The sequence below is a fragment of the Rattus norvegicus genome, chromosome 8, assembly GCF_021556685.1.
Source record: "Rattus norvegicus strain SHRSP/BbbUtx chromosome 8, alternate assembly SHRSP_T2T, whole genome shotgun sequence".
Taxonomy (NCBI): domain Eukaryota; kingdom Metazoa; phylum Chordata; class Mammalia; order Rodentia; family Muridae; genus Rattus; species Rattus norvegicus.
Genome location: NC_141541.1, coordinates 96407202 through 96468149, shown reverse-complemented (window position 1 = coordinate 96468149; position 60948 = coordinate 96407202). Strand labels below are relative to the sequence as shown.

Genomic DNA, 60948 nt, shown 5'->3' with positions numbered 1-60948 from the left:
TAGGGATGTGGGATCAGAGATTTAGGGGTCCTTGAAAGATCCTCTCTACTGCTAATTGTGGTTCTTTTTTCTCCGTTAAACCAGGAGGCTCAGCCTTTCCTGGTTCTGATGAGAGGCAGGGTCTGAACTGGGTTGGTGGGTGTCTTCAAAAGAGGGTTCAGCTTTCAAGAGGCTGGCACAGACGAGCCAGATGGCGGCGCTTTTCTGTCCGAGATTTTCCGACCTTGTAAGGAAGTGGGCGCGGGCTGAGCGGAGTCCTTCTTCTGATTGGTGAGCCGTCTCGGTGATGGACAGCTCCATAGGACCGGCCCCCGCCGCTTTATTGACACTAATGAGCAAGTTCTTCCCACCGCTCTCCTGCCTGGAAGTGCTGACAGATCAAGGCAACAAATTTCAATTACAATCCCTAATTTGTGTCCGCAGAGTGTTTTTTTTCCCCCGTGTTAGTCCTCTCGGGCGCATCAGTCGAGGCAGATCTTGGAGCAGCAAGAGGAGGTGGAGGGTTTGGGAGTCAAAAAGTGCACCACTGAGATCGAGGGAGAGACAGAGGGAAGGAAACTTGGCGGCCGCGTTCCTGCTTCCTCGGATCCCAACGCCGGAGAGAAAGAGGAAACGGCAAATTTGTTTTTGCCCGCGGCTAGGAAGGGAACAGATCTCGGGAGGCTTCGGGAGCTGCGGAGCGTTTGGTGGGGCCAGGAGGGCGAACGCGTGCGTGCGCCCCAGCCGCGGGTATATGAGAGAGGGGCGGGCGGGCTCGGGGCGGCGGGGATGGCGGAGAAGCGGAGGGGCTCACCGTGCAGCATGCTAAGCCTCAAGGCGCATGCCTTCTCGGTGGAGGCACTGATCGGCGCCGAAAAGCAGCAACAGCTTCAAAAGAAGCGGAGAAAGCTGGCCACGGAAGAGGCGGCCGGGGCGGTGGACGACGCAGGCTGCAGCCGTGGCGGAGGCGCGAGCGAACACCGCTGCTCCGAGGCCGACGAAGACCCGGCTCCCCCGCCGCCCGCAGCCGGGTCGGCGTCCGGGCCGGCGCGGAGCTGCACGGACGCCGAACGGAGCTGTGCTTCCCGCGGACCCGCGGGTGAGTCGACCCCTTCCCGCCCCAGCGGCTTCCCGGTGCGTCCCCGCCCGGATCCCGCGAACCTGAGCTTCGCCCGGTCCTCCCCGGCCTCAGCCGCCGAGCCCCGGAGGTCAGACACTGACCCGTCGGCCCAGCGCACCGTCAATCCGCGGCTCTCAGCCGGGCCCGGCGGGCTGCCGACGTCCTTGTCCCTGCGCCCCGGAGGGTTCGAGCCCAGGGGTGCTGCTGCTTTTCGCTTCTCTTAAGTTTTAGGAGCCCCCGTGGTTCGTGCGGGAGGGCGCGGGCTAAAGCGCGGAAACCGCATCAGATGCCCCGAAGCTGGGTGCGCCAACCCGGGAGGCGGCAGCGAGCTCGCCCACACTCTTTGCCCTCCGGAATGCGAAGCGCTGCTCCGCCCGAGCCCAGGCGCCCGGGGACTGGCTTTTCTCACTCTGTATCCGTTGTGCGGCGAGGCCTGGAGAGCCAGCAGCTGGGAGGATTGGTGGGAGCGGGATTTGGGGAACTTTCCAGAAGGTGCCTCGCTTCAGGCCCGGAGGCCAGACGGCCGCCTGGGGCGAAGGGAGGAATAGGTGACCGGAGCAGATCCGGGCAGAGGCAGCGGCGGGATCTGAGCCCCGAAATAGTGCGCTCGGGACCGGTCCCAGATTCCGTAGCGTTTGCTGCGCAGGGAGTCCGCGGACCTGGCTCTGCGACATGCGGACTTGGTGGGACCCTAGAGGCCTCAAGGCAGCTCTGATCGCCCGGCGCTGCTGGACTGCAGGCAGCTGTCCTCGGGCCTGGCCCTGAGTTGATTCTCCAGGCCGCTCTCGCCCTCACTGCTTCCCTGTCTCTGCCCTCTGCTGTCCAGGCAGCTGTGAGGACGGTTTCTTGCAGGGCGCTTCCCCGCTGGCGTCCCCGAGAGGTTCCCCGAAAGGGTCTCCGGTACCTGGCCTGGCACGGCCGGGGACCCCGCTGCCCGCGCCACAGGCCCCAAGAGTGGATCTGCAAGGAGCAGAACTCTGGAAACGCTTTCACGAAATAGGCACCGAGATGATCATCACCAAAGCCGGCAGGTAAGTTTGAGTCTCCAGGTCTCCTGGGACTCTGGCCTCACCCTACCCTTCGCCTGGCCGCAGCCGTGACCCACCCCACAAAGCCCCAGACAGTAGCTCCCTGTCTAAATCTTCATTGCTTTCTTTCCAGACAGTGCTGTCGATGAAGGGCGCATTCCGGCCCGGTCTTGTTAAAGTCAGAGAGATCTTTTGTCAAGATGGGTGCTACAGCCTTAGCGAGCCAGGATCCATGCTCTGAGTGAGGGAGTGAGACCCTGTTACTTGTGTACCTCAGTCTATGCATTTACTTAGGCTCTAGTTATCAGTTCTGAACTAGGTAATAGATGACCCCTCCCGCTTTAGTTATATTTTAAATATATATTTTTTAGCACACTCTGATTTCTTTTATAAAATTCCTAACTTCCAAATTAGGAAGCACCATGAGCCCAAGGGTGTATTGTGCTATTCTGATGTTAGGCTACCGTGAAAGGTCACCATGGTCGTGTTTAATCATGTATTGCGATAAGAATCATTACTCTGAGTTTTAAAACTGTAGACAACACACACACATACACACACACACACACACACACACACACACACACACACACACACACGAAATCAGCCCCACTACCTTAATTTGCAGAATACAAAAACATTTGGAAAGAAGTTAATTTTTCTAGACTGTGTAATTTGTGTATGGGTCATTAGTCAAATAAATGGATTTGTTGGCCTCATCAAATTAATTTGGGGTCGGCATAAGAAACTTGCACTTTCAAGTTTTCAACTCATTTACTGTAATGAAATCTAAGAATAATACGATCCCTTTAAAGGTTCTTTAAAAAGCACACACAACTCTTTCAGGGAGTACACATGGTAAAAACCTGGGTAGCATAAAAGCATCCAAACTTATTAGAAATTACAAAACATATTTTATTGAATCCATATGCTACCTTCTGCATTCTCAGGGAAGTTTTTATTAATGATCCAAATGCGTTCTTCAGCAGCACAAAGCAACAGTTGTCTTATAAAGGATGTAGTTAAAGACCTTGCCTCTTTATCTTACAGGTGCACTGAAAGAACACTAAAACAGCCAGCATATTAAACTGCTCTCCTGTTTAGTTAATACTTAGGGACTTTCCTTTCACTGGCAGTGGCCTTTAATAGCGCTGTTGTAGAAAAAAAATCGGTAAATAAATTTGTGTTATAAGGCTAAATGAACAGAAATGAGATTAGTTGGAGGGTCCTAGACATAAATCATTAAAGGAAAGCTTTTTTAAAGGGCGAAACTGATGCTGTTTTTAATGCATGCTAAGGTGCTGCGTATTTCTTGCTTCTGTGCTCTTTGTAAAGGGATTACGTGCCTTTACTTCAGCATCTCCTTTGATACACATATCTGGGAAGTCAAGGGAAAATGGAATTTTCGTTTGCTTTAATTAGCAATAATTGTGGTTAGAAAAGAAAACATCTTGGGGTTGTGGTGTGGGGGGGGGGAGATTCATAAATATACGTTGTGTTTAGTTTCTGCTTCCAATAAAGAAGTTTTACTATACCTTTCAAATTTAGAGCGCCTTTTGCACTTACCTTACCAGGCTGCAGACAGGAAGTCCTGTCTCAATAAAGAACATATTGTTTGGTTATAGCATGGCACATTGGCTCCTTGTGGGTTTTTTATAACCCCCTTTAAAATTTCACATTATAATATATTTTATCGCTTTCAGCAATTTGAAGTTTGTATCATTTGACGCATTTCACTGTTCGTAGGAAGGTAAATAGGCTTTGTTGGTTTTGTCTCAAAAGCAGCATTTCTTTACTGTAAAGTCCTTTCGTGTTTAAGATACACTGATGTTTCACTAAACACGGAACGCGTGTACGCAGCACAACAAGTCACAATTTTAAAGGCTGTAGTTTTGCTATAGCCTGTGTTCTGAGCCCAGAATTATGTTATTAAAGTGAATATTGTAAGTTTGTCTACATTAAAAAAAATGGACGTTTCTTGGGTTTATTCAGTCTCTATTCTTAATCACAAGTAAAACCAAACCCTTCCCTTGCAAACAGGCGCATGTTTCCAGCGATGCGAGTGAAGATCTCCGGGTTAGATCCTCACCAACAATATTACATTGCCATGGATATTGTGCCTGTGGACAACAAAAGATACAGGTAGGACTGATGGCTACAGGCAGAGCAGCGGCAACATTAGGGCTCTGCAGCTTGTGCCTGTCCTATCCAGCCTATGATCTTTGTTTCACAGTCTGTAGAATTCCCAGATTCCTGATCTAAACACCTATGGGTTCTTACAACTCAGTTGGTGCCTTGTCCCCCAGGGTATGTGGAAACTCAGTGTTTGTTTAGCTTTTAATACATGAAGAGATGTCTTTGGTCATTGGAACTTTGAGCAGGGGACAGTCCAGCATTGTTACAGTGAATGTATCTTTAATGTCCGCTAAAATTTCAGTTAGAATTTTGATAGGAAGTGTCTTAATGCAATGTTTGCAGATTCACATTATGGTAAATGTTATATTTTTCCTATTTTGATCTTATGCTAATTTTCCTGTTATAGTAAAAGTCATATAAATTTTAGACTTTTGAAAAACATGTTTACAAGTTAGAAAATAAATCTCATAATTTCATTGTGACAAGAAACCATCTTTAAACTTGTAGTAAATTGTTATCCCTGGCTTGTTTTTCAGGTTGGGAATGGACAATTTTTTAAAGTTTTCTATAATTTGAGGATTTTGGAACAGAATACTTTTGTCTAGGCATCAAGTGAACTCTGAAAAGATACATTAGTTCTTTAGTTTCAAACTGCCTTTGCTTCCATTTATGCAAGAGAGAGAATTAGTGATTTTTCAATGACAATGCCTTTTGTTTATCAGAAGGGTTTAAAATGCTAAATTGTTTAAAAGGAAGTTTGAGAGTTTGGAAGATAGAAGAAGGGCCTCTGAAAGGTCTTTTTATTTTCTTTTTTTCTGCCATTTAGTATATGTCTAAATGAAATTATTTGATTTTTATCACTTTAAAAAAATGGGTGCTTGTTTTGCTGAAGGCAAGTTTTTGATGTCAAAGTATCCAGCTTTAAATTTACATATGAGCATATGAAATACTGACAGTGTTAAACATAGTAGTTTTATTTGTGGTTTTTTTTTTATTTAAGTTGAATGATTTGCTTTAATTCCGTAAGTCTTTGGGAGTTTGCTAACATTACCAATAACTAGCAGAAAGCAGAATGCATTAAGTTTATTCAGCAATCACATACGATTTAAAGTCCATATTCTAATCTGAGTTTTGTGCTGAGGAAGATGACATAGTTCTTAATGAGTTTCCAAGTTACCCTTTCCTTTTTCAAGTTTCTATTCTGTTCCTCCCTCAAGCTTTGCCCATATACTTTAGATCTATATATACTGTTACAGTAAGCAACGAAATTTACATCTTAACAGATCAAACTGTAAAACACAAATTTGTTTTCCACCATTGCTTCCTAGCATACATTTGGCTTTGGTAATTAGCATGTTTTACAAGGAAAGTTTATATGTACAATTTATTTTCTTAGGGCATGTTGGATGTTGAACTATTTAGTGCACATAATTTTGCAAGGTTTTGATAGAACGTTTTTATTTATTTTGGTAGTAGCCCAAGTCTTATCTGAAGTGCCGGTATTTTTTTTTATGTATCTCTAAGATTTCTATTTATTTTCCAAATTTTCCATGGGTACCAGAAATTATTTTTTGACTTATTCTCTGACAAAGAATGGTATTTGGTTAAAAACGTTATAAAAAAATCAACAATCACAATAGCTCATAGGAATTTATTTATTAAAACCATACCATGCCAATTAAAGTACAGTTTTAAAAATTTAAATGCTCTGCATATATATCTTGCTTCAAGGGAAGGAATTAAAATCTACAAGGGATATTGAGCTTAAAATTGAGTTCACTGAAATGCGTAACCACAGCTGAGACAAAGAGCTTCACCAAATATGGATGTAAGAAAACGTTTCGTGCTGTTGTAAAAAGATGTGCGTTTGACACACAGGTGTTTCTGACTTACCTGAAAGTTATCACCATAAATTTTGTGCAGTATTTTAACACGTGAATAGGATAAAGCATATCTAAATGTATAATCTCATGTCACTTTTTCAATATCCTACTTTCTATTTTCTTTTTTTTAGATTCACACTGCGATAATAATCTGAATTGTACACTTGAATTTTCAGATTTTATTTATTCCTGGAAATTTTATTGCTTGAATGTTTTTATTGCTGAGTCAATTTATTTTTGAATATTTAAAAAGAAACAGAGTAGGCTATTATGTTTTTTAACTGTGAAAATAATCTTAATTGGCAGGTCTATACAAGTGTGCCTTGCATGTTGAGTATCGATAGTTGGAAATTAGAACTTGCTAACTGAAGTGATTTTCTTGGAAGGTCAAGAAAGAGAAGCACGAAAGATTAATGATAGCCTTACATTTTATGATTCTTCAAAAAATTTAAATTATCCTGAATTATTTTATTCTCTGCTTATGTTGGGAAAAACAGTCCTACATGTTAAAATGATACATTTTTTTTCTCCCCAAAAAACAATGTAACAGTTTTCTCTCACCTCTCCACTTTTATCCCACCAGGCTGTATGGAGCCTGAGAAGGGAAGTTATCATTCAGGAAGTAGAAAACTTTAAAATAAGACACTGAAGTAGGTTTACTCAGAGGTGAGAGTGACAGTTTCGTACTGTCTTCATGTCAGTTAACTATTCAGATGAAAACTACCAGAATGTAAATTATGTCTATTGTATGTGTAATACGTTAGGATCACGATATGTGGCATTTATGGGAGGAGACAGCCTGTATATTTTCACTAAGCCATCAAAAAGATGTTTACTCTGAGTTATACAAGGCTTCATAGTACAAACTCAAAAGTTTGCTTAAAGGTTTCTTTTGGGTGTGGAGAGAAATAAGTTTGTGTTAGACTTTTAGAAAAGGGTGCACATTTGCTTTGAGTTGTTAATTACAAGAAATAGTTCACATTCTGATAGTCTTGTCTTTGCCATGTAGATATGTTTACCACAGCTCTAAATGGATGGTGGCAGGAAATGCTGATTCCCCGGTGCCACCCCGAGTATACATTCATCCAGACTCACCGGCCTCTGGGGAGACTTGGATGAGACAAGTGATCAGCTTCGACAAGCTGAAACTTACCAACAACGAACTGGATGACCAAGGCCATGTAAGTAGACAGCCTCTCTGGCATGACCATCAGGTGACAACCCAGAGCCTAGCTGAAAACTGCTGAGATTGTGACACTCCTTTCCCTTTGGTCAGTGGGGAAACAATATATGCCAAATCAATGTATGTATTTGTATCAGAGACCATGTCTGTAGCTGAAGTGTCCCATGAAGCATTTATTAAGCTTAAACCAGATATTTGCTTTGTATTGGACTTAAAGGAACCAAGGCAGAGACCAAAAAAAAAAAAAAATTATCTGAAATCCCATGAGGGGCTAATTATTATACTTGAACTGTGTTTGGAAGTTTGGTAACAGGGATGATTTATTAAGTCTTCTACGCATCCAGCTCTTTTCCCAGATGCGGCTCACGGCCTGGGCTTACTCTGTTTGTGCCTTCCATCTGCAAGTTCCCAATTGTTTTGCAATGACATCTAATGTGTCGAAGTATGTTACAGTTCCCTTTACTCTTAAAACTGCTGAAACTTGATACGTGGATCAAGTCCAACCACTCAGAAAAGACAGTCAGTCGTTGTTAACAGCTTGCTGATTTTAGGCAGGGTTCTGCGCAATTTTTTTTTTAAAATACTCACTAACTCTGGATAACGTTGATTTCTGTTCAAAGCTAGCATTGCTGTTAGGTGTATTGTTGTTAGAGTTTTGATTCAGAAGAACTGACATGCTGTTTGAATAATGCATACAGGAAAGAAATACCAACTTCATTATTTCCCAGCCAAAGAGCACACACAGGTTACTTATAAACGAGTCACAAAATAAAACTGAAATGAACATTAATTTATTGCTTGTGCTGTGGTTTGCAGCTGTCTAGATGTCTTATCACCTTGATGGGAACCTTGGGATGGTCACCTTTTTGTTGCAAATGCAGTGTCTGCCTTTTAAAGCACAGCTAAGGACATGACAAACTATGGCCACTTTTATGACTTCAGACTGAATCAGAGGAAATAGACACTTTGTTTTTTCTTCTATTTTAGTAGACAACTTTATTTTCTTTTTCTTTACTTTTATAAATCCACAATCAAATTGTTACAGCTACTGTTCACTTGCTTACTGTGCTGAAACGTGTCACAATTTCCTCTGTGTGAGCTGTTGCTGGTGCACTCATCGGAAAGGGTCTGTTTTCCCCCTTAGTAGGGGATTTAGACTGAATGCTATTTGGTGCTGCTTACTTTCAAAACACAAATGAGTGTCCTGAATTCTACACTTTAAGATTATATTTTTTAAAAAGATAATTGTGCCCTAAACCATTAACTGATAAAGAATTTATATCAACACAGTCATCTTACAGTTCTAATACTTTTAGTTAAGGGCGCTGGTTTTATATATAGTATGTACCATAAAAAGTTTTATGTGTAGATTCAGTAATCTGTGTTTTTAGATTTCTAATTTTAGTAGTTTTTATCTAAAAGAAATTTCCCAGAAAATATAATATGTATGTGTGTATGTATAATATACGTATATTTTATGTATAATGTATAATACATACATACAGGAAAAATATTATGTATTTGTATGTGAGAGAGGAGTCAGAGAGAAGAAAGAGATTGAGGTAGGAGAGAGAGGAGAGAGGGATGGGGGAGGAGATAGAGAATAAACATGTTCACGTCATTGTGGGAGAGTGGGCCACTTCTATCTTTTGGAGACCTAGGAAGAACTGAAGTTATGACTTGAACCTAAAGCTAGTCTGTTATCAGAATTTTCTCTTCTTCCCGGGACCTTACTCTGTTTTCTCTTAGAGCCTTCAACTGATTGGATGATGGCCACTTACTGCTACAGAGACTAATCTGCTTTTCACATGTCTACTGATTAAGTATTTGTCTCTAAGCCATATTTCCACAGCCATATCTTTGTCACTATTTGCTTAAAAATATGGATACAGTGTCCTGGCCAAGTCAATAGATTAAAATTAACCATCACACACTATTTGTTCAAAACATAAAAGAATAGTTCCAAATTGAAGTCCAGTGACATGGACCTAAAGAATCTCGCTGTTAGAAAAGTTTCTAAATGCAGCAAATAACAACAACAACAACAACAACAACAACAATAATGAAGTGTTCTGGCTACTAGTGAAGTGTTCTTTTACAGTTGTGACAAGATGTACTGTTTAATCAAGGGATTGAAAGGGCGTCCATAGGGGCACAAGAGATCTGTGACCTTAAGAAGCAAGGGCATGGCCTTGTGAATGTTAGTGTCCAGTTGACTGGAGGGGAAGGCCTTTCCACATTATTCCTTGGGGGGAAAAATGTGTTCTTGAAGATTGTTAAATGATCAAGGACACTGGGCAGAAACTGGTTTTGTGAGTTTCTTGCCTCCGTGGGGTGAGAAAGGAGCCCTCACAGATGGGTTCCCTGTCTGCTGCTCCTAGAGTACAGTCATCCCAGCACAGGAAGCCTAGGAAGAGTACAGGAAGTCCTCTGCTGCGTGGACTCTTAGCTGAGCCCGAGTGAAAGCAGATTAGAGACTGGGAAAATGCTTGTATTTGTGCTGCTTGCAGCTCAGGTCACTGCAGGCAGTGCTGTGTGGTGGGGCTTAAGCAGAGACCCTTGGGGGCTTTAGCTTTTGCAGTCTTTTCACTTCTGTCATTCCACCAATTCTAAAAGAAGTCAGTGTCACCTCTAATAAAACCGCACAGGACAGAGTTTAATTTCCCAGATTCCTTTCTTACATTTTAGTCTCTCAGTCACCTAACCCTCTCCAATTTACTGTGTTAACATTTCCACGCATATGCAGCTTTGTGACTGGAGAACTCTGGGGCCCTGGGAGCGTTATTAAATTAGCATAAAGTGATCCCAGGTAAGCCAAGTCTTGTAGGCATTGACTAGACTCGCTTCCGCAGGAGATGATATGATTTCCCCAGAGTGACTTTTTAGCTTCTCAAATACTAGACTTGGTTCAGAAAAGGAAATTAAGGAAGATTCAGAGTGGCAATGTCCCTCAGAGCCACAGCTCATCCTTGAATGTTGGGATAACTTTGTAGATCCTTTTGATCCTTGGGGATTCTGGGTAACCTTATGATAGCTTTGGTACAAACCAAGGGTGGCTTTTGGCCTTCCCTTGGATAGGAAGGTCCTATGCTTGGGTGATAGTTTCTTACCTCATGCATGTTTCCTTGTTTTCCTGGAACCTGTCTTCTGAGGAAAGCATTTCCTTGAGCATTTCTCTTAAAAGGAGAAGAGGTTTGAGGGTGCACTTTGAGCTGCAGCAACTTCTTATCTGTAGTTCTGGGGATGCTTTGGAAATGGGCTCTGTCTCAGAGCTATATTCATAGGCTTGTAGGAGTGCGTGTGTCTCCACTGCTGATGATTTCCTGTCACACGTGCCTACACTCTCCTATGGTTTCTCCTTGAAAAGTCAGATGGGGAAGCAAGATGATGCAGGAACAGTGCTTGAGCTTTCTCATTGGGAAGGAAGTTGAAGTGGTTGAGAAGGATGCCACATCTGTGATTCCCTGGCAAGTCAGTTCCACTCCCGTGGCCTTGTTTTCTCATGGGTGGTATTGGAATTAGAGACACAAGGCAGCTGGCAAACTTGAAAGAGTGCGTTTAAAAGGGCCTGAAACACAGTGTCACAGAAGAACAAAAGAGAACCCTACTATGCCCGTGATTAACTGATAGTTTCCACACTACTTAAACTGAGGCATAGCTGGTGTTGTAAGGCTTGTAGGAAGGGGTAGGGGGAGAGGGGAGGGATTGGGGATGTGGGGAGGGGCATTGTTTTTTGTTTTTTTGTTTTTGTTTTTTTGTTTTTTTGTTTTTTCTTTTCTTTTCTTTTTTTTTTTTTCCGGACCTGGGGACCGAACCCAGGGCCTTGTGCTTGCTAGGCAAGCACTCTACCACTGAGCTAAATCCCCACCCCAGGGAGGGGCATTGTTATCTGGTCCTTTTAGGTCCTTTGCTTGGCTTAATCCAATCTTGAGAGTTTGTCATCTAGAAAAAAAACATTTTTCCCCCCAGTCATCAACAAGTTCCACTGAACTGAAAAACTAGAAGCCCCATCTGTCAAACTATCCAGCTGTCAGATAAAGACGTAGGCTTCTCCCTCATAGAAGCAGGGGGGTGGGATGGGACAGGGGGTTTACAGTGGGGAAACTGGGAAGGAGAATAAGGTTTGAAATGTAAATAAATAAACTATCCAATGGGGGGGGGTAAGAAAAAGAACTATGCTTCTTTTGATACAAATCTATTTCATAATTAACTAATTAGCAGTGATAGAGGTTAAGGCCAGCAGAAGTGCTTTACTACTGAGCCACATCCCCAGCCCCTCAACTCTAGTCTTTAAAGTAGAAAAGAAGCCTATAAATGAGTTCACTCTGTTTGTGAATATAGGTCTGTATGCCTTTTCTAATGTTATAGCTAGTCCCCTGACCAAATCCTGTCTAAACAGAACAGATAGTATAGAGAGTACACATAAGGTATGATTATTTAAGCTATAATTATGATCTCATTTTTTTTAAATGGCTGGTGGTCCGAGGTATCCTACTCAGTAAGAAAAATATTGTTGTCTTACTATTCTTATAAATGGGACGGTTTATCTTATTTATTTATTTATTTATTTATTTATTTATTTATTTATTTATTTATTTATTTATGAGAATGGGTGGTTGTGGGTCAATGCATGCCACTGCGCAAGCCTAGAGGTCAGAGTACACTCGCAGAAGTCCGTTCACTCCTTCTACCAGGGAAGGAGCTCAGGTCGTTAGACTTGGCAGCACTTATCATCCTTACTGAGCCATCTTGCCAGTTTTGCATTTGCTAACTCACTAAGAAACAAATGGTGATACTATGATGATAAAGAAGAACTGAGCTTGCTTCGTGTTCTCTCAAAAATTCCAGGGATACACTATATTTTCTATAGACTCTTAAAATACATTATCAGTTAATGTGTGAACACAGGCATTTATCAATCAGTTTTTGCACCCCATTTCATTATACCCCATCCAAATTCACTTTTGAAAACATGGTAAGGGTATAAACAAATGAGCGGACACGTATAAAACTGAATGGAGGCATGTCCTTGAGAGAACAGTCTTCATAAGACAAGGCTGTAAAAATAAAGAGCCCTTTACTACCTCCATTCCAAATCATTCCACTCCAATGCTCTGGAATTGGCTGTACACTTTTGGCTTAATTATATGAAATTTCGTGTCTTTTTCTCCCCCCTCCCGTTCTGCTGTGGGAATCACTTTTCTCTTGGAGTTTTTAGATGCTGCCATTTGAGTGCTGCTGACGTTTTGATCCTTTTTTTTTTCTAAAATTAATTTATTTACTTTATGTGCACTGGTGTTTTGCGTACATGCGTGTATGTGTGAGGGTGTCAGAGCCACTCAAGCAGGAGTTACAAACAATTGTGAGCTCTAAACTGCCGAGTCATCTCTCCAGCCACCAACATTTTAATTCTTAGCTTGGAGAACAGGAAGGTTGAAACTTTTCAACCCTGGAAGATACCTATTGCAAGACAATTTTCTAAAGAGAAAATCAGCTCAATAAAGGGGTGAAAAGTTGATTTGATGTTGAGGTTATTACATTAAAAGTGGACATTTGCTATTTTATGTTAACTTTGAAAAGAGTGTGCTATTGCAATAGTAAATCATAGGAAAAGGACCAGGGCAGGTTTGCAGGTGGGGAGCGAGACACAAGCTGGGACTCAATTAACTGCATCTACAGTCTCAAAACCATTCCTGTGTGTTTCTTCTATTGAGCCTAGCCCAGGGACTGTGCCTGCCCATGTAATGTAAATTCATAGTGAAGGCATGTAGACAGGAAAGGACAACAGACCCACGGCCTAGGAACCTCTGAGGACTCAGAAGTCTGTAGGTTCTGTAGGACTTATTATTTAAAAAACAATCTGTTGAGGCTTAGAAACATCATGCAGATGAATCTCCTAGTATGAGCACCAGTGGAAGGGGAAGCCCTTGGTCCTGCTAAGACTGAACCCCCAGTGAACGTGATTGTTGGGGGGAGGGCAGCAATGCGGTGAGGATGGGGAGGGGAACACCCATAACGAAGGGGAGGGGGAGGGATTAGGGGGATGTTTGCCCGGAAACCGGGAAAGGGAATAACATTCGAAATGTATATAAGAAATACTCAAGTTAATAAAAAAAAAAAAAGAAACATCATGCAGAACCCCAAATGTAAAACAGGCATGTTCCTGCCTGGAAGTCGGAAAGCTGACCTCACGTCAGCTGCTCTCCTTACCCTAGCATCGCTCAGGAAACAAAGCAAACAAGCAGACAAACTCTGCCAGGCTAGAAACTTTACCAATGATTAAAGTGTAGATTTTGATATCTTTTGAAATCAGAATTAGTGGACAGAACCTAGTAACAAGGAAGTGAGCAAAAGGCATTCCTCATCTACTGAAACTTTGTTTAGCCGCTGGGCAGTGATGGCACAGGCCTTTAATCCCAGGCAGATCGAGGCCAGCTTGTTCTACAGAGTAATTTCCAGGACAGCCAGGACTACACAGAGAAACCTTGTCAAAAAAAAAAAAAAAAAAAAAAAAAAAAAAACCTAAAGAACTAAAGAAGACAGAAGAAAAAAAAGTTTTCTAGACTGTGCTAATGGTTCAACTCTTTGTATACACTTTCATTTTTGTGTTCTTTTATCCTGGTTTATAGCAAGGCATACCTTTCAAATGGTGGCAGTGAACACACATACTTAAAACCAACAGAAACTATTAAAAAAACCAGTACACATCTCTGGCAACACAGGGTTTACTACTGTGTATTGTAGTTTTACTCATTTAAAAGTTTTCTGGTCAAAGATGCTAATAGTTTGCTTAAATTATTTCCTTTTCCTGGTTCTAGAAAGAGGCAGCTGATTTCTGCCCGTGTTCTCTCAGGTGGTGATGAGGACCGCTGCCCCCTTTTGCAGTTTCTTGTATTCACACTGCCTCCCTCAAAGAGTTGGCAAGGTCTTTAGATCTATTTCCTTCCAGTATTTCTTCCATTTACATACAGAGCAAACGAGAAAAAATAAAACCAACCAACCAACCAAACAAACAAACAAACAAGCAAAACACCCACCAGTTGCAGTATTGGCTATCTTAAGAGTAAAGGCCTGCTCTTCTGACAGCAGACATTCTCTGAGTACAGGGCTATTTGGGTTTGAGCTGACCCAAAGCTCTGAAGTTGGCTTATTAAATTGCCTGCATCCAGACCAACATGAAGCACATCTTCAAACACCACACTTCCCATGAACTTTCATTTAGGTATTTTCCTTCTAGATTCATAATAACCAAGATATTGAATTTAAAGCTTAGAGTTCAGAAAATTTTCCTACTCATCAGCTAAAGTTATTTATGAATATAGAACCCAAGAAAAAATTTAAAATCTGCTGTTTATGAAAGTATTAAAACATAAAACATCAAATGTGCCTCCCATGCAAACACACACACACACACACACACACACACACACACACACACACACACCCTGACCTGTGATCCCATCATCAGAGGTGATCATTGTTCAAATCTCTTTATGAGCCGCCGTACTCTGTTTCATAAAATGTACCTAAACAATTAGGCACTGTTTTATCACCTTAAGATTAAAAACCAGCATTTTATTGTATGATTGAAAATTTGCCCAAACAGTGTTAGCAACAGCTTTGTAACATCACATCTCAGGATGTAGTTGTTCCTTGGTGACTACTCTATGGTAGCATGAGTATGCTGGGCATGTAAGTGACTTATAGTTCTTCCATGTTAACGATTACATGATGTCCACCTCTGTATATGAAATACTTTTCTGAATCTAGAGCAATTCCTTAGGACAAACCTTAGGATCTTGGTGCCTACATGAGAGACTGGGCAGGGCAGGTTTTCCAGTCTCTAGTCTGGGACTTTAATAGGGGCACAGACACTATACTATTCTGACAAACTACAGATTTTGTAGAACAAACACAGGAGACAGCGGGATGTGTGGGTGCAGTCACCCACAGAGGAGCAAATCCCTTGGAGTTTGAAAACCTTCGCATGTATCTTTCAGAAGATGGGTTTGGCGCAAAGTAAATGATCATTTCCATTTCATTTCATTGGTACTGACTCTGGTTTTATTCAATTCATTATAAAGAAAATCTTTATGAATATATTATTGTATTTTAAGCAATAGAAGTTGATGTTTATTTCATGTGGCTGTACTGAGGATTTTATTAAAGCGATTTGCATTTTTATATGAATGCTACAGATGTCTTCCTACCCCTTCCATGAGGCTTTGCAGTATTTTGTTAAATTAACTTCAGAAATTATCTTCAGAAATGGGACTCTCCTGGAAAAGGTTATTTTCCACGTTACATATTTGTTCATACCATCAAACTGCAGTAGAGTGGTTCCTGTTTAATGTGGCTTTCCTCCCTTGATCTAGATCATTCTTCATTCTATGCACAAATACCAACCGCGAGTGCACATCATCCGTAAAGACTGCGGGGACGATCTGTCCCCCATCAAGCCCGTTCCCTCGGGAGAGGGAGTGAAGGCGTTCTCCTTTCCAGAAACAGTCTTCACAACTGTCACTGCCTATCAGAATCAGCAGGTATTGTCTCAGTGGCCCTCTTGCTAGACTCTGTAGGTGTAAAGAGAGAGCCAGCTCTCTTTATTGTTCTATCTAAATGCTAGGCATTACTGTAAAGCATTTGCTGTACATGACACTCACAGTATGCCTGTGTATACACAGCGACATCTCCAAGACCACAGATTCCCAGGCAGGATTATGGTAGTGATGACTTCAGCTGAGCGCGTTTCTTGCCATTGGCAGTGTATTTTTACTTTCTATCTTGAGATATTGAATCATAATGTCTTAATTAAAATTAGAAGGCGTGTTGGTTACCCAGAAAATAGACATGTAAAGTGTGAAAAGGTAGTTGTATCTTAGAACATGAGATTTGGCTTTAAAACTACAACCCATAAATTATAAGAAATATTTCAGAAGGATTTCTCCTATATATACTTTTTGGATGCTTTCTAAAGGGCTTTTTCTCTTCAACTATGATTTGAAGTATTTTGCAGGGCACTGATGTGCATTATAGTCTAAAAGACCAGCAATTTTTAAACGATGCTTTTATGATGGTTTAAACAGCTTGAGAAATGAAGTGCTTCACTTCTGTATAGGCAAAAGGTTGTTTCTTTATGGTTGTTTTACACTGAGAAAAGAGAGTGAGCGTCAAGCCCTCTTATTGGTTGTCCAATGCAGAGTGATCAGTTCTGAAGCCGTATGAACATAAACAATAAAAAGTGGACTTAGAAGTTTGTGTACACACACACACACACACACACACACACACACACAGAGTTGTATAAATGCATGCACCTGTGCGTGTACACATACATGTAACAGTATTGAAAGAAAAAGAGATTGTCAACTTGAGAATGGACATGGGAGTAGCTGGAAGGAAAACATGGAGGGAGGAAATGATGTGACTCTTATTTCAACTTAAAACACAAAAATCCCCCCAAAAAAATCAAGAGAGAAAGAGTATTAATTGTAGGCAAAATGTTTAATCCATTCCATTTCAACCAGTTTTCTAAGTGGTGGCTGCTGACGTGGTCTGTGTTAGATTCCCTTCTTTTTGTTTCATATCTTCATACATACATTCATTCATTCACTCATTCACCTGCCAGCCAGACTGTTGTCGGTTACTTCTTAGCCCCTGCACTCATCTCAGTGGCAACCCGTGTGCTCGTCTTTAAGACTGACCCTCAACGCTTCTGCTTTCCAGCCGAAGGGGCTCAGCCTTTCCTGTTCCCATTGTCACTTTGGGACATACAGACTTTTAGGAAGAAATATGCAAGTAACCATTTGAAGGTCTAGAGAGATTTAGGATTATTAAAATATATTAGGGACAGAAAATGTATCTTCTCCTTGGGAAAAATTAGTGCACGAAGAGAGAACAGCATATGTTATAACAAAGCCCAATTCATCTTTCCCCCCTGTCTCTCTGTTACACATACAGAGTTATCTGTGCCATCTGACTTCCTCTCACACTGTGTGCTACGTGGAGAGCAAGGCAATGGTCCTCCATCCCTAACACTATTACAAGAGAATCAGTGCTAAACCACATCCTAGAGCGGAAGGGAATAACTTCAGCTTGACAGGATGGTCAGATAGGAACAATCAACAGGGGGCTTACTCAGTCTACTTCTTCAAGAATGTTCAAACCAAACCAGTCCTTTATTCTCATACTTAGAAGGAAAATGAGTGAACTGTTTCTCAGCAGATGTTCTAGGTGACATCTAAAGTCAACCTTCACTATCAGGATATTAAAACACATAAGGAACACAATAGAACCCTCTGTCGGTTAATTTATGGATTGTTTTTAGTTCTACCGTTACCTTAACTTTTAAATAATGTTCTTATTTAAGATTACAATGCTTACATAAGATTTGACACAATTGCTTTTCTACACCGCAGATTACTCGCCTGAAGATAGACAGGAATCCATTTGCCAAAGGCTTCCGAGACTCTGGGAGGAACAGGTAATTCCTAATAAAACCTTCTGGCTGTTCTAGTGAATATATTTGAAACTTGAATGTGATTTTTTTTGATTACAAGCATAAAGGTTAACTTAACAAACATAGCTTGGAATTATTCGGATGACAGATTAAATTGGTAAACATTACTGTGTCTTGGAGGTAACAGGTATAGAGTGTATGTAGCCCTGTTGCCTGCCCTAAGGTAAACATCATGCATGTGGTGGGGGTGAAGATATAGGCTCTTGGCATGTGGATTGCATGTTATTTCTGGAGGAGCCATGGAGAATTCTGCTCTTAGGGGCCATGGGCTTCCCTATTCCAAGAAATTGTCCTTCCTGCCTCTGCTTTTGGTTTAGAATGTTCTTAGTGATAACACACTGTCTATTGATTCTCTCTGGATAGTGGTAGAGTCTCTTGTTAACTCAGATTTCCAGCTGGAATATGAAGCCATTTCACATTGCCAAGAAACCCAGATCTCCAGTTTCCAAATCTGTCTTGGCTCTACGGACAGCCACACACTTGTTTATTTTTTCTGTGTTGTGTTTTCCAGTGTTTGCAGTGAAGGAGATAGCTACCACAATTAATCCCACTTTATTACTTTTATCAAGGAGAAGATCATCTAGTCTGTTTGCTGCAAGTTTCTAAATTTATTGATAATGATTCTATTCTGGTACAGCTCAGTGTTACATTTTAAGAAATCATTGTTTGTGATAGAGGGTGATAATAGAGAAACATTCTCTTAATGCTCTTTCTGGGAAGGCTTTGCTATGCTCACTCTTCTGAAGACATCTTATGACAAGCAGCCTTTGAACTTCTCTATTACATCACTCCCTAAATTATTCTGATATGTTTTGAAACTGGCATTAACTAGGTTTGTCTAAATGAAGTGAAAATACTCAATTATCAAGAAGTGATTCCACTTGACATTTTAGAAAGAAAAGCAGTCAGGTAATAGTCTACATTTTCAGTGTTTTCAGCTAATTAAATGGTCAAGATAGGTGACAGACAGGACTCAAAACATACTCAGTTGCTAAAGAGGCTTGGTGCCATCCTCCTTTACAGTGGCATCACCTAAACAACACACAGTTTAAATACTAAACACAGTGATATTAGATCTTAGAGTGACCTTCCAATTAATGTAGGGGGATCACCATGACTAGCCAATAGGAGAGCTTCTTTTGAAGTTTAGTGTAGGAGGAGCAACAAGACTGGCCAATAGGAGAGCTTTTTCTGAAGTGCTTCACCCTATGGGAAGGTTTGCAGGTGCTAACAAATTTATCTCCTGCATCAAAATTGCTTTATGCCTTTTAAAATATGTTTTGTAGTTAAAAGTTTTGCCTGGCGATTGTTTTTGTTTGCTTGTTTTGTTGGTTGTTTTTTGTTTTGTTTTGTTTTGTTTGGTTTTGTTGTTGTTTTTTTTTTTTTTGCTCCTGCTTATCTTACCTTGCAGACATTTTGAAAACAATGAAAAAAAAATCATAGTTTAGTAGCCCTCAAATGATGGGTGTAGAGGCTGAAGGGAACCTGTGTGGTGACTTTTCCTGCCCTGTCAAATGCTTGGTTAAACCCTTCTTGTGTCTTAGGTTGTATCAGAACAACATTTTAGAGCCTTGTGTTGGCTTTAGTTCTCTTTCTTAAGTAGGAAATCAAGGTATTAAAACTCTTGGACCTATAGGAGGGCCACACTGAGATTTTGAGAGTAAACATCAGGAACCACACCCACACTGCTGATGAGTTTGCAAAAGACCTCACTGCCTCTGACACTGGAGAGAAGTTCCTTTATGAGGCAACGACTTATGAATAGTCTTAACATATATTTTGGATAGAAAGTAATAATGAAGGAGCCTTATATAAGAAATCAGACGATGGGTTCAGAGGGTAAATTTCGAGGAAGAATTCTAGATATGCCTGCACAATGAAAAGATTTGGTTATTTAAATCATGTTATTGAAAGCAATCAGCACCACAGGTGAGAAATAAATCCCCAGCCCTGTTTGCTGAGTTTTGGGGGCACAGGCTAGGACTGACTGGGTTCACCCCACATTGGCTGTATGGAAATATGTAGGCTTGGCCTCAGATGGTGCTTTGTGCTATTTCTTTTGATTCTAATAAAACCTATAATGTTTTAAATCAACAGACAGAAATAATGGATTATATTTTAACACTCTGAATCTTGTTAAAACTCAATATTCTTAATTTGCTTCAAGTGACTGCCTTGTTACAGGAAATGTATTGTGTCTATATTGAGAAGTAGGACTCAACCTATGGGTTTCGATTCCTCTGGGATCAGATGACCCTTTCACGGGGGTTGCCTATCAGATATTTACATTATGATCTATACGGTAGCAAAGTTAAAGTTATGAAATAGCAATAAAAATTATAGCAAAGTTACAGTTACGAAGTAACACTGAAAATAGCTTTATAGTCAGAGGTCACCACAACATGAAGAACTGTATGAAAGGGTCACAGTGTTAGGAAGGTTGAGAACCACTAGTGTAGAGCTTTCTGGTTAATGAAATAAAGTTTCCATCCTTTCTCATGAAATGTTGCTCTATATTAAAAAAAAATCTGGCATTAACATTGTGAAAGATTCTGTCAATTTTAAACATTTCAAATTGATGTATTATTTTCCTGAAAAATAAAAAAAGAACTCATGTAATATGGGAGGATTTGTTGAAGGTATAGAGCCTTGAGGGCATAGAGGGACGTACTATTTTTTCATATATTAATAGAGAGGAAAGTCCATGAAAAAGTCCACAATATTCCTTTATTATCCCTGGTTCTGCTGTGCAGTTTTACTGCTTTTTAAAACAAAATTTTATTTTTATTTTCCTCATACATGACATAAACAAGGTGATCAAGCCCCAAGATAAACATGGACATGCAATGGGTGGTTCGATTTTATAAAAACGATCCTGTTTAATTAAAACGTGTCTTTCCCTGGCTACTTATGGCTCTGCAGCCTGTTTTACAGGAGTCAGTAGCTTCAGTCCTTGGAAGCCCTCCTGCAGGCATTTGCTATGTGAGAGTGAATTTATGTGCTGAGAATAGCCCCATTCCGCAGTTAGGCCTTAGGTTTGACCCTATAAAAGTTTTTACTCAGGAAGGTACAAAAATTTCTTCTCTTAAATACTTCAGGAAAAACATAACCATCTTACTAAATAAACTCGGCCACTCGATAGCATAAATGAGGGCACTGGTAAATGTGGAGGTTGTTCAAAGGCACCTTGTCTGAATTATCGCCTTGGCTACTCTCCTGCAGGAGGGGCCTTTCATCTTTCGTTTAACTAGATGGGAAAAGTCTCCATTACTGGAGAAAATGAAGGCTTTTTAACAAAAGTCCAGATTCAACTAATAAATATTTTATAACTGTTTCCTGCAAAATATCTGAACTCCTTTGTGGAACTGGCAGTGTGGAGCGGGAGCCTGGGGCAGCATTATCTAGCTCCCAGTGAGAAGAAGCTTGCAGTCGACATGGCCCCTCCAAGCCTACAGTACAGGGCTATGAGTTTACTCTGCTCAGCAACTTCCCCTTACGGATCTGAACTGTGGATGTGAAACGTAATTCAGGCTACATTGCTACACAGAAAGCAGCAAACATATCTATGTGGTTCCACAGACTTCTGATTTTAATAAAACTGATTTTAATAGTGAACGTCGGTATCTTTACTATCCAAATCTACTTTAACCAAAGCTCACCTGTGTGACAATAAAAAGTAGGTGGTTTGTTGCTGTTTTTAAAATAAAGGTGTGTACTAATACTCTTTAACATAAGGGAACTCTTTTCTCTTGAAAGTAGTCAATGTTTAGTATCGGTTTAAGCTAAATAGACACCTTCAAAGCATTATCCAGCATTCATTAGTCCGGTATTAAATACAACTCACAGGTAACCCAGTATGGAGACAACTCAGGCCCCACAAATTACATAATAAATTAGCTGATAAATAACTAATAGAAAACCAATAAATAAATAACAAAAATGAATATTTTGCCATATAGAAAATATTACTGGTTGGTATGATCTCAGGGGTTCAGCTTGTAGTTTGGTCACAGGTCTGATGTCTGATTTGCAAAAATAATTAAGCAAAAATAAAAACCAGGTAGAATGAAATGAATTACAGCTAAATATAATAGGGCTTCAAGCCTCACACTCCAGTCTCGAAATCTCTGGAAAGTGACTTGGGGAGGTCAAGTCGTAGTTAGCTAGAGTGCCTTCTAGTCACAGACTGGCTCTTCTGATCCAGGCTAACAGTCCTCTGTGACTCTGTGACAGCGGTGATGATGTCAGAAGCCAGACTCCATTCTTCCAGCCCATGTAGCCCAGGAGAAACAGGTGCAGGTGCTTTTCCTGGGGCAGCCTGCCATAGCATCGGTATTGACTGGTAATGTCCCCCAAAAGCCTTCCCAGATCTGTCCTTCTCTGAGACTGAAGAAATGAGTGAGGTCCCCATGCAAGCCCACCACAGCAGGGGGTGTGAAACCTTAACAAGAAGGACAGTAATGTGAGATGTTTTTTCTGCATAAGTCGGTCCTGCTCTTTAAGTTGCTTTGTACTTTGTTCGAGAGTTCATATGACCGGCTGGTGGTTTTCTCTAGCCTTAGTTCTTAGTTCATGATTTGTGGGTACTGGGAGGCTATCAGCTGAGTTGAAAATAGCAAGAAATATTACAGTGACAAGAAATGTCCAGGTTGCATTTGACCCTGGTCTGCAGTGCTGTGGATGAACCCAGTGCTCTGTGTATTCTAGATAAGTGGTAAACTCCTGAGATACACTCTGGTCCCTACCATGTCATCTTTTTAGCAAATTGTTTAGGGTTGAAATGGTCGAAGATGAGTAGTGAGGTCTCAGGCTGCCTTGAGAAGGGACAGTTGAGGGAAAGTCTCAACCCCAGATCCCAGATTGTATTCCTTAGCCACCAGATAGAAGAGGGAGGAAGACCAATGTACTTATGGTAGGAAGTTATTTATGTTTGCGCTTACAGTTCTTGCTTTTGTTTTAAAACATACAGATGTAATATAAAGACATCGAGTAATGTAAGTAGTCTGCAACCCAGTTTGTCACTTTACACAACAATCATTAAGTAGGTATGGCGAGGTTGTATCATAACTTAAAACATCTCTAATAACTGTATAGACATACTGTATGGATAGCCCCCTCTACAGTTTTGTATGGAGAAAAGGTGACCCTCCTGCACACAGTGAAAAGCTAAGCGAGCAGACAGTGCTGCCCCCTGCTGGCCTACCTTGGTTGGCAATGGAGATTGTATCCCAGAACAGAAGCTGGTTTTCTTTGAGTGGTTCTTCCTCTGAGCTAGCTCCTGAGGTACTGAATGATGAGCAGAAAGGTCCCTTCATAAAAGAGATCTTGACATAAGAATGCTTTTGCCACCATCTCCTTCATGATCGAGGGCGAACTCCTAAGACAAGGAGAGAGAGAGAGAGAGAGGGAGAGAGAAAGAGAGAGAGAGAGAGAGAGAGAGAGAGAGAGAGAGAGAGAGAGAGAGAGAGCGAGCACCAAAGCACCGCAGAGCCTCGGACTCACAGTAGCCAGCATGGGCTCCACTCTGCGGGTCCATGTGTTAGCTTTGGGGGTCCTAAGAATGTTGGCAGGCATCGTATGTACTAGGTTTCCATTCTCTTCCTACACCCCGTCCAAAGCATCTCTCCTTGCCTGTGGCAATCTCCGAACATGCCACTAAGTGTAGAAGGGATAGAGCATGGTCAGTACCATGTCATTCACTCAAATGTTTATTACTAGTGAAAAGCCCAACTGTTCCTAACTACACTCCGTTTGCCCCCACCCTTCCATTTAGAATGGGTTTGGAAGCTCTGGTGGAGTCATATGCATTCTGGAGGCCATCACTACGAACTCTCACCTTTGAAGATATTCCTGGAATCCCAAAGCAAGGTAATTCAGTCTCCTGGGTCATGCATGCAGCCAGTCGCTGAGAAGGGGCAGATGTGTAAGAAATGCACACTTTGTTATCTGCACCCCAATGCTGAGTTTATCATTAACAATGTCCTATTCCAGAACCCATTTCTTTTCTGTCTGACGGGTGACAGGCCAGGAACGATGGTCATCCTGTGGTGTTAGGGGCTCAATCTTGCATGATTTAGCTGTTTATTTCATAATTCTGACCTCCTGATGTCTCACTTTGGGACATGGGATGCTGGGCTCCAAAGTCAGATATATTCCATAGGAAGCTGTCCATGCCTGTCCCTCCCACTTCACTATTGCCTCTTCACTAGGTTTTCTTACTAGGTCTGTGATATGTTCAGGCACACTGGATCGGACCATTTTTGAGCCCAGTCCAGGGCTCGTGTCTCCTCCTCAGGAGGTAGACTCTTAGGCCACCCACCTAGGCAGATTTCACCAGGATCCTGCCAGCTCCCGAGTGAGAACTTTACATACTTGGGTTTAAGTTATTGTCATGGCCTGTTTTGGGCTTTTAGATTATTTAAAGAAGCAGAATGAAATACTGTTGTTAGAATAATGAAGGTTTTACAGCCTGTCCAGCACGTTGGAATTCTCCATTGCTCTTAAGTTATGTCAAGTTTGCAAACATCAATCTGCCAGCAGATCCAGGGAAGGGAGTCAGCGGCCATCTTGGCTATCCTTTGGTTGCAGAATTAAGCAGCCTTTTCCGAGTTTCACAGCATCGTTTGTTAGACGTTTGCTCTTGAGTTGCCCGTGATTTGCCGACCTGTTTTCTAACTGGACTTGAGATCTCTGAGGGACAAAGGATAGCATAGCAGAGACCTGAGTGGTGCAATCATGGCTGCACACAGGCCTCAGTGAGAAGCTCCAGACATATGAGAGGTGGGGCATCCTGGTGTGAGAGGCGGTGCTTTCCTTCCAGCAGTTCTTTCCCTCTGTAAGGAAGTGAAAACCATTGAGAGAAGGGAAATAGCACAGATAAAAAGAACAGTTTATTACACATTTGGGGCAAGAGGCAAAATTAGATGAAATTTAGTTTTATACAATTTCTGGTAAGTTTGGCCTCTGTGATATTTTTGTCAATAGGAAAATTCTGAGAAAGCAATTTGTGATAGAACTTAAAAATTTCATGTTAGAGTGTCTTACTGTCTTCTGTATTACAAAACTTCTTCATTACCAGGAGAGATAATTTGGCTTAAGAATATTCCTCTAAAATTTCAATACATTTATCTAATCATCATCATCACCATTATTATTATTATTATTTTTTTTTTTTTTTTTTACTTGTGTCTGTGCATTTGCGTGTGCAACCCAGGTTGCTTATTACTACCCTTGGAGCCATTTGACCAGTCGTTGGTTTCACAACATTAAGAAACTGTATGTTTGCTTAAGTTTCTCACTCTGAGTTCAGAATTCATTGAAAGCTAAGCCACCTTTCACCTTTGTAATTCTCCCCTTTGTAAAAAGCCTCACATACCGTACGAACACTTATGAAATTTAAAGGAAGATATGGTGGGTGGAGTCATTCTTTACGTTGCAACCTCTTTTATAGGCAACACAAGTTCTTCAGCTCTACTCCCAGGTACTGGGAATGGCGTTCCTGCTGCGCACCCTCACCTGCTGTCTGGCTCCTCCTGTTCCTCTCCTGCCTTCCATCTGGGGCCCAACACCAGCCAGCTGTGTAGTATGGCTCCCGCTGACTATTCTGCCTGCGCCCGGTCAGGCCTTGCTCTCAACCGATACAGCACGTCCTTGGCAGAGACCTACAACAGGCTTACCAACCAGAGCAGCGAGACCTTTGCCCCACCCAGGACTCCCTCCTATGTGAGTGTGAGCAGCCCCTCTGTGAACATGTCCATGGGCGGCACGGACGGGGACACCTTCAGCTGCCCGCAGACCAGCCTGTCCATGCAGATTTCAGGAATGTCCCCTCAACTGCAGTACATCATCCCGTCACCATCCAGCAATGCCTTTGCTGCTAACCAGACCCATCAGGGTTCCTACAACACTTTCCGATTGCACAGTCCCTGTGCCTTGTATGGATATAACTTCTCCACATCCCCCAAACTGGCTGCCAGTCCTGAGAAAATTGTCTCTTCCCAAGGAAGTTTCTTGGGGTCGTCACCGAGTGGGACCATGACGGATCGGCAGATGTTGCCCCCGGTGGAAGGAGTGCACCTGCTCGGCAGTGGGAACCAGCAGAGTTTCTTTGACTCCAGGACCCTAGGAAGCTTGACTCTGTCATCTTCTCAAGTGTCTGCGCATATGGTCTGATGAGGCCTTTAAGTTAAACGACGTTTGAATCTAATGGATCTTCCTTATTTTTTTTTAAAGCAATATGGGAAAAATGTACATATGGTAGAAAAGGAAGGCTGACTGAGTATTTTTACTTCCTCATGGCAAGATTGTAACATGTATTACATTATGGTGTGTGCGTATGCTGTATATACACAGCATGTAGCATACGGAAGCTTTCTCTCTGCCTTGTTTATTCAGTTCCACATAGCATTGGCGACGTGTACTTCAGACTCTAAAGGTAAAACGGTACACTTGAAAGTTGGTACTGATGTTACCAAAGACTCTTCTAATGCCCACATGCGAAGGGATGGGGTTTATTACAGCAGTTTCCTACATACCTAACCAAAGATTTGTAACTTCATCTATCAGAAGCGTGCTCTTAGCAGTCTGTATTCAAATGTTGATAGCACTGCGATCTCTTTTATCCTTGGATTTGATGTGAGAACGTCAAAAGTGCAAAAGCCAGTTAAATCTTAGTGTATTTCTGAGGTATCTAACAATAAAAGCTTAGCTTTACTTTCCTTCTCATTTTGTTGTTTTTGTTTGTTTGTTTGTTGTTTGAGACAGGGTTCTCTGTGGAGTTTTTGCTGTCCTGGAACTCACTCTGTGCACCAGGTTGGTCTCTAAGGCACAGTTATCAGCCTGCCCCTGCCTCCCAAGTGCTGGGATTGAAGGTGTATGCCAGCACTGCACAGCCATTCCTGTTTCTTCTCACTGACTGCAGACCTGGGGTCTATCAAAATCCATAGCTGTGCTGATGTTTGTTTTCTGAAGGAAGGTGGAGGACAGCCTTGTGACTTTCCACTTTCTAATGAACAGAAAATCTTACTTCCTGCAAAAAAAAAAAAAAAAAGAAATCATATCTCTGATATTTTGAAATTGTTGCCCACTTCATTTAGTTTATCAAGAAGGCCATGAAACTGTCACGTAAACGTTCTAAAACGCCAATTTTCACTAGTGGAGGAGTAGGACTGTATGGCATGAAAAATTAAAAGAAATAAGCATACTTCTCAGATTCTTCTGTCCCAGTGAGTAATGATTATTTATTTATTTTTTAATCAGAGGATTGAATAGTGTTAAGCAGTCCTTAGGCCTTTGTGTGGCTTGGTTTCTTAGGCTATACTTTTTCATCTTTGAACTGCTTGACCCCTGGGCTATGAGTTAGGAAAAGGCATGTACACCACTTATTTATGTCTCATAACTCCTACAAATTGAAATGTTCCCCCTCCCTTGTCTTATCTCCCTGTCTGACTCTTTTCCAAAACAGACACATTTTGCCTTTGTGGTGCTAGTGCTGCGAGGAATTTCAGAGGGTTATCTCCGGCAATCTGTCTTGTGGTTGTAGTCAAAGGCCAAAGTCTGTCACTAGAAGGGCCTCCTAAGAGGACCACGGAGGAAGATACTCATTATGATAAGTGAGCTATAAAACTTTTAACCTCAACAGCATTTTAACTTTGGAAGTGAAGAAGTGAAAACAGGACTGACCTCTAAAGGTTCCTAAAATGAACGCGTGGCTCAGGAGTTCAGAAGCAGGAACTTTGATAGTAGATAAACAGGAAAGAGTGGAGCATGGACGGCTCCTTCTGCTGGGAATCTAAAGGGATGTGTCTGCCCAGCTGTTCTCTGCACTTCACGTCTAACGAACGAAGAGAATGTTTTCCTTCTGTTTATCCACGGAGTTGCTCTAACTTGTCCCTAATTTGGACCGGAAGGAGTCTCCATCCCACTTTCTTTCTTTACTGAACGGAATCACTGCTGAATATTGAGGGGAATGTTCTGTTTAGACAGAACACATTCTGGATTTGCCTCTGTTTATAGTTTCTGACAAGATTCCCCATGGATTCTGTAAGAAGGTCATCAAATGAATAGCAAATTTTAAAATCCAAGATTAGTATTAAAGGGACATGAAATATTTGCAATGGATAGAGCTAGCTAAGGCTTTATGCGTGGTATTATTAACTTGACAGAGATTTGGAAAGAGAGGCTTTGAGAACGAGTCTAGCCTTTGGGCCATTCTAATTCACGGAAGACAGCTTTCCACCCTGAGAGAGCATCCGGTGGGGCATTTTCCTTTTGCTGTTGGTCATTTGAGATGATGCCATGATGTGAGGAGACATTTCTATTAATCATTTTGGTAAAACCTAGCAATATTGTACAAATGTTCTTTCTTTTATGTTTTGCTGTAAATAATAATAATCACCATGTCAGCCCAAAGACTAATAACCTTCTATTGTTGTGCTGAATGACACACATGCATTGATAATTATAATTATCTATCTGTATTTTATTAAGAATTGCTTAAGAAATTATATTAAAGTACATTATGAAACCCTTTTATGGTCTTGGAGGGTGATCATTTTAATTGTTTATAGATAATACTTTTTTAAATAAAGGCACTCACACACACCCGAGACACAAATTCTATACCCCTCCATTACAAAGCAGGGAGAAATGGGCATGGTATTTATTTATTTTTTGATTTCAATTTAATTTCTTTTTGCGGCGATCAAGTCATCGAAGGTGAAGGCCCCATGTGATAGTTTGGATGTGAGCAGAGAAGATGGAATAGAATGCTTTGTTCAGGTCCAGAGAGAAAGGCAGGGATGTCGGAATGATCTCCTTGAGCCGCTAAGCAGTGATGACAGATCCCTTCTAGGCCTCTTGACTGGAAAACATTCCAGGACACATGGAGATGGGATGAGGGTGTTGTTATCAAGGCCAGTCACATTCTGAAAATTAATACTTGCTTCCATACAAGCCCCCCTCCCAGAGGTCAACAGCTTTTCACAAGTAGGGCACACTGTTGCTGACCCCTGATTTCTGGAATGTAGGGGGTCAGGAGACCTTCATGCCTCCCAGAGGAGGCACAGTGTGGCCTGTATAAGGAAGGACTTGCTCTTTATGTCAATTCATGAAATGGTGAGAGATAAAGAAACAATTTAAAATGCAAGTAGGTCTTCATTGCACCCTTCCCCAAGTTTAAACTTACAGAAGTTTTATTGCATAATAAAGAGCAGCTTAGTGAGATAGCCTTCGATTAGGAGAACAAAAAAGGGAGTAATTTTTGCAGCAGGTTCTTTTTGGGAAATTTTGAGGGAAGGAGAAGATGCAAAAAGGGATGGCTAGTAAAATCACACATTCCCCTGAAGTCTAGCAGGGGACCATTAAAGGAGCCATTCCCTGAGACTGGAGCATCATGGCAGAGTTGCTGGACACCACACTGGATCTTGTAAAGAATTGTTTTATTTCAGTGTTAGGTTTCCTTATAAGAACTTGCTGGCTCTTCTACATGAAGGAAATTCCAAAGTTTACATTGGCAACTAGATTTTCATTAAATGATTACCATATTGAATTTGAATCTCATCATCCTTTCTGAGAAGAAACGGTAAGGTGAGAATGGAGTTAAATACAGAGTATAGAAACCTCCGCCAGATGTTACGCTTGGTGGTTTTTTTGCAGGTGTATTTGCAGGTAAGTTGCTATTTTTGAGTGAAAACATGATTGTCTTGGTGAATAGAGAAGTTGCTTGCACACCATAGATTTCTCAATCAAGATTTAGTTTAATAAAAATCACTTTGAGATGCAGATTGTTAGTGTTTAAGAAGTTGAGTTAGAATATGAATCTTGAAAATTTCATTCAAGTTTGAATTCATGAAATACCTATTTATTAATACTTAGCTTAATATTAGCAAGCTTATTCTTTTGAAATGTTATATATGTACATACACATCTCTCTATATAGCTATATGCACAGACAAATATGTGTGTATATATTTTACAAAGAACATAGCAATATCAGCATTATTTTCAATGTACTGGTTTAATTAAAGATGACTTTTTAAGTAGAATGGAGCTTTGCTTAGTTACAACATATATGAAAAATTTTAGTGCTTTCATATTTGAATGAAACTATATTTAGTAATTTATTTGATACTGCGCAGTGTACATAAAATATATTAATAAAATTTCCCCTTCATATTGCTCTTAATTGCACAGCATAATCATCACATGGGAAAAGCACAGAAATCTTGTAAAGTATCTAGACATCTTTCTAAGTCCATTCAAATCCTTGAGAGTCACTTAAATTTGTCTTTCTGAAGTTTCATTCATGCCAAGACTCAGATGTGATATTATCAAGCAATTTATTAAGTGTGCTGTTGACTGAGTTTGTAAAAGACTAGATATAGATCCACACAGACATTCCATGTCCGTGTTTGAATCCTTTTATTATGGTCACTAGAATGACTTACTATTAATACCATGACATTTTGTGTGTGTGTATATTGTGTGTGCATGCACACCCCCTTACACACTCCCTTACACACAGATTGAAATATTATTCAGCCTTTCAAAGGAAGGAAATTATTGCAAATATTTTAAGGTGTCGGAAAGTTGAGGGTATTTCGTGCAGTGAAAAACACCTTCTATTAAAAAGACAATGCTATATGATTGCACCCCCTTTTGGTGGTCTCAAAACCACACCAACAGAAGATAGAATGGAAGTTGCATGGAGTTACAAGAGGAACAGATTAAACATTTAGTCAGTGTGAAATTTCAGTTTTATTAGTTAAAAAGAACTCCAGAGATCGATAGTGATAGTTGTACAACATGACACAGGATTTAATACTACTGAGTTGCATATTTTAAAGATATGTGATAGTGCATTTTGAGGTATGTGCATGTATTACAATAAAAAGTACATGTGACCCATATACATACAGCCACCAAAACCGGGGAATATGGGGGGGGCAATAAGGGGGATGGATAGGGGGGATACCTGCATGGGGGAGGGGGAGGGGAGGGAATGGGGGCTTATGGACAGGAAACCGGGAAGGGGAATAACATTTGAAATGTAAGTAAAGAAATATATCTAATAAAATTATTTTAAAAAGTATGATGTCATACAATAAGTGTAACATGAGCATAAATAATCTGACATGAGAGCTGGAGGGATGGCTCAGTGGTTAGGGCACAATCTGCTCTTACAAAGCACCAAAATGATGGCTCACAATCCTCTGTAACTCCAGTCCTAGGGGATATTATGTTCTCTTCTGTCCTCTATGGACATGAGACACACAAATGGTGCACAGATATAAATTAAGGCAACACATCCATACACACTGAATGATAAATAAAAAAATATTCAAAAAGTAATAAATTAGCCACAACTTTGGCCACCAAGGATTTAAAAATCCAGTAATATTTATATTTTAATTATTGATAATAGTTCAATATCATACAAGTTATCTTTCTGAAGTGAACAATTCAAGGGTTTCTGTATCCACAGAACTGTAAAACTATCACCATCGTTATTAGTTCTAGAACAAACTTAGAATAATATCCTGTCCACCTCTGCCTCTCAAGGGCTAGCATTGTGGAAGTGAACTAACATGCTCAACCCATTTTTACTTTTAACTATCACGAATGATGTTGTTGTAAACACTGCAGATATTATGGTGAGGACAAGAGCAACGTATTTGTCGCTCTTGGGTCTGTACCTGGGGGTGGAGCTGTGTGATGCTGAAATACTCTTATACTGCCTTCCAAAGCCCCATTTCTCGTGCTTGTCAGAAATGCAAAGCTATCTTCTCTGACCTGTTATTATCCGTCTTTCTGCAATGCCATCTTACTATATGGTTGGATTTGCATTTCTTTCATGACAAGAATGATACTTTTTTCTTTGCTTTATTGGTCATTTGTGTATCTCCTTTTGAGAAATAACCATACATATTACCTGCTCACTCTTTAACTGGGCTGTCGTCATCGTCGTCGTCGTCGTCGTCGTCATCCTCCTCCTCCTCCTCCTCATCATGGCGTACGTTTTCTTTGCATATAAACTAAGTACATGCCTCTTCTAAGATATATGATCTGCAAATATTTCCTCTCACCCTGTGTGCCATCTTCCAGCTTTCTTAATGGTGTCCTTTGCAGCACCGAACCCTTAATTTTGGGGAGGTCTTGTTTGTTTTTCTTCTCTTGATAGTTCTTTTGATGTGAAAACCAAGATATTTCGATCGGCTCTTTTCATCCGATGTTTTATATTATTATCATTAGTGCTATCGTCATCCTTAAATGGTAGGGGTGGTGATAACTGATATGCATCTCAAAAGTGCTTTTAGAGGATGTAAATTTAACAGTACTCGATAAATCGCCTCTCCCCCGCAACAGGTCTGAAATGTTCTTAAGGAAATAAATCATCCCTTCAGTGTCTTAATAAAAGGATCCTAAGGCATCATGAGCTTTTTTATTACCATAGAAAATGGTCAGCACTTTCAATATGTATTCAGTCAGTGCCTATTTACTAAGCCTTCACTATTCACTATTATTTTAGACATGGGCAGCAGTGAATGACACACCATTGGTGCCTTCAGTGCCTTGTAAAAATGGTTTCTGAAGAAAACGAAAAACTCTTCAGAAAGCAATCTGTCACAGCTGGCAGGAAACACGTATTGCCCCCTGACTTTCCTACGAGTTGCTGCCCTCACCCTTGTTATGACGTCACATATCCCAGACGCTCACTGCAAACGGCTTGTACCATGTGCCAAGGTACAAGTGGGATGCATTATCGCCTAGAATCCGAGTTTGTTTTGTGGTTTTCTTTGGAAATCCTAGCATCATTTAGAATTCATTTTCCCAATTGACTTTATTTACAGAACAGTAATAAGATATTTCTCCATTATTAGCAAGAAAGGGAAAAATGTGCTTATTTAGGGTTTTGGAAAACTGCACATTTTTCTTAACAGTATTTGGTGAAATGAATTGCCGGGATTTACAGATTCCTCTTTCTTAATTTGCCTGATTGAGTTTCAAGGCAAAAATGAGTTGAACCACATGTCTCCGTACATAGTAGAGGCTCTCACTGTACAACAGGAAAGGCATTCTTTAAAGAGGTTGACATAGAGACACGCGAAGTGTCAGGGGCCTTGCAATGAATGAGTACATTTTGGAGCCCTCTTAAGCTTCTGCCCATTTGTTTTCCTAAGTTTGATAACCTTGGTGTGTGGAACTATGATGTTGTTTATAGCTCGATGTTTGCTGTCTCTGCAGATTTACCTTGAGATCACTGAGCAGGCAAGAAAAACTCAAAAGTTCTGTTTGGAAGATCCTCAGAGATCCAGTAAGAGAGACATAGAGATGTGTTGTGGGTCGCTGCTGCAAATACCAGAACGCTATTGAACAAATGCGGCAAGTCTCCCCGACAGCTTCTGTCTTAGGGTTCCCATAACTGTGAAGGAACTCCATGACTAAGGCACGACACTTATAAGGAAAGGCATGACACTTATAAGGAAATAATTCAATTGGGGCTGGCTTACAGTTTCAGAAGTTTAGTCCATCATGATCATAGCAGGAAACATGGCAGTGTACAGGCAGACATGGTGCTGGAGGAGTTGAGAGTTCTTTTTTTTTAAGATTAGCACTTGATTTTAGCTTTTCTATTTATTTATTTATTTAATCATTCCTGTTGTTTACATCTCAAATAATATCCCCATTCCTGGTTACCCCTCCACAACCCCCCATCCCATCTGCCCTCTCCCCCTCTCCTTTGCCTCTATGAGGGTGCTCCTCTACTCACCCACCTACTCCTGCCTGACTGCTCCAGGATTCCCCTATGCTGGGGTGTCAAACCTCCACAGGACCAAGGGCCTTGATGTCAGACAAGGCCATCCTTTGATATATATGTATCTGGAGCCATGGATCCCTCCCTCTATACTCCCTGGTTGGTGGTCTAGTCCCTGGGAGCACTGGATGGTCTGGCCAGCTGATGTCCCCCTCTGCTTCTACAGTCCTTCCTCCAGCACCCGCACTGGGATCCCTGAGCTCAGTTTAATGGTTGGCTCCAAGCATCCAGATCTGCATTGGTCAGTTGCTGGCCAGACTTGCTCAGGAACAGCTGAGGAATTTGAAATTGGGACAGGACCACTAGGAAGTCTGCATGAGTTTAAGAGCATATTACTAGGCATTTGGAAAGGAGAAAGGAAACTGTCAGCATTCTTTCCTATGAAGCTAAATACCTTGGATATAGGTGTATGAAAGTTCAAAATGCTATGGGAAGTTCTTTCTAATAGTGAGATCTTTGGAGACAGTTCTTTTCTCCAGTTTCCCTTTTTTTATTTTAAAAAGGAGCAAGCTGGGGCTAGAAGGATAACTCAGCACTTTCGTGAACTGGATGTTCTTCCTGAAAACCCGAGTCCAATTCATGGCTCTCATACAGCAACTCACAATGATCCGTAACTCCAGTTTCAAGGTATTAGACCCTTCTTCTTCTCTGTGCTGACAGCAGACACACATCTGATTCACATACATAATATAGGTAGACATTCATATATATCAAGTTGTGTGTGTGTGTGTGTGTGTGTGTGTGTTCATACATGTGCATGTCTGTGTGAAAGTGGCATCTGTGGGTGTTTGCATACCATAGAACAAGTATGGAGACCATAGGATAACCTTTTCGTGTCAGTCCTTGCCATTCCTCCTCTTTAGAGACAGGATTTCTTTGCCACAGCATAGCCGGGCTAGCTGGAGGTCCATAACCTCCACCTCCCATCCATCCTTTGTGCCACTGCATCTGGCTTTTAGGTGGGTCCTGGGGATCTGAACTCAGGCAGACTGGGTTGCAAATGTGCTGCTACTTAGTGAGCCATGTCTTTAGTCTCTTAAAGGAATAAAATTCTGATATGTGTTACTGCAATCATGGGTGGGCCTTGTGAATGTGTTTGGGTCGAATATGTATATACAGATGACAAATATTTGTATCTCACTCATAACCTAGGGAAATCAAAATGCCCAGGGGTAAAAAGTGGAGCTGTGCCTATAGATGCAAGAAGGGAATGGAGAACTCTGGCTTCAGTTTGAGAAAGGGTTATGGGTAATTTTGTCTTGTTGTCTAAACCTTGACTAAGACAGAAGGTGAAAGTTTCTAGAGATCGAGGGGGTAAGGTGGTGATTGCCTATCAAGTAAATCCAAAGAACTATAACACTTAAAATCATTTAATGGGCCCGAGACACACTTCAGCAGTTAGAGTGCCTGCTAGTCTTACAGAGGACCAGAATTTGGTTCTCAGACCCCATGGTGGGCTCATAGTGACCTCCTAATACCAGCTCTGAGAGATCTGATTCCTACTTCTTGATTCTGAAAGCACACACCACACACACACACACACACGTGGGAGAGACATATGCAAAATACATGATAAAGTAAATCTTAATGAATCATCTACAAGGTGAATTTTATTATATATGTATATTTACTACAATAAAAATGAAGAAAATCATTGTATTAGTAAAAACACAGTGTTATAACAATCATAGGAAGAAAACCTAATTCTCATGGTTTTCAGTAACTAAATCAAGCCATTAGCTGTCTTTAATACATGTGTCGAACTCTAAATCAGGTATAATTCTAAATGTTGGGGTAAGTTGTGGCAAAAGAGATATAGGATTTCCCTCTACGTACAGCATGCGAAATCTACTAGAGAAACTAATAATCATACACTGACTCACAGAAATCTGAACTTACTGCAGATTGTTTTGGTGAGCTGTGATGACGTACTCTGAAAGGGTATCGTTGAAGGCAGGGTTGCAATGTTTGACACTGTGCAGAATCTTTCAAGTACACTCTTGAGTACTGGACACAATAGGGTGCTCCTGCCATAGCTAGGGGAAGAGTGGCCTCCCACATCCTCTCTCTGGAAGCAGATAATGTTCTACCTGTCAGACATGATGACGCATCCCTGTAATCCAGCACTCACAGGTTCAGGAGCTCACAATCAAACTGGCATAGGTAGCCTCACCTCATCTCAAGAAGAAAGCACGCAATAACTAAAAAGAAGGGGCGAGAAATATTTATGTTCATGTACATTTGTCTCAAATACAATTGGAGTTTCCCTCTTTCTCCGTTTGGTCCCAGCTGGCACTGAACTGCTGTTGTAAAGGAAACTCGTACTGTATGCCACTCTTCCCACAATAACTATTTGCTTCACTCGTGTCAAATGCATGCCCTACCATCCCCCTCTGCTGCTTCTTTTTCCATGCCCATGCCTTGGTTTCAGTGCTATGTCCTCCTCGTGCAAACTCCTTTACTTGTTAGTTAAATTCAGGTTTTGTGTCAACTGTGCAAAGAAGTCAATGAAAATTTGAGCCTCACGCTGCCCATCCAACAGTGTTTGTGAGCTGTTGTCTCCAGGAGGCATTTCTGTTTGGGAGATTTTTTTTTTCCTTTTTGACTGTGAAAAAAAAGGGGGAAACTCCACATAGCTGCAGACCTTTGAACTTTGGCACATTATAAGTTACTTAAAATGTTTTATGGAATACTTGTGGAAAGTCGTATCATGATTGAAAGCTAAGTGTCAATGAAATTAATGCGCTGTCCGATCCCACGCTGGTCCACCTCCACACTCCTCTCGGTTTCTCGGTCTTTTCTTTCCTGAGGGAGCAGAGGTCTGGAAGGCACCTCTGAGGCGTTCTCATGAACTTAAACCTGGTGTCCAGATTCTTGGCTAGGCTCAGCTAGAGACACCTCCATAAATACCGAACAGCTTTCCTTCCGCCCGGTCTGCGGACACTTGGCAGAAGCGTTGATGACAGTTTCAGGAACATGATGCACGGCAGTGTTCTTTACAGCCATTTAATCTGTGTCATCGGATCCCCAGAAACCATGATTAATAGCAGCACTTGAGTTCATCCTCAAGTTGTATATTTGGCAATGGTGAACTTTGATCTGCGTCTTCACTTTAAAGAATCATTTTGACACAAACTTTTCCTAGAGTCCCTCTGTCTCATTAAGGCCCTCACAAATACCAGAGGGGAGGGTGTTTGATATCTGCTAGCTCTGTATTTATCGCACTGTCTTAAGCCCTTTGGTAAGGGGTGGGGAGTACGTCTTGTCCAGACAGTGAGCCATCAGTCTTCCAGAGAACAGTCTCATCCTGGAGGTGGCCAGTATGGGCTTCCCAAGGTCAGTTTTGATGAAGGAGGAATGAAAGACTAGATCTCTGGGGAATTAAGGGCCCATGATTTATTCTCAAGTGAGATTACTCTTCTATCATGTAGGTATCTGGGCTAAATCATTATTCTCTTATTTTTACCATTCTCTGTCCTTCACATTTCAATACAGAGGGCATGCTATTTTCTTCTTTTAATTCTCTCTCTAGAGTATTATTACTCACTTGGTATAGAAAATGAACCACACAAATAATTTTGCATTTCCTGGTGGCCATATTAAAAAAGGAAAGAAGTAAAATAAATTTTAGCGATGTACTTAGCCAAGTATATTCAAATTTAATTAGTGTAAAACATATTAATGAGAGTTTTTTTTTTTTACATAGTTTTGCTTTCTGTACTGAAAAAATTTGTAGTTTGAACTCCAGGGACACTTGCAACATATTCAGTTTGAATAATAAATTTTCAACATCATCCTTTTTAATCAGCAAAGTTGTGTCTATTAATAAAAAATTATATTGTCAGTTCTTTAAAATTTGAATTGAATTTAATTAAGATAGAGTTAAAATAATCAAATTCTATAACTAAACATTTTAAGTACTCAGTAGTCAAATGGCTCCCATGTTGGGCAACAGAGCAATCGGGTCTAACCTTAACTTGTGGGAGGCAACCGAGGGGAAAGGCAATAATAGTTCATATGGTTTGAAGGGTCTCTTGTACTCTTGTACTCCCCCGATCAACAACTTGTCAGGAGATTCTCATGTCTGGAACTTCTTTTGTTTGTTTGTTCATCTATGGCCATTAACTTCATTTACATGTTTACATAAATATAAAATATATATGCATACAGCGTGGACTTGAGAGGAAGAATTCTCACAAGACTTCATCCATAGAAGAAGAGTTACAGGCAATTAATAGTTGTTGAGAAAGAAAAAAAAATCAGTCTTTTCCAGAAACGAGCCCACAAAGTCAGCAATTCAACAACACTAAGTGATCTCAGTAGGTGAGAGAGAGAGAAAGAGTGTGTGTGTGTGTGTGCGTGTGTGTGTGTGTGTGTGTGTGTGTGTGTGTGTGTGTGTATCTGAAAAATAACAGGTCATGAATTTGAGAGGGACATGACAGGAATTGGAGGGAGGAGAAGAAAGGAGAGAATGATTTAAATACATCATACATCCATGAAATTCTCAAAAATTAAATTAAAAAATTTAAAAAGAAAAAACTGGAAAATGGTATCATTGGGTATTCTTCAAAAATATTAGCCATTATTGTGTGCTTGCTTATCTATGTTAATGATATGAATATCAGATCCTCAAAGCTATAGACTATAACTGATGGATCATATCTGATGTCTATCATAGTAGTGGAATAGTATATAATCTAAAATAAAGCAAATTTATTTATCCATATACATGGAAAATGGTTGTGACTCGAGGTGGGATCTCCTATAAAGACAACCCTTGAATAATTGTTCAAGAAAAAAGCATTTCTTTTATATCCCATGAGAATAATAATTTTGATTTAGTATTATTAGTGTCATTAGAAGTATTAGGTCTACATAAACCTTTATATATAGTATACATATAATTCATATATATATATTTGAAAAAGGGCATAGTTGAAGTCAAAGTTTGGATATATAGAGCATGCCATAGAAGTTTTGACTGGAAAGGGTTGGGCAGGTGCTTCGCAGCAAGTGAAATTGCTAAAAAGCTGGTCAGGAGCTGGTGGCTGAGTAGTGGAGCAGTTATAGCACTGCTGATTTCCTAGTGTGTGGTTGGTTCCTGGAGAACAACACTTCAGTCTCAGCCTGAGTCTTCTCTTAGTGGCCTCCTTTTGGTTTCTCCTTTGCCACATGGTTTTAGATGCAATCCAGTCTCTGCAAGAAAGCCCCACACCAAGGTTTCTAGGCTAGAGGACAAGACAACTTTGGATAGAAATATGCCTGGCTTGCATGATGCAATGATTTAATTAATGATGTTCAAAGTCCTAAACTACCATAAGCTCTAACAGTTACAGGAACTGAGACTTCGTGATGAGAATCGAAGTAATGGAAATCCAATAAAAAACAAAGTCGAGTTGGCTTACATAGGGGGAAAAGGGAGATATCAAAGAGAAGGCTGGGCTTGTCTGTTTAGTTGACCTACCATAAACTTCAATAAGAATCTGCGGGGCCCCAACACCATCTTTCATCCTGAAGCGAAAATAGGCTGGAGGAGGAAGATTATCACTGTGGCTTCTAGAGACCATGATTTGTTTCTGCTGTTACTGAGTTTATAAAAAGAAAGCTGTGTGTTCCCAAATGACTCATTTATGGGCTTCCACATTGGGAATCTTCTCTAAGATTTTATAGCTTGTGAACGTAAAACGTCCCATCGGGATGACTGTCACTTTTAGGGGCTGAGTAAAATGTAATATCTCTTGAAGATCATGACCACACTGAAGTTATTTTTGATACCCTTTTATTCTGCTTGGTATATTTAGCTGCACTTTTAGGTACAAAGGTTATTGATGTGAAGAATGAGTAATGTTTTCTGTAAGTCATTTGGGCTTTGGTGTTCACTTTAGCTCTCTTATAGACAAGTGTCGATCCTGAATGAACATTCTAAGGTTTCTTGATGACCTAATTAGAAATGAGGGTAGGTACTTGGAGTCAGTTAAGCACTCATGGATGGATGTCACAGAGCTAGGAGGTCCTCTCGCTTCCTTCGTGGTGCTATAGAAAAAGCCTCCTCCATCCTCGGGTTTGAGCAGAGGCTATGACTCAACAAAGTGCTCTCAGACATCCTTCACTTTGTCTGACAGGGTAGGAGAAGAGGAAGGAGGGGGTCTGGAAAGGGAGTGAAGTCAGGGGGCCTGGTTTCTCCCACCCTGGTTGTGATTTGTCAGAACTGCTGTATGAGAGGCATGTGACAGTTAATAGGCAAGCCAGTGACAGTCTAAAATGCCTGACATCGTATAACACCAACCTCTTCCACTCAGAGTGGTTTCTCCATACCTTCACTCCTGAGGATTAAATCCAGGGCCCCACGGATGCTAGGCAAACCCTCTACCACACAGCTTCCCCGCTGGCCCTTTCTCTCCCTTTCCTTAAGTCATAGGGTCTACAGCAGCATGCTGTTAGGTGCTGCTCCTTAATGGGTTCTGGAAATATACAAACTTAATATATGTACAAAAAATGAAAATGAAGAATAGTTTTATTCATTAAAAAATACAACTTAATTTTTGGAGAAACAAAAGAATGAGGAAATCCAGGGGAGAGTTTGGCTTAGTAAAGTGGGAAATTTGAAGTGAAAGAGGGAAATTTGTTTCCAAATTCCAATGGCTTGGTTTGCAAGATAAATGCCTTTCATATGACACACAGGGAGAGTGGCTTTAAAAGAAAATAAATATAAAGCTTTGTGTCAAATACAATTCTGAAGGCATCACATGACAACTCTGAAGGCATCACATGACAGATAGACACTTTTTCTCCCTGACAAGCCTCTGAAATGGATTCTATTGCTTTGGTACTTGTCATGTGGGTCCAGGCACTGAGTATCACAGAGAGATTAAGGTGTCTAAGGTTACATAGCTAACAAAAAGCAAAGTCAAGATCTGCACCCAAGGGTCTGGCGTCAGAGTCCAAGCACCTTGTCATCGCCCTTCTGACCTGTGACCTTCACTATGTTCTAAGGTTCTGGGGCTCCAGAGCCTGTCAGCAGTCAGTGAGACTTAATAGTTGGTGGGCTGCAGTACCCTATCCTTTCTCTGCCCTGGATACTTTCTACTGTGTGTCACATACAGTAGAATCTGTGTCCATTTATGTATTCAATGAAAGAAAACGTAAGAGAGGAGACAGGGAACTATTCGAGCACTGGGCTGTTAGCAACAGATACTCTTAATTTTCATGTGTGGTATGTAGCGCTTTCTCTCTCTCTCTCTCTCTCTCTCTCTCTCTCTCTCTCTCTCTCTCTCACACACACACACACACACACACACACACACCACACACACATACAATTAGTTTCCATCTTGCATATTACCCTAAACTGATGAGCCTTAAATTCTTATGGACAGACATTCCTTGGAAATTCCTTGCTGGGAAAGGACATGCGCAGTTTTCACAGCACTATGCAGACAGTCCTTATTTTATACTCTTTGCATCAGTTGCCTACTCAGACCTTGGCACGACCCCTGAGGATACAGACAGCCCTGAGGACAGAGAAAGACTATCCGAGAGAGTGTCCATCCAATCCTGCAGCTGAGCGCGGCCCTCCACAGTGACTGAGGAGAAAACACGTGAGCCAAAACACATGCGCTCCTGAGTACAGCCCGTGTCCCCCCCCCCCCCCCCCCCCCCGCCTCAGCTCTGGGAAATCAAAGTTTGAGGCACCACGGGAGCTCTTTTAAAACGTCCTGGCCAGCTTTGCTGCAGCCCAGATGTTGTTCCAGGCCCAGGCTGCAAGCTCACATCATCGCATGACCCGACCGGGCGCCTGGAGTCCCGCCCCCTCCACTGGCACTGCTCGGTCGATGTTGCAGATGCCACAGCTCATTTCTTTGAAGTCTGTATGTTTTTTTAAAAAACACCCCTTTCGACAGTTTTGGCCCAGCTTCTTATTATACAAGCTGATCTGTTGGAACATCTGTCACTGTGTGGCTTCAGCTCCCATCCTCCATTGAAGTGTAATAACTTGACGTTAATAAATAATGAGGCAGCGGTGAGCTTAACACATATATTATGAGGCATTGAGGCTAAAATGGCAGACTTTCATCTTCTAGGAAGACCAGCTTAGATTAAACAAACAAGGGGGATAGAGCTAGGGTCCAAGTGAACACTGGCAGCCATTGCTCACGTAGGAAATTATAACGGACCTTGCATAAGTGGTTGTCTCTTTGTGTACAGCTTTTCACAGCATCAGTGAGAAAGGCTGAGGCTTCATGGCTGAAAAAGATATATTAACACAACAATTCCCATTCTATACCTTCTGGGCTACCAGTTCTTTGAACTCACTCTTCCCTCCAGAGAAAGTATTTTCTTAGTAGTCTCATGTTGCCTCCTTCGTGAAGGATAAATACTATCCTAATGCTATGTGCTTCAGTAACTGGCACCTGAGACTCTCCCTGGCATGGCGACTGTTGGCACATTATTCCTCTGTAGAGTTGCTGTGAGTATCTGGTATGCGGATATGCTTGGCTGGGAGCTAGGGAATGCCCTTTGGGAAAAATAGAAAGAGAGGTAGAAGCTGGTTATTTCTTGGAATGAAACACAATATTTTTGAAATTCAAATTTATTTCCATTTATTTGTCTCCAAAGATAATCTAAAATCAAGGCAAACACACCCAGGGAAAACGGTGAATGGAATGCGTTCCTGGCTTTTGTTCTTCAGTCTGACACAAAGATCGCACACTCTCACCCTTATTTATGTGCCCTAGACTGCCTATCTTTCACATCATAAAAGCTCTCTTAAGCCAGGGACAGCTCCGTCTTATTTAGCCTGTACAATCCAGCTTTGTGTCGTGCATCCTGAAGTTTAATAAATATTTAGTGGCAGAGGAAACAGTGCTGGAAGTGAGGTCGGCTGGTATTATTTCCCATTCAGAAATGAGGGGGTGAAAGAAGAGAGTGAGCTGCCTGAAGCCTACGGGAGGCTAAGTCCCTGGACTGTGACTGCTTTCTTTGGCTTGGGGAACGGGACTCAGTTACCAACTTCTGGGAGTCTACATTTTGAGGTGAAGATGGTATGAAAGTCAAAAGTAGTAGTTAAAAAAATGAGAAGATCAGCTTCAGTCAGTAGGTACTTGTGGCAAAGTGAAAAATGGGAATGGGAGTACTTCTTTACAGGAAGTCAAGACCAGCGACTCCTCTGCTGGTCCCTTTAGGGAGGGTTTCTGCCATGGTTGATGAGGGTTATGGGAAAACTCATTTTCACCCTCTTGGCAACAGTTCTACACCTTCTGGAAAGTTCTTAAACCCAAAGACTATGGTGTATCGCAGACTTGGTCACAAAAACTACTTCTCCTGCCCATGCTTCTCTCTGCCCTGTGTGAATGAAAGCTAGACAACACCTACCACCATTTATCTTCACAGAGATGGCCTACCTGCGTCTCTTTAGACTTTCCATGTAGGTTCTTATCTAGAAACTGGTTTGTTTTGACTGCAATCCTTTCTATTAACATTATTTCATGGGTTTGGGGATTTAGCTCAGTGGTAGAGCGCTTGCCTAGCAAGTGCAAGGCTCTGGGTTAGGTCCTCAGCTCCGAAGGAAAAAAAAAAGAAAAAGAAAAAAGAAAAAGACAAATTAACACTATTTCATTATGCAAACATTGATGTAATTTCCACCTGGTTCTATATGTGTTAGCTTAATGTGCGAATATGCAGACAACTAAAAAGACTGGATAATGTTCATATTCTCCTTTATCCTTGGAGTATGTTCAAATGCTCTCAACAAGGACGAATCACTGAGATGTTGATATGTTGGCAACTTAGTCCATTCATTTTGTCACTATTCTGTTACCAATCTATAACATAAAAACTCATAAACAAGAGGGAAAAGGGTCGCAAAAGTTAATATATTGATTTAGTTATTTACATTTTCCCAGTCTTTTTTTTTTCCTGCCAGAACTGCAAGTTTCTTTTTGGAATTGTTTGTTTTTGCAGACAACCTCATAGCTTTGACAATCCTGGGTACACTTCTAGCTCCTAAGGGACAAGAACCTTGGTGTGTTTTAGAAAGTCCTTAAACACTTAGTTTTTCTTCTTATTCTTCAGCTCATCTACTTAAAGCACAGACAGAATCCTAGAAGTGGGAGAACTACTTTTGCGAGCACCCATATTGGGACAAAATAAAGGGAAATGTAAAATTGAAGATTCGAGTCAGTTGTGAAGGGCTGTGTATGCCAAACTGTAGATTTTGGGCTTTTCCCAAAGGCTCGACAGTGACCCTGGCAGTGTCTACTCTGAATGGAGTGGAGTGGAGGAGTGGCTGTAGAGAAGGGATATTCTTTTGTCAAACATTTTTATGGGTTTGTTTTATGTGTGTGTGTGTGTGTGAGTGTGTGTGTATATGTATGTATGTATGTATGTATGTATGTATGTATGTATGTATGTATGTGGGTTCATGCCTTGCTGCATATTTGGTAGATATTTATTCCCTTAGTATTCAATAATAATAAACATACAATTTATCGCTGTCTGCGGGATGGGCTTGGAAAGTGAGAATGTTGTTTTTGCCATCTCAGTAGACAGTCAGAAACAAACAAACCAAGGAAATCTATAGGCTTCTAACAGATGGCTTTTAGAAAGTAGTTCATGTTTTGAGCCCACCAACTTTGTGACATCTCTCAAACAGAAACTAGATTCCTAAGTGTCAGCACAATACAAATGAGGTTCTAAAGTGGTAGCTGGATCTGTTACAACTTCCAAGTAGAGCTGGGAAAAAAGTTGCACAGGAAGGTCTCTATGTACTTGGAAAAATAAGAACCATGTTGGGAAGCCCTGAATTCATCTGTCTCTATCTTTTCACTGTGATAGACGAGGTCAGGATTGATTTAGTCCTGAGGGAGTTCTGGGTAATGATGGGGAAAACTTGTGTGTGTGTGTGTGTGTGTGTGTGTGTGTGTGTGTGTGTGTGTGTGTGTGTGTCTGACTGTCTGTCTGTCTGTCTTGGTCAAGGGAAGAGCCATTTTCTATGAGAAACCTCTAGTGTATAGAGGTTAACATGTAACTACACAGATTGTTCTTGCTTTGACTTAAAACCATCTGAAAAGCATGGAGGGCAAGGTATACCATCTGTGAGGAGGGAAGAAATGTTACCCATCTCCCACCTAGCCTAAGATGGGGGCACTTTTTGATAATAGAATTGTGTACAGATCAAACTAATGAACATGAAGCTCCAGAGGAAGAAGGTTTTAAGGCTGTGGGAACTCACAAGAATAAGATAAAGTGCCACTCCACAGCCCTAGAGAGTGAAATAAATACCTTCTTAGATCCAAGTATCTGTGGTTTCCCAGGCTTCATGCCTCATTGCTGAATGAGAACAATTGGAAAACAGGACATACATTTATACATCAACACCGTTTTGCCTCCAGTGAAATGAAGGATAGCGCCCCTCCCTCGATCACCCCTTGTTGATTGCCTGGCTGACCCAAGCACCAATCCATCAGAAGTCTGTTTCCCAAACTCAACTGCTTCCACATGCTGTGGAGCTAGAAATACTTCTCTTCATTTATATTTATTTATTAATTTTTGGTCTTGGTTGTAGAGGGTTTGTCCTCCCTCTCTCAGGGTCCACCTATATCAGAGGGCTAAACACTGAGATGTTTCATCTTGAATACAACTGTTGCCAATATGGAAACTTACTCTACTTCTGTACCCACAAATACAATCTTCATGGTGTTTGAATGATATATCTGTGGTATGTAAATACATTGGTGCTTTTTCTAGTTACAGAATCTTGTCTCTTTTTCCTCCTATAGAGTTTCTGTGGGGGCAGAACTTGAGCCAGTATGGGATGGGGAAGATACTATATAATTAAATGATGATTGAGTTCTTTGTCTCTGAAATCCACCACAGCATCCTTGAAATTCAGCTAACAGTTCTTTCCCAGTGGACAGAAAAAATACAATAATATTTTAAAGAAAAGAGGTTGGTAGGGAAATTGAAGGCCTAGTTACAGAGACAACTGCTGTGCAGATTCAAACAGTAGCTCGCATTTGTGACATTTTCTTCTCTGTGAGGAAAATGGACTGGGCTCTGTGGCTTGGATGTTCTCACTTATTACCTGTAGGGGAACATCAAGCACCACTCACCTTGAAATCAACTAGGGCACATTCTGAAATAAACCTCTGCCAGGATGCATTTATTAATATATCTAACAATGATATATTAGCTACTTGAATTTCCCTGGCCTTCAATGAGAGATGCATACTATTTTAACTTCATGAGTCTCTTCTGCTTGTCTTGTCTTACACAGATGATAAAAGCCTCTACAAGAGGGGGAAAATCATTGAAACATTGATAGCTCACAGAACTTAAATTTTGCTGAGCTTCTGACTTTCCGCTATGTCGTGAGTTACCAAATTTTGCATGTGACATTTTGTAATAGTATAAAAGAAATAAATTGCTTTCTCTACAACATTCATATAAGAACTCTGGGAAACTTTAAAAGCACAGGAGCTTATATTTTGAAGTATAGAAAAATCTTGGGTGGTTCCCTAACACCTTTAAATCTCAGGTTGCTAATCTTTACAAGATGCCGATAATGTCATGTACTTCATAGAGATGCCGCAATGCTAAGCCATCTTGTAAACACGAAGCTCTGTGACAGTTCCAGGCACAGAACCAGCCCTGCGCATTCACAGCATCACTATATTAAATGCAAGAATAATCTTTCAAAGATGTTTGATGACATTAGATGTGAGGGAGTGTTGGTAAAGTTCCCTGGGCTATTCGATTTAGTCACGAAAAGAAAGGCAGCCATTATGTGTGCAGTAGTTTTGATTATGTCCGGAACTACTGTGTTTTCATTATAAAGGAGGATTCATTTGCACATGAACTTTCGTTTGAACCTTTATAATATGGTGGTTATTTAAAATTACATAGGATATCTGAGATTCTAAAAGCAGGCAGTTCTTACACATCGGAAGGGAAGATACAATATTATTAATTATATTTATAATATATTTCATGCATCATTATCACACTTTCTTTGGTCCAGCATCTGTATAAAAAAAAAGTAGAGATAAACCTTAGAGGCTGTATGTTCACCTTCTCCCTACTTTTTTTCATTCCTGGCACAATGAAATCTAGGAAATCCTCTAGAAAGGCAACATATCCATTAGCCAAACCAGGCCTGCCACACTTCATTACTGTTCTCCACAGTACAATATCAAAACCGGAAGCCAGTGACTATGAAATTCAAAGGGATTTATATCTGAATATTCTGTTGTTTTGCTAGCGTTAGTGATACCACCTAAGCTAGATTCTCCATCATTTTACACTGGTTTTAAAGGACCACTGGCTTAGTATTTTATTGCTGTCATCAAACCCCAACAGAACCAGCTTGAAATCAGGGGCAGATGGTTTTGGCTCACAATTTCAGATGCTTCAGTCCTTGCCAGCTAAGTTCACTGTTTCTGGGCTGGGGTAAGTCAGGAAATCATGGTCACAGGTTAGAATGAAGTGAAGTTGCTTATTGTATAACTTCTAGAAGCAAAGAAAAAGATAAATGCAACCCTTAATGACATCCCCACTGACAGACTTTCTCCAATTTGGCCCCCACCTCCAAAATTTTCTGACAACTTCCAGTATGCCACTGATAAAAATAAAGTCATCAGTCAATTAATTCACTAAATCATAGGTACAAGGTCAGGCTATTCATGACCCAATTACTCATAACTGACTGGATCTATCTGTTGGGAACCAGTCAAGTCTTCAGAACATGAGTCACTTGGGGGTGGGGTAGCATTTCATATTCAAGCCATAGCAATAGAATTATTTGCTTCTAAAATGGGATTGATAATAATGAATTTTTTTCTACTCAATAATCTATATATTTTAGTTTAGAAGTGGTGACAAGTCTTTTAAAGAGATGTACCCAAACATGGTCATCCTTGACATCAAATTATAGTGAAGGAATTCATGTTCATTACTTTTGGATATGAGAAACATTTTAAGGGCCTTAATCATAGATTCATCTTTTAATAAGGTGTATAGATTAAAATGAATCAATGGGATCCATATGAGTGAAGACACTCAATCATACATCTGCTGAAGTGCACCATGGAAGTTATAGTCTCTTTTCCCAAAAGAAGACAACATTCATGAAAAGTTCCCCAGTTATAGCAAATAAAATGAGAAAGATTTTTTTTTTTTGCAAAAGAAGTGAAATACAATAAAATCTGGGTTTTTGACATTTATTTTGTTCTCTTTGGGGGTCTTTAAAAGTCAATCTTAGGAACAACTCATCAAGTTCTAATAGTTGAGGACGTTCAGATATTTTTTGACATAAGTCATTAGATGGCATAAGTAGAGAACTGAAAACAGGGGTTAGTTATGGTAACACACAGCCATATGCCCATCACTTTGAAGACAGGCAGAAGCTGGCTGATCACGAGTTGTAGGCCAGTCTAAGCTACATAACAAAACTCTGGGTCAATCAACAACAAACAGCCATGTGATGTCTACTGTGTGACCAAAAAGTATGGGAAAATTAGGTCTGAAACAATTTGGCTAAAAATAAACAGAAGGTGTTAGCCTGCTGGTGGGATCACTTCACAGTCCGTAATAATGTGAAAGCATCAATGTGTGTTTGTCGGTTACATGCCAATGAACCTGGGAAGAATCCAGTGCCATCGCTAAATAAATGAATAAAATGTATATTCAGTGAATTAATGAATTGTTCAAAAGTTAATTTTCTCATTATTTAAAATAGAGGGGCATTTTTTTTTGTTTCACTCTGTCCTTATACTTTTCAGTTGCCCACTGAACACCAGCAGAGGCAGATCAAATACTCTGTGTCGGACCATTATGGCAGCCAATGCTGCAGAGAGTAAAGTTAAACCACAAATTGACATGCAAAGATACAAACACACTAGAAGTCAAGTGCAGGGAAGAATAAAGACCGTATTTGGACTGCCGTGAACAATCACATTTGAAACGTTTAACAAAATGAGCAATGTAACAACTGAGAGGACCAAGTAACAATGACAACAAAATCCGGGAAGCATTTAAGTTTTAGAAATGTGTGCTGTAAGTTTTATAAAGGCCCAGTGGATGATTAAAAAAATAACACACCAGAGACAAAAGAAAAGAGTCATTGGGTAGGAAAATTCTGTGTCACTCAGAAGACAGCAAGGGCGGCAGTGTGACGCAAGATAGAAAGGTTGAATTGTGCAGAAGATGGACACAGCTTCACACATATTCAAGATGTGTTCTGGGAGAGACCGACGAAGGAGCAGAAGAAATGTGTAACAAAAGAAGCTGTCACAAATTCCACAAAACTCGCAAGTCGTATGACTGTACATTTCAATAGGTAAGTCATAACCCAATCAGGATAAAGGAAGAGAAACCCATCATTTCTTAATAAATGCACCGGAGGGAAAATAATTCAAAACACAAGACAAGAAGCAAGTGCAGAGGGCACTTGGAGGAAAGGAGGTCGGCCATTGAAAGCTGGACAGCAGAAGGACAGTGGGCTTCGAGCCAGCAATGGAAGCCTCAAGATCTGGTGGCTGAGGTGCTGCTAGGAGACAAACACTAATGTCGGCCTCAGAATCTCCATCTTTCAAGAGTGAGAGCACAGAACTAGGCTTGGTAATTCCTACATTCTAAAGCCAAGCCTTGTGGGTTCCAATCTTTTCCTGATAAAAACTAGGATTTGAATGTTTTCAACACAAAAAGAACATTATCTGTTTGAAATGATGGGTGTGCCAGTTATCCTGATCTAATCATTACACCTTATACACGTAACTTGAAACATTACATACTACCATAAGCATCACATGTCTGTTAAAGTGAGAATATTTTCAAAGTCCCATGAAACAGTATGTGGTACTGTGATATTTTCTACCCTGACTCCCCACATCTTATCAAAGTCACCTATTATAATCTATTAAATTGATTACATATTCTAATAGCAACAACCTGCAGTTTGGAAAATATCATTTTGGACCAATCTTCTGATTTAAGGAAAAAGAAAAAAGAAAACCAGAAGCATAAAGGCACCTGTGATCGGCTGAGGTCAGGTTATAGCTTTTGGTTTTGTTCCTCACTTAGGGTGAGCTGTATACCTCTGTTTGGATGGACGAAGGGCACGTGTACCATGCTCATGACCCTGCCTTGTCTGCTTCCTTCTGCCACCAGGCCCTGGCTTAACTCCCTAGACAACAGAGCCTAGGCCCCTCCCACACACAGCCCCCCACTCCCCCTCAGCCAGTGGAGGTCTTAGGAGTCCTTGTTCAGGAATGCAGGGACTTGAAGATTGACTACATTTTTTTCCTACTAGGCAATTTGGTCTCAAGGAAACCAGGCCGGCACAGAATGTGAGGTGAGTTCGGCCTTGTCCTTTCATTTATCTTCCTTTAATCAAACAGACTAAACGTTTTCATTGGAGAGAGACGGTTGTTATCCTTGGCTTTCTTGTGTCTCCAGAGGTATTTTTCTTAGGAATGTGTTAATAGCTGCAAAAATCTTAACACGTCTTCAAGTACCTCTCATGTTAGCAGATTCCTCTCAGTTGTGGGGAAAGTGGCTGTCAGCCTCACATTGAAGCAAAATCAAAATGTTTTTGACAGGTCGATTAAGTTCTTCAAATGACCTGTCTTTAAGCAGCTTGCAGCTGGAAGGTTCAGAAGGAGAGACACTTTTCTTGCCAACCCTGATTTCTTCAGACCTCTTTCACTTCCAAGGCAGTTAGGCCCAAAGAATGGCTAACTTCAGACTCAGTGGCAACCAGATTCAGGAGTTTCCAATTTCAAGGTTCGATCTCATGTGCTGTACTCACCAAGTTTCTCTCTTTCTCTCTCTCTCTCTCTCTCTCTCTCTCTCTCTCTCTCTCTCTCTCTTTCTTTCTTTCTCTCTTTCTAGAGATGGGACATCTAAATATCAAAATATCAATTTATGTAATAAATAGGAAGTATATTGTATGGAAAGCATAGGAAGGTAGCAGGCTAATGTTCAAAGGAAGGGGATTCCAACAAATTGTAATTTGTTTTTGCTACCCCTCCCAAGAATATTTTTAATGGAATTAAATGATAGGAAAGTGTATCTCTACAGAGATCTATGAGTGCAACTGGGATCATTACTCTAGGGAATTTATGATATGATCTGACTTTTACTAAGTTGCAAGTCACTGTATGTTGTACTGAAAGAAAGATTTGCTCTGGAAGTCAAGAGAGATTTGCTGGAAAACAGCATCCCTGTGCCTAGAGAGAGCAGCTAAGCAAAGCCTCCCTTCTCCTGAAGGCTGCTTGAGATTCTGTCTGCTGCTTCCTGTTCAGGTATTAACATGCTTGCTTCCCAACACCTAGCCTGCTCCTCCTCCATTCTTCTTTGAGGGAGAGGGACAAGAATAAGATGTGATGAATGACAGTTTTGCCCAAAGCAAGCTTCCCTTCCATTCTTAAAGGACATCATTTTTGTGTATCTTTGGAAGTACATCAAGCAGTCACTTGGAAGTATGATTCACAGGGCAGTCTCTGGAACCACCTGAGGATGGTGTGTTCATCCTCAGCAAGAATAGCTTCAGGCTGTGGGCCACTAGACTGCAAGCTCTTCAGATGCAATGTGGACCTTTGTTATATCTCAAGAGCTGAGCACGGTATTTATTGTCTGGTACTATGCTCAGTAAATATTGCAGTGAAGAATAAAACGGCAGTTAATTGGTCTTAATCGTATTGATCCCAAGCAGCGTTCTTAATGGGTGGAACACTGTTAAACAGTCTGCTTACAGAATGCATGACTGTGGAGTCTTTTCCTTTCTAAAATCAGGAAATGGGCTATATTCAGGGATGTACATTCGTGACTTCTATCCAGAGAAAGGAAGGCATTTCCGAACGAGGCGTTTGCATTCGCATCAGGAGATGAAGTTCTTGGCCTGGGCCCTTAGCTCATTCAGCATCACAGACAGAAGATATGGCTTTTAAAAAGCTTTTCATGCATCCACTAGTTTCCCTGCAACCTGGCTCCATAACCTATTACTGAAACTTCTGTGGCCTTGGGCAGGCCAGGAAATAGTTTTAATTTGCTCAGGCTCTAAATTATAGACTGCGTTTGCAATTGTTTTGAACTAGTCGGCAGAGGCATAGTTTTCAACAGGTTTTAAAGGAGAAACTCTAGTTCACAGGCTACAGTGCTTTATACTATTGTACAGAAAAAATGAAATCTGACGTTTTCTTGCCCAGAGGAGTGGTGGAGTTGAGCAGTGTCCAAAGAAAGTGAATAGTACTCATCCCGTGCTACACTGCTCGTCCGAACACATCACTTTTACTTTATTTTATTATTAGATTTTTTTGGTGCGGTAGAGGCACTATTTAGGCAACATGTATTAAACTAGCCCCACAAATTGTCCAGGAATTTAACATATCGAAAGTAGACAGTGATCTCTGTGGCTATATGTTGGGCTTCTCTCGGGGGCTGTAACATCATTGTAACACATACGGATTTAATTAAAATAAATATGATAAATATGAACTCAGAGTCAACTCCCATTCTACTGAATTCGACGGATGCCTGTTCTGTGCTCTGTGTCTTTTGGTACCACTTGAACCCTTTGCCACATCAGTCAGCAAAATTTTCCTAATATTTCCAAGCTTTTTTATCACTTAAGTTTATACTTATATTCTAGCAGCTAGTGCTTTTAGGGTTTTACTTTCTTATGTATTTCTTGATTAACTTGGTGGAGATCTGGGTTTTCAGTTACATGCAATAGACTGATACTTCTTTAAGTGATTTCTGCAATCCCAGATAAATCCTCCACATGGACAGAAGAGCCACCCTAATTAGACTAACTCCGGGTGAGTGTCTCAAGGCAGATGGTACTCATCAATACACTCCCACAACGTAGGTATGTTCATAAGAGATGAGATCAACACAGATGAAGTCTTTAGCACTTTTATTTAAAGACTGGGCTTCACTCCGTAACCTGGGCACCATGGCCATGAACCCAAGCTCTTTCTTCCTCTGTTTCCCTAGTGTTGACTTTATAGGCATGCGCCAAGACACCCAACTGAGTTTTTCCCCCTTTATTAGACAAGACTACATTAAGTATTATTACATTTTCCTTGTGGTTTCCTCTTTTGCTTCTCATGAGAGTTTATGTAAGAAGCGTTGGCTTTAGCTTATCTACAGGTTACTGTTAGGTTATTCAAAAGTTAACTTCAGCTTCAGAATGAAAGCCCTTTCAGTAGTTTTCCTCAATGTGGTACAAGATCTGTTTCTTCCCAATGTCCTTTGGAAGGACTCTTCACAGGATGCTGCTTTCTTCACTTGGCCTCTGTATTCGAACTTTGTCCCTTTTTCTCTCTTGTTCTTTCCTCAGGAAAGGTGCACAATTAGTTTTCGTTGATACTTCAAACCTTTAAAGCATTGTTAAAAATGGTAATCTCAGTTTATATAGCTTGTGGACTGTGGCTTCTAAACACATTTTAGAGAGAAAGGTCTCAGGATAAACATTACTTTTCAATGTATAATGCCCGAAATTATTTCATAAAATGATATTAATAGATTCCCAGCATTATCTGCTTGCTATCAGACTGTAGATTATCCAGACAAGTTTTGGACTCAATAAGTAACATTGTTGACTTTAAAGTTGTTTATATTAGACATTAGCCATAATATTATCCCATAATGTACCAACCAAAGGAAATTGTTTCCTCAGCTTTCATTTGGAACAAGTCACAATACTCCCAAGAATGTTTTTTCACTATAAGTGTCAGAAATCCTGGGGATAGAGTGATACCCAAGAAGGCTCCCATAAGAGCTTGAAGGGGCTTGAGACCCTATATGAACAACAATACCAACCAACCAGAGCTTCCAGGGACTAAGCCACTACCCAAAGACTATACATGGACTGACCCTGGGCTCCAACCTCATAGGTAGCAATGCATAGCCTAGTAAGAGCACCAGTGGAAGGGGAAGCCCTTGCCCTGCCAAGGCTGGACCCCCAGTGAATGGGATTCTTGGGGGAGGGCAGTAATGGGGGGAAGAAGAAGAGGGGAACACCAATATAGAAGGGGAAGGGGACGGGTTCGGGGGGATGTTGGCCTGGAAACCTGGAAAGGGAATAACAATTGAAATGTAAAGAAGAAATACTCAAGTTAATAAAGATGGAGAAAAAAAAGCAAAATAAAAAAGTTAGACATTAGTAGAAAATAGTAGAAAAACTGGTGTTAGGCCTGGTAGCACACAACTGTAATGTTAGCTATTATGAAGACTGAGGGAACAGCATTATAAATCTAAGGCCAGTCTAGGCTACAAAATATGAATTCCGTAACAGCTTGGGTTCTATAGCAAGACCCTGTCTTATAAGGAAAGAGAAAAGAGGGGAGGCTGCAATGTGACTTAGCTGTACAACAGGTGCTTACCTCATGTGAAGGCTGGAGTTGAGTATTCATTGCAAAAAGAGTGAAAAAGACAGCTTTAATAGCTAGAGTAATCTTGAGCTAAAGAAGCAGTGCTAGAAGCACCACTTAAAATCACTCCATAGCCCATAAGGAAGGGGAGGGGGGAGGGGGATGTTTGCCCGGAAACCGGGAAAGGGAATAACACTCGAAATGTATATAAGAAATACTCAAGTTAATAAAAAAAAAATCACTCCATAGCACCATAGTTATACAAGCAGTGTTGTACTGGCACGAGAATAGACCCAGAGCCCACTGAAATACTAGTAACTACAGGTCAATCTTAGCCACCAGACTCTTGATGAAGGTGGGGCCAAAAGTGTATGTTGGAGAAAAGATACACTCATTAACAAGTAGTGCTTGGAAAACTGGATGTCCACATGCAGAAGAATGAAAGTTGATTACTCTTATCCCATTAAAGCACTGACTCAAAAAAAGATAAAAGATCCTACTAAAAGAGACAAAACTTTATAAATACTAGAGAAAACTGCATGAAAGATTCTCCAGATACAGTCATAGGCAATGACCTCTTGCAGAAGTTTCCTACATAGCTCAGGGAATGGTAAGGATTGACAAATGGGATCCCATTAAATTAAAAAGATTCAGAGAGCCAAAGAAAACAACCAAGTGTCTACGGTGTTTTCCAGTTTTTCTTCTGATAGTAAATTAACATTCAGAATATATAAAGAAGTAAGAAATGTTAAATGCCAAAACTGAAATCCTCAAAGAATTCAGTCAATAAATGTGTAAATGAATTGAACAGACAGTTCTCAGAAGAAGAAAAAATGTGGTCAATAGTTCTATGAAAAAATGTTCAACATCTTTAGTCATCAGGGAAATACAAATCAAAACTGCTGAGATTCCGGTCACCACAGTCAGAATAGCTATCATTAAGAAAAACAACAAAATAACCAATATTGGAAAAGATGTGGGGTTGGGGATAACCCTGCTTGTGGGAATACAAGCTGATCCAGACACTAAGGAAATCGGTATGGAAGTTCTTCCAAAAGCTAATACTGTATCCTATGACCCAGCTTCTCCAGGGCATATATCCAAAGGAAGCTTGCTAGAGAGGCATCCACACAGTCGTATTTAATTCAGCACTATTTCACAGTATCTAAGTTACACAGTCTAGTTCGATGCCATTTGCAGCTGAATGGATGAGGAGCATGTGGTATATGCACACAAGCAAGTTTTATAGCTTTTATTAATTATTCTATGTGTGCACGAGGTGCTATAGCGCTCATGCGGAGGTCAGAGGACAGCTTTGTGGAGTGAGTTTTCTCATTTGACCTTTGTGCAAGTTCTGGGGATTAAAACCAGGCCATTGGGGCTAACATGGCAGTGGCTACTTATTGAGTCACCTCACTGCCCCCACCTATGAAGTATTTTATTTAGCCCCAAAGAACAAAACTGTGCAGTTTCCAGGAAAATAGATGGAAATGTAGACTGTTGTGGTAAATGAGATAAGATGGTCTCCCTCAAACACATGAGACACATGGAGAGTGAGCTGGGGCAGGGGGTTAAAGTACAGGAGGAACTATTATGGGGATGAATGAGAAAGGCAGGTTGGGAGCAGAGGGAATCAGAATGATCAGATATAGATACTACATAATAAAATCCTAAGATAAATAAAATTTCTAAGGCAGATCTTCTAGAGCAATCCAGGCCATGGCCACCTTCACTGCCTTTAGTTGGTCAAGTGGATGAATTCCAAACGAGGTTCTTTATGGGGAAGGTCTGCTGTTATTCCTGTTTCAGGGTATTTTTGGAGCATCTTTACTGTGTAGAGCTCTAGTAGGCCAGGTATGGTGCTAGGCCTGTAATTCTATCTCTGGGAAGTTAGACACAGGAGAATCCCGACACAATTGAGTCCAGCTTAGTTTACACAGTGAATTCCAGGCTATCGAATGCTACCCAGAGTGATCCTGTCTAACAAAACAACAACAAAATAAAACAAAACTAGAGCTCTCACTTAAGTTCTTTTCAAAACAATTAAAAAGGAAATTATGTGTATGACAGCTTTCAGTTTGGTACTTTTATGGGACTCCTGAGTGTGTGAATGAGTGGCTTCTGATTCTAGTGCCTTTTCTTGAGGATCTTTCCCTTTTGTTGGTTTGCCTTGTCGAACTTCAATGCGATGGCTTCTATTTTGTTTTATTTTATTTTACCTTAAATTATTTTATTTTAAATTATTTTAGTTAGAAGCCTGTCCTTTTCTAAGGAGAAACAGAAAGGGAGTAGATTCAGATGGGAGGAGAGATAGCAAGGAACTGAGAGGAGTAGAGAAAGGGGAACCTGTCATCAGGGTATTTTTGTATGAGAAAAAAATATTTTTAATAAGGCGGAATACACACACACACACACACACACACACACATTCTTTTTTTTACATTACCTAAGGGTATTTTTTTTTATTGAATAGATGTTCTAGTTCATATGACAGAAATGGATAAGTTTTACAAATATACATCTTTACCATATGTAAAACTCATTCAGTCCAGCATTGATTTATTCTTTCTGCACCTAGCTATCATATGTGTTGTCCCCACATTTTACTTCCAGTGACTCACTTATTCAGTGAAGTAAGGTAAATCCCTCGTTTGCTAAGCTTACAGCTGAGGCATAAGCCTATTTCTAGGGGCTCTTACATGAGGATCACATTGAATGCTTCCCTATGCAATCAGAAATTACATGAAATTAGAAACAATAGGGGAGCAAAATCAGTCAGCCAATACAGAGGGATTGAAATAGGAGTAGCTCATTCCAATGCATTGCTTTAGAAAATTAATAACAACAGAGGCAATTACTAACCTGGGAGAGGCAGACTTTTGATCACAGACTTAAACACAAAGTATGTACACATTCAACACTGTAAGACTGTATGCCTGCTTCCTACAGCTGGCTATTGACTAGCTCAGGTGTCTCTAAAATCATATTTTCTTTTTTATAATTTTATTTTTTGGATATTTTATTTATTTATATTTCAAATGTTATCCCCCTTTCCCCTTTTCCCCTGGCCCATACCCCCTCCCCATCTATGAGGATGCTCCCACTCCCACCCACTCATTCTTATCTCAATGCCCTGGAATTCTCCTACTTTGGGGAAATGAGCCTTCACAGGTCCAAGGTCTTCTCCTCCTATTGATGTCAGACAAGAACATGCTCTGCTACATATACGAATGGAGCCGTGGGTCCCTCCATGTGTACTCATTGGTTGGTGGTTTTGTCCCTGGGAGCTCTGGTGGGGTCTGGTTGGTTGATATTGTTGTTCTTCCTATGGGGTTGCAAACTCCTTCAGCTCTTTAGTCTTTTCTCTAACTCTAATGGTTAGCTGCAAGCATCCTCATCAGTAGAGTTCTGACAGAGCCTCTCAGAAGACATCTATATCAGGCTCCTGTTAGCAAGCACTTCTTGGCATCAGCAATAGTGTCTGGGTTTGGTGGCTGCAAAGGGGATGAATCCCCAGGTGGGACAGTCTCTGGATGATCGTTTCTTCAGTCCCCACTTCACTCTCTTTTTAACATTACTTTTTTTATTAGATATATTGCTTTACTTACATTTCAAATGTTATTCCCTTTCCCGGTTTCCTGTCCATAAGCCCCCATCCCCTCCCCCATACAGGTATTCACCCCAATCATCCCTTTTACTGGCCCCCATATTTCCCTGCCTAGGGGTCCAACCTTGGCAAAACCAAGGGCTTCCCCTTCTCCCTGTACCCCAGCATGGCTATTCTCTGCTACATATGCAGTTGGAGCCCTGGGTCAGTCCATGTATAGTCTTTTGGTAGTGGTTTAGTCACTGGAAGCTCTGGTTGGTTGGCATTGTTGTTCTTATGGGGTTGCTAGCCCTTCAACTCTTTTTTTTTTTTTTTGGTTCTTTTTTTTTTCAGAGCTGGAGACCGAACCCAGGGCCTTGCACTTCCTAGGCAAAGGCTCTACCACTGAGCTAAATCCCCAACCCCCCTTCAACTCTTTTAATACTTTCTCTAATTCCCCCCAAAGGGAGTCCTGTTCTCAGTTCAGTGGTTTGCTGCTAGCATTGACCTCTGTATTAGACATGCTCTGGATGTGTCTCTCAGAAGAGATCTATATCCAGTCTCTTTCAGCATGCATTTTTTAGTTTCATTAATCTTACCTAGTTTTGGTGGCTGTATATATGTGGGTCACATGTGGGGCAGGCTCTGAATGGCCGTTCCTTCAGTTGCTGCTCTAAACTTTGCTTCCATGTCCATGGATAATTTTTTTCCCCTTTTAAGAAGGACTGGGAGCATCCACATTTTGGTCATCCTTCTTCTTGAGCTTCCTGTGGTCTGTGGATTGCATCTTGGGTAGTTCCAGCTTGTGTGCTAATATCCACTTATCAATCAATGAGTGCATACCAAGTATGTTTTTCTGTGATGAAGTTACCTCATTCAGGATGATATTTTCTAGTTCATTCCATTTGACTATGAATTTCATGAAGTCTGAGTCTTTGTTGTATGTTGGAGCATCTTTTGGGTACATGCCCAGGAGAGGTATAGCTGGGTCCTCAGGTAGTGGAATGTCCAATTTTCTGAGGAACCTCCAGATTGATTTCCAGAGTGGTTGTACCAGTTTGCAATCCCACCAGCAATGGAGGAGTGTTCCTCTTTCTCCACATCTTCACCAACATCTGCTGTCACCTGAGTTTTTTATCTTAGCCATTCTGATTGGTGTGAGGTGGAATCTCAGGGTTGTTTTGATTTGTATTTCCCTGATAACTAAGGATGTTGAACATTTCTTTAGGTGCTTTTCGGCCATTCGATATTCCTCAGCTGAGAATCTTTTGCTTAGCTCTGTACCCCATTTTTAATGGTGTTATTTGGTTCTCTGGAGTCTAACTTTTTGAGTTCTTTGTATATTTTGGATATTATCCGTCTATCAGTTGTAGGATTGGTAAAGATCTTTTCCCAATCTGTTAGTTGCCATTTTGTCCTAATGACAGTGTCTTTTGCCTTACAGTAGTTTTGCAGTTTATTGAGGTCCTATTTGTCGATTCTTGATCTTAGAGTATAAGTCATTGGTGTTTTGTTCAGGAAATGTTCTTCAGTGCCCATATGTTTGAGATTCTTCCCCACTCTTTCTTCCATTAGTTTGAGTGTATCTGGTTTGATGTGGAGGTCCTTGATCCACTTGGACTTAAGCTTTGTACATGCTGATAAGAATGAATTGATTTGCATTCTTCTCTATGCTGACCTCCATTTGAACCAGCACCATTTGTTGAAAATGCTATCTTTCTTCCATTGGGTGGTTTTAGCTTCTTTGTAGAATATCAAGTGACCGTAGGTGTGTGGGTTCATTTCTGGGTCTTCAATTCTGTTCCACTGATCTATCTGCCTGTCTCTGCACCAATACCATACAGTTTTTTTTATGACTATTGGTCTGTAATACTGCTTGAAGTCAGGGATGGTGATTCTCCCAGAAGTTCTTTTATTGTTGAGTATAGTTTTCACTATCCTGAGATTTTGGTATTCCAAATGAATTTGCAAATTGCTCTTTCTATCTCTATAAAGAATTGAGTAGGAATTTTGATGGGGATTGCATTGATTCTGTAGATTGCTTTTGGCAAAATGGCCATCCACTATATTAATCCTGCCAATCTATGAGCATGAGAGATCTTTCCATCTTCTGAGATCTTCCTCAATTTCTTCCCTCAGAGACTTGAAGTTTTTGTCATACAGATCTTTCACTTGCTTGATTAAAGTCACACCGAGGTATTTTATATAATTTGGGGCTCTTGTGAAGGGTGTAATTTCCCTAATTTCCTTCTCAGCCTGTTTATCCTTTGAGAGTAGAGGAAGGCTACTGATTTGTTTGAGTTAATATTATACCCTGATACTTTGCTAAAGTTGTTTATCAGGCTTAGTAGTTCTCTGGTGGAACTTTTGGGGGTCACTTAAGTACTCTATCATATCATCTGCAAATAGTGATATTTTGATTTCTTTCCTTCCAATTTGTATCCCTTTGATCTCCTTTCGTTGTCTGATTGCTCTGGCTAGGGCTTCAAGTACTATATTGAACAAGTAGGGAGAGATGGGCAGCCTTTCCTTGTCCCTGATTTTAGAGGAATTGCTTCAAGTTTCTCTCCTTTAGTTTAATGTTAGCTACTGGTTTGCTGTATATTGCTTTTACTATGTTTAGATATGGGCCTTGAATTCCTGATCTTTCCAGGGCTTTTATCATGAAGTGATGTTGAATTTTGTCAAGTGCTTTCTCAGCATCTAATGAAATGACCATGTGCTTCTTATCTTTGAGTTTGTTTATATAGTGGATTACATTGATGGATTTTCGTATATTAAACCATCCCTGCATACCTGGGATGAAGCCTAATTGATCATGAGGGATGATTGTTTTGATATGTTTTTGGATTTGGTTTGTAAGAATTTTATTATTTTTGCATCAGTATTCAGTGGACTGAAGTTCTCTTTGTTGGGTCTTTGTGTGGTTTCTGTATTAGAGTAATTGTGGCTTTTTAGAAGGAATTCGGTAGTGCTCCATCTGTTTCAATTTTGTGGAATAGTTTGGAAAGTATTGGTATGAGGTCTTCTATGAAGGTCTGATAGAATTCTGCACTAAACCCATCTGGTCCTGGGCTCTTTTTGGTTGGGGGACTTTTAATGACTGCTTCTATTTCGTTAGGAGTTATGAGACTGTTTAGATGCTTTATCTGTTCCTGGTTTAACTTCGGTACCTGGTATCTGTCTAGAAAATTGTCCACTTCCTCCAGATTTTCTAGTTTTGTTGAATATAGGCTTTTGTAGTAGGATCTGATGATTTTTTAAAATTTCTTCGGGTTCTGTTGTTATGTTTCCTTTTCATTTCTGATTTTGTTAATTTGGATACACT

At 40.7% G+C, this 60948-nt stretch overlaps 1 protein-coding gene across 2 annotated transcripts; it reads left to right on the top strand.

Moving 5' to 3' along the window:
• The first annotated feature begins 348 nt into the window (after positions 1-348).
• Tbx18 (T-box transcription factor 18) lies at positions 349-28375 on the top strand. Of its 2 annotated transcripts, none has more exons than XR_015626663.1 (8): positions 349-1078; positions 1926-2130; positions 4168-4269; positions 7156-7327; positions 15705-15872; positions 17748-17812; positions 22053-23716; positions 25299-28375. XR_015626663.1 is itself a non-coding variant. In NM_001108173.1 (8 exon segments), coding segments are annotated over 8 exon segments (1839 nt in total). In that variant the 5' UTR covers positions 351-768; the 3' UTR covers positions 26021-28375.
• The last annotated feature ends 32573 nt before the right edge of the window (positions 28376-60948 follow it).